General features: G+C 31.1%; 3 protein-coding genes across 3 annotated transcripts; 1 reads left to right on the plus strand and 2 right to left on the minus strand.

Moving 5' to 3' along the window:
• The first annotated feature begins 33020 nt into the window (after positions 1-33020).
• Or88a (Odorant receptor 88a) lies at positions 33021-37124 on the plus strand. Its single transcript, XM_065512887.1, has 4 exons — positions 33021-33832; positions 36581-36782; positions 36849-37004; positions 37059-37124. The coding sequence occupies exons 1-4, from the start codon at positions 33021-33023 to the stop codon at positions 37122-37124; spliced, it is 1236 nt and encodes a 411-aa protein (XP_065368959.1).
• Positions 37125-42734: 5610 nt separating this feature from the next.
• On the minus strand, positions 42735-44191 carry LOC135962449 (uncharacterized oxidoreductase SSP0419-like). Its single transcript, XM_065514381.1, has 5 exons — positions 43971-44191; positions 43732-43887; positions 43451-43627; positions 43019-43395; positions 42735-42948 (listed from the first exon to the last, which is right to left on the minus strand). Exons 1-5 carry the CDS (start codon positions 44130-44132, stop codon positions 42828-42830), a joined length of 993 nt encoding a protein of 330 aa, XP_065370453.1. The 5' UTR covers positions 44133-44191; the 3' UTR covers positions 42735-42827.
• Positions 44192-53320: 9129 nt separating this feature from the next.
• On the minus strand, positions 53321-58918 carry LOC135960890 (short-chain dehydrogenase/reductase family 16C member 6-like). Its single transcript, XM_065512290.1, has 5 exons — positions 58700-58918; positions 58385-58540; positions 54019-54195; positions 53542-53918; positions 53321-53480 (listed from the first exon to the last, which is right to left on the minus strand). The coding sequence occupies exons 1-5, from the start codon at positions 58877-58879 to the stop codon at positions 53384-53386; spliced, it is 987 nt and encodes a 328-aa protein (XP_065368362.1). The 5' UTR covers positions 58880-58918; the 3' UTR covers positions 53321-53383.
• Between the last annotated feature and the right edge of the window lie 13171 nt (positions 58919-72089).

The raw sequence follows: 72089 nt of genomic DNA on the forward strand, positions 1-72089 counted from the left end.
TATTAAAAAGATATCTCGTAATAAATTGTTTCACTTTTTCGTTGATAGAATGGTTTTACACGATTGTCCAGAACCTTTAGAAAATAACAAGTAAGAGTTGTGCCGAATCTTGTAACTCACCATCAATATGTCGTCGACCCGAAATTATCTTCACGTAACTCGATAATTTTTTTTTTCTGAAGTTGAATTTAAAGTGCAAAAAATTATATTTGAAACAAAGTTTGTAAACAAATGTCCTTGATTACAAACATAGTTATGCCTTTAGATGTGACATGTATCTTTATATGAACTAGCATAACCCGGTGCACTTCGCTACCCCTACCCTAGTAAAATTAAAAAAATTTGCATTATTTCTTAAACAACCTAACTACGTACGATGGTACGAAAATAACACATGCAAAATATATGTAACTAAGTAACTAATTTGGTATGGGAGATACCACTACACTGTTCTGATCCCGCCCATTTTTAAATCTATGTGTAAAAAAATAACCATATCAAGCTTTACTTTAACTTTCCTTCCTACTACGCCGATCGCGCTTAGCTAAACTTCGTACAGGGATCAGGAATAAATAAAATAAAAGTTTTTAGCTAAACTCCGTATAATGGTAATAAATTTATTGATACAGAGTTTAAATATTTTTAGAATTATAGCTCTCGAGATATTCAAAATTAATTATTTACATTGTGCTACGACCACTACTGCAATCCCGACCATTTTCAGACAATCTCTGTAAAATGGTAAGAGAGCTATGCGGACAAAGTTTGAATAACCTTGCAATTATTACTTTGTATGGAAGGTGCCTCACCTCCTTTTCCGACCACTCCCATTTTGGTTCCCCAGATATTCGAAATATATTTACTCTGTATGGGAGGTGCTACGCCCTCTAATCTAATTCCGTCTATATTCAGCTAAACTCCGCTCAGTAATAAGAAATTAATTCGTAAAATGTTTAAACACTTTTACAATTATAGTTCTACATTCTAATCCCGAACAATTTCAGCGAAACTATGCAAAATTATAAATGAGCCATTTATACTAAGTTTGAAGAATCTTGCAATTATAGTTCACAAAAAATTTAGAAATAAATATTTAATTTGTATGGGAGGTGACTCACCATTTGTTCCGACCCGTCCCATTTTTGATTAAACTTCATGCCGTGATAAGAAATTGATTCGTATGAAGTTTGAAAACCGTCACAATTATAGTTCTGCACATTTATAAAATAAATATTTACTTATGTACAATTACATATTTACCCCCATATGCATAAACTGTTTTTAAATTTATCAAAGGTTTATAAAACAAATTTTGAATGGAAATTTTGTTTTATAAACCTTTGATAAATTTAAAATTTTTTTATGAATATGGGAGTTAGAAAACAAAAAAAAACACCTTCAAAATATAGTTTTTTAAGTGACTTTAAATTACTAAAGTCTTCTTCATTGTTGAAATCAATACGGTTTAATTGTTTCTCTTATTTATTTACAACAACAAATTGGACAAACACGCATTGCTTTGTTTACATTTTAGCTTAAGGTTCACATGTTCACGTTTTTGCATATGTGTTAGTAACAACTTCAAACTTCAAATATATATTCTGCACTTCTGTGAATAAATCCCTTTAAAATGGTATATTTCTTACCCAAAGAAATCGACTTGCCTATTAATATTATGATGATGATATATAAATATGTCGGGTTTTCTTAGAGTTACCGGTCTTTAAAAAGGTGTCCTCATATGGGGACAGATAGGGTAATGTGTGAAAATATTAGGCTACGATATATATTTTTAAGACCAAAAACTACATTTCTTCAGATTCCACCAAAATCTTAATCCTGAGTCAGTGTTTATTAGAACCGAAAACCTTTTTTTTAAATTTCGTTTAAGAAAAATTTTGAAAATTTGAAATATGCAAAATTTTATGATTTTTTTTTGGGTATTAAATTATAATGGGTTATCGATGTCGGAAATATACCACAGAGCTGCTGTTTTGATGTGATTAGGTCGTCACTCGAATATAATTATTACGCTCTTAACATAGAAATACAAACAATCCGACGATATAAATTCTTCAGATCTCAAACGGCAAACAAATAGCTAGAAGAGACAACATTTCTACAATATTAATACGAGGAAAGTATATAGTCCTCTTCTAATTATGCTTCGTTTTTCAAGGATATAAAATACAATCAAGACTTTGGAATGTGAAAAGTACAAACATTGCTCCGACGGAAGAACAACAAATATTTTGAAATAATTTCATTACTTAAAAAAAAAAAAAATAATGAAGACATTTCTGCTTTAATATATACACAAACTCTGACATACTCAAACGACATACAGTCTAAAATCAACTGAAACATGTTTCAAAATTAACGCAAAAAACCATAACAGATCGATTAGTTGAGAAAAATAATTTCATGAAGAAAAGCTCAGTAGGAAAGCTTTGTGAGAGAATTTGTTATCAAAAGAAAATAATATAATTAAAGATCAAAGCGTTGAAAGTAACTTTAAACACATTAAACCAGCTGGATAGATTAAACAATCTGAACAAAAAAAATAAACTAAACAACCATTCATCCATCCAACTATCTAACCACCACCGCCATTCATAGTTTCCCATTCATGATGTTCATCATCATCAGCATCATCAACATGCTTCTACGTTTTCGATGATCAGTTCAGAATCAATTTATTTCTTTGCTACCAGTAGTACATATTTTGAATGGTATTTTCTTGTTTTTTTTTTACTTGATTTTCTATTTTTTTATATGCGTATCAGCCATGTAACGAAAGTGGTAATTAACCAGAAGCCAAGCATTAAATTATTTATAATAAAAGTAAGAGAGAAAAAAAACAACAACAACTCTACTTCAACACCATTATAATAACCCAGCAACAAATCTAATAACAATGCCAACAAATAAATATCAGCAGGTTATTGGAAGAGCTTGAAGAAAGACGTAATAAAGAAAGACATTCATATATTCAACGCTGAAACAATCAAGCATCAGTCCAGGCCTCCTTACACACAAAGATCATTACAATATTTGATGGACGTCAATGCTGATCGTGTCGTTTTCACTCTTTGCTTTCTTAAAATTATTAGAGAGTATGAGGATTGAGTTGGTTTTTGCGTTGTATTGTGGTGCATTGTAAAATTGTAATAAATATTAGTGTTTGGATTATTCGATTAACAATTCGTTTGGGATTATTCGAAATAAACAATCCTAAAATAAGCCAAATGTCTCATTCAGTAATTGAATTGATTCATTGGCTATATAACAATGATCATAGTTATTTTGGAAGCGGAGTGGTTCATTGATGGCGCCACCCAATATTCGCAATAAACAGTGACACTTTGTAGATTCATTTGTTTTTCCATAATCACATGTGGGTTGTCTTTAACTCAAATGTGGCAATTTTGACGATTAACAACGACTAATATCAGTAAATATTTGCAGGAAAAATCCATATCCTATTATTGATGTTAATAATTCATGTTACGAACTCATTTCGCTGTTAGGCTTCAGTTTATGTGCCAATTGAAGTTTGAAAGCATGGACTTTCATCAAACTCTCTCACAGTGCAGTTTTAAAGAGGTGTTTCTAAACGACACTGGTCGTGTAGCATAAACAATCTATTCAATCTAATAACTTTTCGAATTACGTTCATCACAGTTGACGATGTTAAATCAATATTCTGATTTTATATGAAATTTTCGAACTGTGGCCGCCAAATATTGTTCAACTCGTGGTTTTCTCGAGTAATGCCCCATTTTTACTAACCCTAAACGTTTCAAATTAATATTTTTCTCACTTACGTAGTAATAATCGATTTGAACGCTGGATTTACTTCGTTATCTTTGTTCGTAGCATGGATAATAATGGGCTGGATTGGATAAATGGGGGCTTTCATTACAAAGTAAATATATAATTCTGAATATCTGGAAAAATATAACTGCGAGATTCTTCAAAATTTGGCTGAAATGGAATATCAGGCGAACAACATCAGTTAAAGCCGCAAAATTTTGAAGGAATTATTTCGTTACCATTATTTGTAGTTTGGTTGAAAATGAGAGAGATTAGATTAGACAAATTATTTTGGTAATAATTTAAATGTTTCCTATTGCCAAACAACAAATACAAAAATAATATGAAAAAGATGTAGAACAATATACATAGTATGTATTATACAAATCTAAAATTAATCGATTTTAAAATCAAAATAGATATGACACTTTGGATATTTGGCTTTGGTGTCGATTCGGCTGGTTGGCCGGGCTTCACACAATATCTCTTTGGTTTATTGTAATGGATCCATTTTTCATCGCAAGTAATGATTCTTTTATAGCGTTCAAGCATCACTTCGGACATGCAAAATCGCCTTTCAAGGTATTTCGTCTTCAATTGATATGATACCGAATTTCCCTGCTTTCGGATAAATCCTGCTTATTATTTCGAATTATTGTCGAATATTTTGGGTGACTTTTTGGCAACATCGTCAATGAAGAGTCTACATTTTTATATTTGTAGATTATTTTTTTTTTTAAATTGTAATAACTGATACACAAAATTAAAAAATTAAAGCTTTATTAAAATATTCCTCTATTTTTTTTAAAAAAAATTCTGTTATGATTTCGTACCTTTTCGTTTTTAAATTGTTTTAAAAAATGTACCAAAAGTGTAGACTAGAATTACTTAAATGAAAATACTAGTGAGTTTCTGGTTCCAATGTCTACATATGGTCCCAAAAGAAGTGCCTAGTCAATAGTACTATCGTCAGTAGTAGACTTCCAATAACACACACAAGTTAAATGTCTATGATATTGTATGAGGCAGGTCTTATTGGTCATGACATTATTCCATCTGGAATCTCTGACTATAAGATCGCTACCTTTAGCTTCGGTGCATCACCCCCAGTAGAGTTCCCCACTAGGGATAAGTGGGTTGGATCCGATCAACTGTTTGATGGGTGCTCAGTTTTCACTGACGGTTCCAAGATGGACTCTGGTACAGGGGCCGGGGTATATTTGGTCGACTATGATATCAAGCGCTCATATAGACTCTCTAACGAGTGTCTTCCAGACAGATATCTTCGCGATCTGGAAAGCCACAGAGTTGATAAAGGTACACGTCAATAGAGGGGCTGCAGTGACAATACACGTAGACAGTCAGGCGGTACTAAAGGCTCTGGAGTGGGGGACTGTAGGAGAGCTCTAGAGCTATTGGTGCACTACTCAGTAAGATTGTGTTGGGTACCAAGGCACTGTGATATACAGGGAAATGAGGTAGCAGATGAACTGGCTAGACATGGTTCTGATCTGGATCATGATACTAGGGAACGGGATGTTAAACCACCCATTTGTTACTACTATAGATTAAATTACGAAAAACTCCGCGACTATACAAATCAATCCTGGGGCAGTAGGTCAGATTGCAAAGTGTCCAGGGCCTTATGGCCAAAACTAAATGCAAACGTGACTGGAACACTGATAGAGTTGGATAGGTATAATCTCAGGATTCTAGTAGGAGTGATAACCGGCCATTGCTCAATTGGAGCCTTTAAGGGTAAATGGGATAATGCAGAGGAGCTAGCGACAGTAGTGCACATTATGTGTAACTGGTTACAGGGTCACAGATTTAGAGGGCTAGGAAATATATTTCTGGACGAACTTGGTAGTGTTGCTGGCTGCAAACTAAGCAACATACTAGGTTTCATTAAGGGAATAGGGTGGCTATTTAAGGGACGTTGTACAGCGATTCCAAATCCGTGAAAAGATCTATCTTTCTTTCTCTTTTCAACAGGCGGTACTTTGGTCTCTTCTATTACTCTAAGGCTATGCTCTTTGTCAACATATTTGAAGGGAATCACAATGGACCTCAAGGTCTCCGAGTGGAAGTGCACATAGTGTACACCCCTTCCTAACCTAACCTAAATGTCTATAGTAAATATCATTTTCTGAGGTATAATAAGTGACTTTTACTGGTGACTGTGTCAATAGTAAGTCAGCACAGTTTCACTATTGACATTTCCTGCAGGGTAACTGACACAAATTATAGAGTACTAAGAATATATTCGTTCATTTAATCGATTAATTTTCTAAATTTTATTGCACAACACTAAGATATTTAATAAGTATTATCTAAACACTCGCTGAAACACATGTATGCACTGATTAGTTTCTTAATTCCATAACAAACCTGTTCAGTGTTCCAATCGAATACTTACTAAAACATATACACTCGACACACATACAAAAATAAATACCCAGCTGTTCCGAGTTACAGTCCCGAATTAGTGATTTTATCAGTAATTTGGGTTAGTTAGTGACCCTTCATAGTTTACAAAGACTAAACTCTGGATTATCAAAAGGACGCTTCCTGACAATTGAGTCCCCAATAGATAACTTCTGGTGGGAAAAATATCTACTTTAACTATCACAAAAAAATTAAAAGTGATTACACCCTAGATTACTTAGAGACATTTAAGGGACAATTGACTATATGCTTGACTACCGGGGATGTATAAATTAACCAATTGACTTTTCTATGCATTACACAGAGCACTTACGTGTAAAAGTACCCCCAAATATTTAAATTGGAGTCAGTTAAGTTATCACACATTAATGAAAATTAAAGTCTAATAGGGATACATTGACCACTTTTAAAACTGCTGGGTACATGCTCTAATACATGCTGTGTATTTATTTAGAAATCAATTATGATGGTCATTTCACTCTGGTAGTTTAACATTTCTTTCAAAGATAGTTTTCAATACACTTAGAATTTGATTTCAACGGATTTCAATAGTAACTGGGTGGTAAAAATAGACAAATGATAGAAAAAACCTCAAGACCACAGGTGCTTTTTTCCAACTCAATATACAGCTTCTGCAGCAAAAGTTATAGTAATTTAAAAAAGTACGCTGCAGTTGTGGTTTCATTCATTATGAGTTTGGTACAATATTAGAATTTTTTTTTAGAAAAAGCAGCTGAAACGAATTCTTTTTTTATTAACCAAAACCCCCGTTAAGTTACACTTTTTAAGGCATAGAGATGAAAACAACGGAAATAGCCAAACATATGTTGCAACACCTCCAGTACACCGACAAATTGAATTCAATCATTTTGTAAAAAAAAGAGATCAAATGTCATTGCAGAGATTTGTTTAAAGATTCAGTTGTCATTGCAACAACGAGCGATCATGTTAATGACACCACCCCTGAAAAGAGTATGTTGCTTGTTCGCTTACCTATTTATTATTTTGAAGGGTGCAAGATTCGTTTGTTTCACCTTTTAGTTTTTTTTTTAGAGTATTACGCAATTTTTGAAATTACTTTTAGTGAAAGAAAAATTACAGTATACCATGACAATAAACAACTGATTTGAAACAAGAAACAACAAATGTTTTTTAAAGTACATACTCGTGAATGGAAGATCTGTAGCAATGTATATCTTAGCAAATTCAGTATTTCTTCTTTTGGATGTTATTTTTGTAATTGAATCAAGAAGTGCACAGGATAGGATCTGTATTGAATAGGACTTTTGAAGCATATTGGTCGAAAATTTTGCAAAAATGTTCTTCTTCAAAGAGTCGGTTGTTTTTTGCGTTTTCGCATAGGGCTTTGCCTTTAAATAACCCCATAAAAGAAGTTCAATTCAGATTGCCGAAACGAGAGTGTACACGACCAGGGAATGTCTCATGCAGTAATTAAATTGTTTCACGGGCTGTATGGCATGCGACATCGGCTTGTTGAAAACACATGTTTGGAGCGATCGGTTCTTTCATCAATTGAGCCAATTTTTTATACCATACTTCAACACGTATCGGCCGAAGCGGACCACGACGGAACGGAGCTCTTGTGCAGGCGTACAATTAACCATAATTGGTTGAGTTCTCGAATGAAACTAAAAATAATCTGTAATGAGTGATAAAAAGGATAGCACCTTCAAGATATTTCGTACGATCCCAGTGTAGATCAGTCACTCAGTACATGCTCTAAGGTCCTGTAACCCTTAGAATCTGCTTTGTCCAATGACTGTGTTGATCACAGTATAGTAATGATATCTAAGAGCACAATTTCCAGTAAACAATTCCGTAAGAGTCCTAAGGTCACCCTTAGCGAGCTTCTGGGAGTTCTCCTAGAAAAGGAGACAAGAAAATCCCCAATGGCGGTAAAACTCCAGCTCAACGCAGGAGCAGTTATTTTCAGTTGTGGGTTCTGGTCCCACAACACTTTGTCGAGACCCCTTATTGGACAAACAAATAGATTCTTCGTTACCACAAGGAGACAAGGAGATGTTGGCTTTATACAAAATAAATCCAACGATTTTATTTATATCAAGAGAAGGCCATTTCTCGAGATTATACAATTGCTGAACATTACCTTCAATATATAGATTTCAATAAATTGTTTGACCCGCTTTGTGACACCACCAATATGGCACCGCATACCACTGATGTTTCTAACAAGGTCGATGGTTCTGTTACCACAAATCTTTGTCGAACCCCCTATTGGACAAACAAATGTACCGTTCGTTACCACAAGAAGACAAGGAGTTGTCGGCTTTTTTCTTTACCCAAAAGAAATCCAACGGCTGGATTTATTGCAAGATATAGAATTCAATAAATTGTTTGACAAGATTTGTGACACAAACGTGATATCTTCGGCATGAAATCCTCACCAAACCGTATATTTCTGTGGATATAATGGGTTCCGTGAAATAGCTCCCAAATGAAATAATTGCCATCAAAAATGAAATAATTCCCAAACTTGAAAAATGAAATAACTACCAAAGGATAAAATGAAATTACTCCCAATAATCGGCGTTTTCATAATTTTAAAAATATTAGTCCCAAAAAAGCGAAATAACTCCCAATAGAAATGAAATAATTCCCAACCCGAAGCAATTTATTTATGGAATCTAAAAAAAGGAACTACAAAAGTGAAATTATTCTTCGCTTACCAAAAATTTTTTGCATTGGGGCCTATGGCGTAGCGCAAAATTTTACTCCTCTGGGATGTGTCAAAAACTGGCTTCACTCAGAAAATTTGTTTTGCAGTGACGGCCTTCGGCCAGGCGCTAAGGTTTTCTCCTCTGGGGTGTATCAAAAACTGGCTTCGCTCAGAAAAGTTTTTTGCATTGCCGGCCTTTGGCCTTGCGCTAAGGTTTTCTCCTCTGGGGTGTATCAAAAACTGGCTTCGCTCAGAAAAGTTTTTTGCATTGCCAGCCTTTGGCCTTGCGCTAAGATTTTCTCTCCGGGGTGTATCAAAATCTGGCTTCGCTCAGAAATTTCTTTCATTACAGAAAGGTTTTATAATATTTCAGCAAGCCGATTTTCATTTCGCTCCAGATTAAGAAATCGTTGCACCCTAACAAAGGCCGACGATGTAAAAAGAATCTTTTCTGAGCGAAGCCGGTTTTTGATACACCCCAGAGGAGAAAACCTTAGCGACCGGCCGAAGGCCGGCAATGCAAAAACCTTTTATGAGTGAAGACAGTTTTTGATATTTATGGGTTCTGATTTTGCAAAGTAGAACCCAACAAAAACAAGTAAGAAAGTATGGTCGGTCAAGCCCGACCATATAATACCCTACACTAAGTAAAAGAGCAAAAACATTTTTCTTTTAAAATTTCAATAATTTATATTTTTGAGTGATTTTCGGAAGTGGGCCTTATATGGGGGCTATGACCAATTATGGACCGATCACCATGAAATTAGGTCATGTGATTTATGTCTCTATGAAAGTTTACTATGTTGAATTTGAGTATACCAAAATTTTTAAGCGATTTATGCACGTTAAAGTGATTTTCGGAAGCGGGTCTATATGGGAGCTATGACTAATTATGGACCGATCATAACAAAATTTGGTGACATGAATTTTGTATATATAAAACTTATTTTGATCGCAATTTGTGGAGATACATTTATAAATTAAACATTTATGACCGATAAAGTCCAATTTCGGAAGGACATTTGTATGGGGGCTAGCTGAAATAGTGGACCGATTTCAGCCATTTTCAATAGGCTTGGTCCTTGGGTCGAAAAAATAATATTTACCAAATTTTATTGAAATATCTTCAAAATTGCGACCTGTACTCTGCGCACAAGGTTTACATGGACAGCCAGCCAGCCAGCCAACCAGACGGACGGACGGACATCGTTTAATCGACTCAGAAAGTGATTCTAAGTCTATCGGTATACTTTAAGGTGGGTGTTAGACTAATATTTTTGGGCGTTACAAACATCTGCACAAACGCATGGTGGTGTAGGGTATGGTGGTGTAGGGTATAGTTAAATAACTCCCAATACAGTGAAATAACTCCTAATACGCGAAATAAAATGAAATAAAACCCAACAAAAATTTCATTGGGAGTTATTGCATTATGAAATAACTCCCAACAAAAAATTATTAAATAACACCCTATGCGTTTCATAATGAAATAAGTCCTAAGTTGTATGAAAAATTTGTTGGGTGTTATTTAATTTTTTCGTGGGGAGTTATTTCATTTGGGAGTTATTTCACGGTATCGATATAATGTAGTCTCTGGAAGCTCGTGTGTTGTTGTTGCTGTCCAAGCCAAAACTAAAGATCTTGGTAAATTGAAATTAGAGGTTTTAAAGTTGCGACCAACGACTGAAATTTTCGGTAGTAATTTTTAATGATTGACAAAAGTTCATCCTACGAGAACATTACCATGATAAAAATGAAAATCATTTTATGATGCATTTGTATTAAATAATAGAACTTGTTATTATGCTGATTCTTCTTGTATCCCATCCGATAAACTCAGCAAAGTGTGACCGATCATACAGTGACAGTTAGTATGCGTTGCATTTCTACCACATGTCAGGAGAATCTTGGATTTATCTCGTGAAAGTGAGTGCCAGAGTTATTTAAGTTATTTAGTTATCATACAAGTGGAAGTCGTAGACAACTTATTGCAGAGAGATATCAAGATAATAAGATTATCGTATAGTATTTCCGTGAACGCTTACAGCTTCGTGTCAACAGTTTAACTGATGTTATCTCTAGTTACTATCCTGACTCAAAAGGTTGCGTTAAAATCCTTCATAAGCTGAAGTAAACATAGGACCAAAAAGTTATCCCTATACTGAAACATCGAATCTCGTATCCCAATAAGACTTTTACTTGATATTGCTTTTACTTTCATAACACCAAAGACTAATGAAATTAGCTTACTTGTTGTATTAAACTAAACGACAATCAAAGTGTCCTCAAAACTTTCAACAAAATCTCTCTAACTAAATGCGATTCACTTTTAACACTTTAAAAGTCAATTTGTTCTTGCGATTTTTTTTTATTTTTGGGTAAATAATAATTATATTTTCCAAATAAATCAGATTAATTGACGTATCGTACTTTTGGGATATCAACACCACTAAACTAATAATTTTCGCCATAAACATAATAAATACTTGTGAACAAAAAAAAATAAATAAAAAACTGAAATGCCACTTGAAAGACAAACAATACCAACAAAATACAACCAGTATACAAGACAAAGGTACTTACTTGTACTCGTACCAGTCAAAAGGAAACCAACCAAAAAAAAAAAAAACTCACAAAAAATTGAATTGTTTAAAAGAAGAAAACAATTCAATTGAGTTGAATTGAATTGAATTGAAGAAGGAATATGGACCATAATAAATGCAGGCACACACATGTAGAGTTACTCACATTGCAGAGTGGGGCAGAATGAAAATATTTTGGAAATAAATCTGCCATAATAAAATTGTTTATCTACTTGACATGAAATTTTACATAGGCTTAGCAGAGGAGCATTATTCAAGTTTAGGACCCCTAAGACCTATCAGGCGATGCAAAACTTCCCAACCACTGCATTCTATTACAGTTTCATGTCTGTCCGCATATTCTGGGCGTTTTTGGTCAAATGCCCGCTTCAAACGAATCAGTTGAATTTGGACACAAGTTCTATGAGTTCTATGGTCTGGCCAGATTTCAACCACTCATAGTAGGTAGGTCCCTTTTGCTTCCACCAAATACAGAACATTGGCTTAGCGCCATAAATATTTGACTTTGGTGTTGAATCGGCTGGTTGGTCGGGCTTCACGTACGATCTCTTACTCTTCGGGTAATCGTAATGGATCCATTTTTCTTCGCAAGTAATGATTTTCTTTTATAGCGTTCAAACATCATTTCGGAAATGCAAAATCCTATTCAAGGTCTCTCGGCCTCAATTCGTTTGGTACCCAATTTCCCTGCTTTTGGTTGAGTCCTGCTGCTCGCAAATATTTTGAAATTGCTACCGATGATTTTGCAAGTTCTTGACAGCCATCTTGCGGAATGCTTTTTCATACGCAATGATCATTCAAAATAGAAACCACTGAGCCATGTGAGATGCCTATGGCTTCCATAATCTCTCGCAATTTCAATCTCCGATCGGAAAACAGCGTATAGTGATTTTTTTCATTTGTTTCGGTTTTGTATAACTCAACTTGGCGTCCAGAACTTTTGGCATCTTCCGAGCTTGTAGGCCCACAACGACGTTCAGTAAAACACTTTTTATCAAGCTTAGCCTTTATTTAAGTGATGATTTCTTTGAAAAAAATAATGCTCAATTTCCCCTCATGTCATCAGGTAGTCTGCTATAAATGTCAAATACAAACTAAATGACGCAGTTAGTTAGCCTGTTGACAGGAGCATTGTTGCCCTTTCAGTTAAGAGCCGGGAAATGCAAAAAGTCTCAGACTTTTTTACTGATAGCAAGGCGGGTGTCTTCACGACATCTAGGTTAATCGATGAATGCCGGGTGACCCTAAATGAGAGCGCGAGACATGCTAGTCCCTGGACACACTGAAAATCAGTGAAATTTTGTAGCAGACGAATTGGCCAAAAGGGGAGCGATGAAGGTTGAGGTGTTGTTTTATCTGTTTTTGATATTTCCTTTGCAAACTGTTGTCCAGCAGACGGTTGACCTGAGCAAATAAGGCTAATTATTTATTTATTCACAGGGCACTGCATAATTGTAACACGTGTTAGAAGAATGGGCCTACGACTACTGTAGAATCTGTCAAAACGAATAAGAGGGGAGACTGTGTCCTTCTTGGAATCCTCTTCCACTCATGCTTAGAAGAGTGATCAAGGATGATTCTGAGACGCATCCATTTCTTCATCAGAAAATCTGGTTGGTTCAATATGGAAACTTATTGGGTATCACAATGGGATGAGCTTTTAGAATGGACCTAAGTGAGCTGCTTGAAGAGTGCCTGTCCGCGGAACATAACCTAAGACAAGCGTTCTATTGTATAAAATACGTATTGAAGTTCTTCCAAAAATGCCAACCATATTACTACCAGAGTACAGTATTATGTATTAAATAACCTTTACGACGATACCAAACACAAGTATTTCCAGTCAATAGTATGATAACAGGTTTTCCTTTAAAATTACTCCTTAGGTTTGATTCAGGCAGCCACGATGTCAATAGGTCCCTTTGTGTTACCTGAAAGTATAAAGATAGAAAAGAGGGACAGATAAAAATGAATATAGAGAAGGGGACAGTCATATGTGATGAAGAGATTGAAAAGTGAAGAGGAAGAAGTTCCGAAATATAGAGTAGAGAAGATCATTATTACGCACCAGTAAATTGGCGGTTATTAGGTTTCTCCGTGAAGATTCCCGTGTCTGGCCTGATTAGACAATTGCTATTCCTGATAAAGGCATTAATGCTCGCTACCTTCATTTCCGAGGGCTCAGAAAGACTAATTAAGGATCGATGTCCCAGAAACCTTAGGTATATATAATGCCGGACAATGATAAAGAAGATGAAAAATGGTCTCATCCTCCTCTTCATTTGAACAACTTCTAATGAAGTCGTTGTAGGGCAAGCCAAGTCTCATCGCATGGTTACCAAAAGTGCAGTCACCGATAATAACCGCCACTACATCACTAAATTGTGAGCACGTCAAGCCAAGAAGATATGTTCTCCGCCCTCAGTCTTGTCGTGGCCATATAGTCATGGTTATAGGACATTTGGGTTTACAATCCCATCTTGTCTGAGCGAGCTCATAGTAGAAGTTACTAATTTGCAGATTGCATTTGGATAACGGAATCCCGCATAGGAAGTCAATGTGTACGTCAGTCAGCATGGCTCCTTTTTTCACGTACCCAATTGAGTACGAATGTCTCGCCATTAGAGTATCCAAAACCGAAAACCGGTCAACCGGTTTTTTCATCTTTGTTAACTCCAACGGTTTCGGTTTTTTTTAGCTTTTCGGTTTTTTGAAAAACCGGTTTTTGTAAGACGGTTAACCGGTTTTAATGAAATATATTTTCTAAAGCTCATTCAAACATATTTATGAAAATCTTTGATACCATTTTTAAAAATATGGATTTATTTTATAGAAAATTGTAGCATTTGACAACATTTCGTAAAAGATTTAAAATAATTGCATAAAGAATTCAAAAATGTTAAATTTCCATTAAATAAAAATTTACTATAAACCGGTTAACCGGTTTTTTTTGAAGACAAAAACCGAAACCGCTTAACCGGGTTTTTTAAAAGACAATAATCGAAACCGGTTTTTTCAAAAACACACTATTTCGGTTAAACCGGAAACCGGTTTTTAAAATTTGCCGGTTTTTTGGACACTCTACTCGCCATCCTGTTTAAGGATGCCAGGCATTCCTGGATTAAATAAGATGTTGTGTATACACCTGTTAGAGACTTTATTGATGCCTGACTGTCAGTATATATACGAATATCCCTTCCGGATGTCTTGTTATAACTGAGCCAGATAGCCGCCCTTTTTAATGGCCGATATTTCAGCCTGAATAATGCTACATTCATTTGGGATTCTTGAAGATAGTCCAGTTTCGAAGTCCTGAGTGAAGACATCTACACCAACTCGATCTCCCTTCCTAGAACCGTCCGTATATACATAGGGACTTGTTGTGTCATGTAAAGGTCCGTCCGTTACTTCGGTGTTGTACGGAATTGAGAAACCGAAGTTCCTCGACGGGAAGGGCCTTGAAATGCAGTAATCGATATTGTCCGGAAGATTCTGAATGCTTCCTATTATACTGTCGTGACCGTATGCAGAATGTTTCCACGCCCCAATCGCATTTAGCCTTAAGGCCGATTTGAACGCAATTTTTCTGGCAATTAGATCCACGACGATCCAGTTTAATATAGTAAAGAGCGACTTTGTTGCAGTCGTTCTTAGCGCTCCTGTTATCAGGTTTGCATTCTCCTTAATTAAAAATTACACCTTTGTCAAACTTTTTTTTATCAAATACATAATTTCAATTAAATTAAAATGTGTTAAAAATTAAGACAATGGATATATTTATAGATAAACTCTTGAAATCGTCGATAAAAAATAATCTTGAAGACTAAATGGTATCAACCAGTTCGAAATGGCACATTTCTTTCCAACATTTTATGATTCTGCCCCACTGTACATTGTTCTCTTATATGCAGAGAACTGCTGAAGTTATGGATTGTTCATGTTGTACGTCGCGACGTTCGTAGAGCTGCCTCTCAAGTTGCTACTAGTAACAATAGAAAACGTCAGTTATTTAGCAAATTATATGAGAGAAAAACAAACACACTTGTAACGATTTCGCAATGACTGTTTTAACAGGAACCAAGAAAAATACAACGAAATTCCGGTGTAACAAAAAGAAACAAAAGGAATGCTGAAGACTGACGCATACAGTCTCATGCACACATGAGACTGATTGTTATAGTCGGCTATTGGGGTTTTCTAGAGATCTGTAGCCGGACTTATGGAAATTTTAACAATGAAAGAAATAGCAATCGTTGGAATTAAATGTGTCTTCGTTGTTTTAAGTAAAATCCAATCATTTTCAGAGGTTAATCGGCATTAGTCTGAGTAGATTTGTTATCTGTTCTAATTACTTAAATCATTTCCTATTAGATCTCCAAATTTAGAAATGATGATAAACATGAAACTAATGCCTAATATAGGGTGCACTGGAAAAATGTAAACAATTGTTAAAAAATCTTTAAAAAAAAGAACGGAACAAAAATAAAATAACGATGAATAGAAGAAAAATAAAAATCACAACAAAACAATTGGATTCAACAAGCTCACACCCAAAGTGTATAATTACACAATCGTCATACAATATCGTTCTACGTACATACGTAGGTTACTTACTACAACATGATGTATTATTTTGTACAGCCATTTGAATAAGTAGTTGGCCAAGTACTTGTGTATTTTTGTGTTGTTTACCTTAAAAATGAGTTGAAGATTGCAGCAGCACTCTTCAGAAATATGCGATACATAGTCGTACAATACGCGTGAGTGAGTGTACTTGCACTGTTGTTGTTTGAAAGCAGCGGAAAAGGTTGTATTGTTGCTTGGGACCCTTTGTATATCCTTTTGATCCTTTGATATCGTTTCTTTTTTTTTTGTTAACAAATGTTGAATTCTTAAGATTCGTCATCATCATGTGGCACCTTTAGCATTTCCAGCATGTTCTACTTTTTTATTGTTTTTTTTTTAATACAAATACAGTTTTTTATAATGTATGGATGTGTTTTTTCGTTTATTTCAAAAATTTATTTGTAAATATTCAATTGTTCATATAGTGATGCAAAGATTTTTTTTTTTTAATTCTTTAAAATAGGGTGTGTCTTAAGATATTTGTCAGACGATTTCCGGCATATTTAGCTTAGTGCATACTGGTATGCTTCGTTAGATTAAAAGATGACAATATTTCGTTTGCAAAAATGAGAGTAAATAAATGTTGATTTAAAAGGGGTTTCCAATATGGAAACATAACCATTTCGAATTTAAATAAAATTTTGAAGTATTGAGATATCGAGATGAAATTTAATTTAGGTGCACATAGTACACAGATTTATGTATGGAATTTTATCAGCGATCGATTGTATGTAACAAATTTTCTACTACTTTTCCACAAATATCATCCGGAACATTCAATATTTATTATGAGCTCGTCTAATTATGTTGGACTAAACCAAGGATTTAACATAATATACCATTTCTCGAGCTCATACGATTACCCATCTTCTCCTTCAATAGATCAAGTGTTTGATCAACCGTGTGGCATATAAAATTCACCCTGTTGGAACCACATATAACTGATAATGTTCTCCATCCAATTCGGACCATAAAACCACCATGGCTCGTTGGCAAACATTGATTGATTGATCATGTTGATCGGTTTCATAAATGTAAAAATACTTTACAGTAGCATTTTATGGATGCAATGGAACTAGGGTTGCCAGACGGCCTGTAATGGCCTGGATTGTCCAGTTTTTTGTGTCTTGTCCAGTTTTCAGCTAAAACACAATTTGTCCAGTTAAAAAATAATTTCTTTCATTTTGCAAAATATTTTTTTATTAATAATATTTTTTATTAATTAATATTTTGTACAGAAATATTTGAAAATTTATACAATTGTGATTGCAAATGTATAGTCAGTTGTATTTGTATTAGAAAGTGATTCCTTTACTATTATAGAACTGTACAGTGAGTAATCTTTTGAATTGCCTTAAAAATCGGTTAAAATATGGAAGCAAAGTTGTAACTATTTTAAAAAAGATTTCATCTTTCGGAACAAAACGTTTACAATTAGAAGCAAATCAATTTTTAAAAAAATTATATTGCGTACTTAGATTAATGATATGATTTCGGAGACGAATCGCTTTACAACAAAATTTAATTTTTAAATTTAAAACAATCCCTTTTATCGTGGGATAACTTATCAAAGCTTCCAAAGTTTTAGAAATATCAAATATAATTGACGACATGTTGCTTTTGCCGCATTTTTAACACTGCGATCTTTTGAAAGTAAACAATTTTATTTACACAATTTTAAGGGCAATATCTTTGCATTTAAAATGGAATCAAACATTATGTTGGATATAATTTTAACAAATTTTCAAATCGCGATATTTTTGAAGTGGAAGGGGTTTCCGATGATTGATTTGAGGAGTGCTTTGTAACCGTAATATGTGTGGTAATTTTGATTAAAATCGAAGATGTCAAATCCATAAAAAGAATAGCAGTTTTCTGTCCGTTTTGATATGGATTCTCTCAATTGTGATATGGAAACAAAATTTTAAAATTTGGATTACAATAAAACTAGAAATATATTCTATAAAAAAGTACACTTTTCTTTTATGATATGCGTCTTACGTTATTTTGAATTAATGTTTTCTAAAACTTAAATAACGTATCATCAATATAAATTTGTATGAAAAAATAAAATCTTAAATACAAAAGGAGTTTTTAAAGATATTTAAATTAAAAAATGTACTTATTAAATGTTCATAAAGATGGCCAAAAAAATTCTATTGCAACAGATTTATTAAACAATATAAGGAAACTACCTAAAATAGGGTAAAATACTATTTATTAATTAATTAATGTTACGTTGTTTGAATTTTGGTTATAATTTGGTTATTTTAGAAAGTTAAAGTTTAAAATTTTTTACACATATGTAATATGATGATGTAAATCGTAATCAATAATAAAATCAACTTCGAACTTTTTGACGATACGTTGTTTTGCATTTTAGGTGACGATATGTATGTAGGACTGAATTTAACGTTTCTTTATTTTTGTAAAAAACTTAAATAAAATTTAACTCTTTTGAACTATAAGCGCATTTTTAAATTGTCCAGTTATTTTTTAAAAATCCAGTTAAATTTTTCTTATGGTCCAGTTATTTGACTTTTGTTATCTGGTAACCCTAAATGGAACCCCTTAAAGCACTTGTTCTTTTGATTTTGACCTGCTGGTATTTTCAAGTAAAAAATATATTTTTTGCTTTAATTTGTTATTATAACTCCGAAACTACTGAGCCGATTAAAATGCAATATACATATATATGAAAATTTGTATACAGCATGGGAAAAAGGTTTTCAAAATTCAATCAATCGAAAGAAGAACATTAACTACTCAATTTTATGTATATCAAGCAAAAAGCTAAAATTTTGTGAAAATGAACGAATTGAATTAATTTTGATAAATTCGAAAAGAATCAACCGCTTTTTATGATCTACATCTCATTTTATTCCTATTACATGTGGCTCTGCGACAAAGCAATAAACCTTAACAATTTCTGCCGTTTTTGATTTTTCATTAGTTTTTTAAAACAAAAAAATTAGCTAGTTTCACGTAAAAAATACATTTATTGCTTCAATTTGTTATTATAACTCCGAAACTACTGAGCCGATTAAAACGCAATATATAAACGGATTAAAGGTTATGTAAATTTAATTTTTTTAAGTTTATTTAAATAATATCGGACAGACCCTTTTTGGGTTATCATTAATTATGTGGAGAAACGTGTGAAAAAAATTCTTAAAAATTTTTTAAAAAAAACATCTTCATAGAATTTAAAATTTGGACACCACAATACATAAAAATTGTGTAGTGGTTTAAAAAGCCTTTAATTTTTTTCGATTTTGTTGCCCTGTGTAATTGGCCCCCATATAATAGGCTCCCACATAAGGCCGAAATTTATTTTAACAACCACAAATTTCTTAAAAAATGGTATTCACATTAAATTCAGCAATAATAAGTATCAGATCTATTATATAATAATTTATGTATGTCTGTTTATTTGTATGTTTGTGACTTATATGAGCCTAAACTACTTTACCGATCCGCTTGAAATTGTTACTGTATGTTTCTCTATAACTACTTTTTATTTTAAAATTTAAAGTGGACATGGCACTTCCCATACAAAGTAAATAGTTTGATAGAATATCTGGTGAACTTCGCGGAATTTACTTCGGTGGCTAATAATGGGCGAAATTGAATAAATGGGCATGACACCATCCATACAAAGTAAATAGTTATTTTCGATTAATTGTGAAGGTTTTCAACCAAAAATCGGTCGTTATCCTTCGTAAATAGTTATTTTCGAATATCTGGAGAACTATAATCGTAAAAGTATCTAAACTTTGTATGAATCAAATTATTATCACTGTACGGAGTTTGGCTGAAAATGGCCGATATTTGATTAGTGAGTATGGCACCTGTCATACAAAGTATATATTTTCGAATATCTGGAGTACTATAATTGTGAACTTTACATGATTCAATTTATTATCACTGCATGAGGTTTAACCAAAAATTGGAGGGGTCGGAACAGCGGGTGATTCACATACCCAGTGTTGCCAGTTTAGCCTTTTTGAGGCTAAATTTAGCCTTTTTATTTACTCTTTAGCCTCGAAATTTTGGTTTTAGCTTCGTGGCTTCTTTCTAGCCTTTTCTTAATTTCAAAATAGCCTTTTTTGAAATTAAAAAAGGCTAAAAATTTCGAGACTAAAGAGTAAATAAAAAGGCTAAATTTATATTTGTGAACCATTTTCATTTTAATTCATTACTGATTTTCATTTAGCTTTTCAACATATTCAAGAATTGTGCAGTATTAAAAGAACAAATAACAATTGCCAATATCAAGTGGTTCAAAATGAAATAGAGTATTTTATATCTGAAAGCTTAAATGTCTAGCAAATTCTCTTTCAAGACAAAATTGTTATTACACATTATATTCATCATTATATAATGGACAAGAGCCCCCACGTCTTGTGGATCTATGCTTCGAGTTAAAACCCATTTTGTTTTAATTTCGTCAAACCAGCAATTCTAAAAAGCCAAACTTTTAAGTAATTAATACACTGATTATAATTTGGCGTACCATCTTTTTTTAAAACCAGTATTGCACAAAGTACAAAAAGTAAATAAATCATTTGCTGTTTTCTGATTTAAAATTCAAGGAATTTGATCCATTATCGTCGCCAATTGAAAATTGTTTAATGTTTTTGACACATTTTTCATACTAGTTTGATGAATGAGAGATAAAATAAAGAACGTTTTAATTATTGAAGATTATGACAAAAATAATACGACAAATTAAACTAATTGAGCAATTGCGACAAAGATTACCATATGAAAACTCTACGCAAAATCAATTTTTTTCGCGTTGATAATAAAGTAGTAAAACCAAAAAAAATATATTATGTCATATTGATAGTGAAAAATTAAAGTGCTAATAAAATTACGAAGCTTAAGGCTCAGGGGCAGAATATATTAAACTACAAATGGACAAATATAGAACCAACAATGTCCATTTTCTGACATGGTTAATCTAGTATTTAACTTTTTAGTACTTCCTTTAAGTAAAGCAGATGAATTTTATGAACATATTTTCTAATTTTTTATTTAAAAATAAATATAAACCAAAATTCTTAATTTATAATATTTTAGCTTTTTTTTGGCTTTTTTTCTAAAGCGGTTTAGCTTTTTCTGGCCTTTTTTTGAAGCCAATATAGCTTCTTTTTTCGCCAGCTCCTGGCAACACTGCACATACCTTACAAAGAAATTATTTTAATTTCTACACAGAAAAAACAGATTCGTGTTGGCAACCGAATTTGTTGCCAATCGAATGATTCCATCTTCGTGACCGAATTTTACAGTTGTGGCTACAAAATTTTGTTACTTCAACCGAAATTCTTCTTTGTCAACTGACTTTCTGTTGATAGAATCGAAAAATTCTATGTGTGCAACCGAATCATTCGATTGGCGACAAATTCGGTTGCTATCACGAATCTGTTTTCTCTGTGTAAATATCTTGTGAACTATAATTGCAAGATTCTTCAAACTTTGTCCGAATAGCTCTCTTAGCATTTTAGATACCGGAAAATGGTATAAGATCCTTTTACATTTTTTTTTATTTTATTACGATTATTAAGCTAGTACAGGCGAGGATCCAGAGTAGGTGAAGTAGGAAATTTTTCATATAAAAAAAGGAATAAATAGAAAAATGTAGACCAAATTTTAATTTTTATTCTAGGATGAAATTTCTTCAATTATTTACGCTCTTGAAGTGGTGAACATCGACAAAGAATTGCTATAATTGGACTGTACTTAAACTTATCAACTCCGTTTTGATATTGGCTGGTCATTTGAAATGTTTGTGGAAACAAACATTTGTTGTCTGAAGTTTGATTAAAACTTAATAAACTAAACGACTAAAAAAGCGATAACGACTCTCATCTTGTCGTTGACACATAACAAATATTTGAAACTATTTTACATTTGTATTAACATTGTTTAACTGTATGATGTTGCAGGTTCAATATCCGCCAGAGACTTGTCAAATTGTGGCAAAAAGTTGAAATGTTATTAATAAATTTAAAAAAAAAAAAATTGACAAACTATTTTTTCAACTACTTAATACAAGTTAACTACAAGTTTGTGTTTATTTAGGTTAGATCCGTGATATAGTTTTTAAAAGTGTCAATTTATTACAAGTATTATTCGTAAAAAGTATTAGAATTAGCACCGGTTCATACCAGTTCTGTGTCACTTCCCTTCTCTCAATGGTAATTGTGAATTATATTCTAACTAGTTGATAACATTGAAGAGTATGTCGCTTAGTTAAGAGTTTTCTCCCACCCTAATATCAGCAGACTTTAACAGAAGGCAAAGAGTTCATTGAACACAATATTTACTACATTTTCCTCGACACATGTTAGAAGAAGACTACTTTAAAAACTTTTTCTATCATTAACACAGTTTAACAGAAGACAAAATTCAGTATTTCATTGTACATCTTGTCATAAAGAGAGTTTGTAGAATAAACTAATCGCACAGTGCGGCCAAAGGCACCTTTGCGCGGCCGCACTGTGCGTCCGGGATCATTTGTACAAAATGATCCACAAATTTTTATATGGGGGTTTTGATTACGAATCCGTTATCAGAATTAGCAAATTCTTATAATTTGATATTATTAGGGTATATAATTGAAAATTTATTAAAAATTAACAAATTTACAATGGTAATGGTGATGTTAGATGGCGATGTTAGAGTGCATTCAACAAATACATGCATACGTATTTGTGTGGCTCTACCTTAGTTCACGTTTTCGAGAACTTACTGTATATTGATTTATTATACATTATTTCATATACATTAAAACATACCACCTTACAAGCAAAAAAATTCGCCATAAGCCCACTAGTAAGTATTGTTGCAAGGTAGTTACCAAAAAAAATTAAATTTTTTTTTACCTAACGTAGGGCAGCTAAATTTTCGTTTATTTGTTAAATAATACTTTGACTTATTACCTCCATTAGCTTAGATATCAGGAAAAAGCTGGAAAAAGAAATTTCACTCAATCACATCAATTTTGTTTAACAAATTAAAATTAAAAAATAATCCTTACATATCACTTTCTAACAATTTACTTTTTAGAAATTTACATTCAGATTTTGATTTTGCGTATTATACTTACCTTCAGCTGTAGAATCAATTTTGTTTCGTATGATTTGCTTGATTACAAAAACTTTGGCACGTGTTTAACGGAAACTCCTACTAGTCGATCTTTCGTATGGTAGTGTGCCATTCGTGTGAAGGCCTCATTCAAACTGAAATTATGAAGGGCATTTGAGGCAAGGGACCTTACTAGGGTATTCGAATTATTAGATTTTTCTCTTGTTCGAATAAAACGAATAATTCGAATAAGAGATTTTAAATTGTTCGAATAATTCGATCACACGTTTAAAATTAATCGAATTATTCGAATAATTTAGATATTTTTAAAAAAGTAAAGAATGAAGTTTTGATGTCGGTTTTTTGATATTTTATTGTTAAAGAAAAACAAAAAATATCTTTAAAGTTCAAATATTGATAATGTATAAAAACATTCGAAAACAAATTCCATCATTAAATTTTCAACAGAAATATTCTGATCAGATTAACTCCCAAACAATCTATAAAAATTGACTTGCAAACCCTTTAGTTTCCGTTTTGGAGCTGTGCTTTATACAATATAAACGTATTAAGAACTTTTTTATGTCGTTCATTAATTCGGGTTTTAAATTGAGTAACTAATTCTTTAGTAAATTAATTATTCACTATTTCTAAATTATTTATAACAAATTGTATTATACATCAAGCTCTTTCAACGTTGCCGAATCTTTGCTTAATAAAGTGGTCTTGGGGAGTTACACAATAAAGGGAATCTGTCCAAAGTTTGATATCTTGTCAGTGAACGTGGCTAATTTGAAGTCAGACAGTGCATGATGACGCATTTACAAATACGCAAAAAGTTTATTATCATGTTAGACAAAAATGTTCAACGATGTTCACAATCATGTATAAGACGAACTCCATGCTTTTCTTGCAACAAAACGTTAGTTTGCAATATTTGTGTTTATCATTAGATTTATTAAATATTTTGCAACACTTACGTACGCGGTTAATAACATCACTTCAATATATTTTAAGATCATGGCCTTCATCTATTTCAATGTAATCATTATAAATGTCATCCTCAATATCACTTTCAACGACCGTTTCAAAATCACATACTCCATCACATTCAACTCCACTTTAATCTAAGTTAAAATTTTGATTATTAATTGCGATTCTTCTAATATTTCGCCAGCTAAATAACAAATATTTTATTCCGTACCTTTTATTATCATTGGTTCAAGTCCTAAGTTAAAAATTTTGAAAGATTTGTTTTTAGAATTGTAACTTCTTGCAGTAATATTTATATATTAATAGAAGGAGCTATCGGAACACTCATCTACAGTGATCGAAAATCCCTTTGTCTTTAGTTCTTTGTCGAATTTCAGAAACAATATAATTTTTGTGAGTCATTATTACTTATTTAAATTTGAAATTATGAAAAATTTTAAGCAATTTAATAAATTTAAATATATATGAACATTTATTCGTTTTATTCGATTATTCTACATAAAATTGTTCGAATTATTCGTTATTCGAAAATGGCCATTTTTAAATTGTTCGAATAATTATTCGCAAGAAATTATTCGATTAATCCAACGATCATTAATCGAATGAATACCCTAGACCTTACTATGATAATTTTTTATATCCTAGAGGATTTCTTTAACCAACCCAATGACAAAAAACCCCCAACTAAAAACTTGTTTTTTCGACTTTTGGCCGGACAAAGGTGCCTTTGGCCGAACTGTGTATCGTTACGTCGCTTTGGCCTTCTATGGGGACTTGAACCAGTTATGGTCCGAACTGTACAGAATTTGATAGATTGATTCATTTCTTAAAACTTTAAATATCTTAGTTGACTCTCTTAGTTAACTATCAACTGATTTTAAGTATTTAAGTAACCTCTTTATGTATTTCTCCAGCGAACATATTGTTCCATCCGTAGAAACTTCCCTTTAACAACATTTGTTGTTTAAATTGTAGATCAGTAGTTTGAAAATTGTAACAATACTTTATTTATTTAAATTTTAAATAAATAAAGAAGTGTTACAATTTTTAAACTACTGATCTCTTTTATTTGCAATTAAAAGAATACGTGTTATTTAACCTTTGCTTTACCAAAGATTTTTTTATGTACATGGTTTACCAATACACATCTGCACATACATATATCCGACGAACAAAATTTTAAAAAATCGAAAAACCTTATAAAAAGGTTCAAATGTTTTTACTAAATTAGTGAGTCGAAATTTTATTTAAATCGAAACAAAATTAAAAAAATTATTTAACTAATAAAAACCGAGAGGTCACCCGGGTGGGTATTGGTAAAGCGTAGGTTAAAGGAAATGAGCCACCATTTTTAAAAGGTAAAAACGTAACAATATATTATTTTTAATTTTTCATTATTTTCCGGTTTTGGAGTTGTTTTTTTTGTGAAAAAATTAAAAAAAAATGGGTTTGCTGGAGAAGTGTGTGTTTCTTCGAAGAAACATTTTCCATTAACTATCAGACTTCATTTTGGGGATGTCTTGGGACTAAAAACATGATAATCTACAATATTTTGATACAAAAAATTATCTGAAATTGTGCACATTCGTTATGGCCATATTTAACAAAAAAATATACTTAAATTTAAACCAACTTTTAACATGAAATCCTGTTACTAATTAACTTAAAACTTGTATTGGAATATAAAATTTGTAAACAGAAAATGGAAAGAATTCACAGAAAAACTAAACTATTCGCTTGAAAACTAAAAATAGGAAAAAAACTAAAAAAAAAATAAAATTGCAAACATTTTAACATAAAAAATTAATGCGTTTGCAAGTGTGCATGTTGCCATAAAAACGAACACCAATAAAATGCAAAAACTTAAAAAAAAATATACTGGAAAAAATAGGGAAAAAACTAAAAAAAGTGAATAATACAAAAAATAAACGTAAGAAAGATATTTTGTATTTTAAACTGGAAAATATGGAAAAAAAAAAAGAAAGAAACAAAAATGAAAAGAATGTGGCAACCAACCCAAGACCATAAATGTGGTATCAACAAACTAAAGCCGCCATATTTAATAATACACCTTCGTTCTACAACATGTTGGGCTTTTTGTTTTTTTCTTTGTATTAATTTTTTTTAAGGAGTTTTTGGCCCCCAACTATGTACGAGTTGAGTAGGAACAAGTACTTTGCAAAGCCGCAAAATGTACTTTTTCTTTTATATAACTTTTTTGTTTTTTCTTAAAACTGTTTAGCCGTAAGATTATGTATAAACTTAAGAATGGTTGGGATTTTCTTAATGCATATGTATCTGTATTGTATTTAGTATATGAAAAATAAAAGTCTTTAAATCATGCATCATGTATTGAATATTTTATGTTTGCCACGTTAGTTTCATGGCTTTATCCGTAATATAAATATGTTATTCTTTAGAGTTTTGATGCAAAATCATCTTAAACACGCATCTTCATGTCGAAAAAGGATATTTACAGGCAAACAAAATAAATAAAACACACAATCTGGCTTGGATAAATGTTAAAACAATGGAATTATTAAATCCAAAGCCCTATATTTACACATTTTGGAAAAGTAGACACGATATCCTATTTTCATTGTTATGCAACTTGTCTAACATTTCCAACAATCTTTCATCAGTGATGTGATAAGAAGAACTTCGAATAAATTAATTCAAATTGAGCTAAATTCACTAAAATCCGAAATAAAAAATGAAAGCCATTTATTCCATAGAGCCATCCCGAAAATCTAATTGCTTTAGCTTCATTCAAAGGCTTAATTTATATAAAATTCATTCATTTTTAAATCAATTCATAATGTTAATTCAGAATTCAAAATGTTTGTATATTCAAATCTATTGGGTGTGCGACTCAAAAATGCGGGATTTAATTTGAAACATTTAAACAATATAAATTTATTCAAATTATTTCCCATTGTTAGCTATGAATTTTTCTATCTTTCTAGCAATATATGGAACTGCTCATCATTTGAGGTCATTAACGAATCAATACAATATCGGATACTCTGTTCCAAAGTGAAGCGTATCCTAGAGAGAGCGTTCTGAATCGATCGAAACAAATAGTAGTATGTGGAAAGGTCTGGACTATAAAGCGGGTGAGGCAAAACTTCAACCAATTCATTCTAATATATCATGATGTAATATCACGGTTTCATGTCTGGCCGCATATTCTGGACATTTTTCGGCCAATGCTCGATTCAAACGAATCAGTTGGGTTCGATACAGGTTCCCTTTCTGGTCTGGTCAAATTTCAACAGCCCATATCAGATAGGACCCTTTTGATGCTACCAAATACAGAGAATTACCTTAACGCCATGGACATTTGGCTTTGGTGTCGATTCGGGATTTACATACGATCTCTTACGCTTCGGGTTATTGTAATGGATCTATTTTTCATTGCAAAACAATGATTTGGTGAACATTTTTTTCTTTTTTACCAAATTCATTTGGGCCTAAAATAATACATGGATATATCTTCAAAATTTTCATTTAAGGGTAATTTTTGTTAAAGAAAAATTTTCTTATATTTTTGAAAATTTTGAATTAGTTCATCCTAATAACAATTAATTTCAAACAATTTTCAAAATTTCCCATATATTAAAATATTTCCCACCAAGGGAAATTTTAGTTTTAAGTGAATTACTAAATTTCAAATTAAAAAGAAATTTAATACAAATTTTGAAATTTCCCTTTTACAAAAAAATATTTACTAAAGAAAATTTTTGTTGAAGATAAATTTTTGCAAATATGTTATAAGTTCTTCTTAGTAAGAAATATTTGATGACAATTTTCTAAATATCCTTTATATAAAAAAATGTCCCATCAAGGGAAATTTTAGTTTCAAGTGAATTTTTGAAAAATTATATATTTTTTCAAAGTAAATTTCAAATTAAACAGAAATTTGATACAATTTTTGAAATTTCTCTTTTACGAAAAAATTTAATTTAAGAAAAATTTTTGTTAAAGTAAAATTTTCTCACATTTTTGCAAATTTTGTATTAGTTCCTCCTAAAAACAATTGATTTCAAAAAATTTTCAAAATTTCCCCCATATAAAAAAATTTCCCATCAAGGGAAATTTTAATTTTAAATGAACTTTTGAAAAATTTTATATTTTTGCAAAGTAAATTTCAAATTAAACCAAAATTTAATAAAATTTTGTAAATTTCCCTTTCACGAAAAAATTTTCCTTTAAGGGAAATTATTGTTAAAGAAAATTTTTATTACATTTTTGAAAATTTTGTATTAGTTCCTCCTAATAACAATTAATTTCAAACAATTTTCAAATTTCCCATATATTAAAATATTTCCCACCAAGGGAAATTTTAGAAATTTTTTTTCCCTTTTACGAAAAAAATTAATTTAAGGGAAATTTTTGTTAAAGTAAAATTTTCGTACATTTTTGCAAATTTTGTATTAGTTCCTCCTAAAAACAATTGATTTCAAAAAATTTTCAAAATTTCCCCCATATAAAAAAATTTCCTATCAAGGGAAATTTATGTTTTAAGTGAATTTTTGAAAAATTGTATATTTTTGCAAAGTAAAAATTTAATAAAATTTTGTAAATTTCCCTTTCACGAAAAAATTTCCCTTTAAGGGTAATTTTTGTTAAAGAAAAATTTTCTTACATTTTTAAAAATTTTGTATTATTTCCTCTTAATAACAATTAATTTCAAACAATTTTCAAAATTTCCCATATATTAAAATATTTCCCACCAAGGGAAATTTTAGTTTTAAGTGAATTTTTAAAACTTTTTATATTTTTGCAAACTAAATTTCAAATTAAATAGAAATATAATAAAAATTTTTAAATATCGTTTTTACTAAAAAAAATTTATCTAAGGGAAATTTTTGTTGAAGATAAATTTTCTTAAATTTTTGCAAATATGTTATAAGTTCTTCTTAGTAAAAAATATTTTATGACAATTTTCTAAATATCCTTTAAATAAAAAAATTTCCCATCTAGGGAAATTTTAGTTTTAAGTGAATTTTTGAAAGATTTTATATTTTTTCAAAGTAAATTTCCAATTAAACAGAATACGAAAAAATTGAATTAAAGTGAAATTTTTGTTAAAGTAAAATTTTCTTACATTTTTGCAAATTTTGTATTAGTTCCTCCGAAAAACAATTGATTTCAAAAAATTTTCAAAATTTCCACCGTATAAAAATATTAATTTTAAGTGAATTTTTGAAAAAATTTATATTTTTGCATAGTAAATTTCAAATTAAACATAAATTTAATACAAATTTTTAAATTTCCCTTTTACGAAAAAATTTCATTTAAGGGAAATATTGTTAAAGATAAACTGTCTTACATTTTTGCAAATTTTGTATTTATTTCACCTAACAATTAATTTCCAAAAATTTTAAAAATTTCCTCTATATAAAAAATTTTCCTCTCTCTGATTCCGTTTATATAAATCTGTTTAAATAAGACATTTATGACAACAGAGTCATATTTCGGGAGGACATTTGTATGACAGCTAGGTGAAATAATAGACCTATTGTAGACATTTTCATCCTTGGGCCGAAAAATATGTATGTGCCAAATTTGATCGAAATATCTTGAAAATTGCGACATTTAATTTCTGCCAGCCGGACAGCCAGACGGACATTGTTAAATCGACTGAGTCGTTCGTTGCATTATGGTGGGTGTTAGATACTCTGGTGGTTTAACACATCTAACACATTAAAAACTAAATTTACTCAGAAATTGTTGATTTTTCTGTAAATTGGTTGGTCCTTTTGTTATAAAATTTAAATTTGTTCTCTTTGGAAAGCCTTCAATGTCTCAAATTGTACATTTTCTTATAATGAGGTGAAAAAATCGAATTTAAAAAAAATGAATATGATAAAAAATGTTCTTGTGGAGAAAGGTGATAGAGCTTAAAATGTTCATTATTTTAATTATATGGTTGTGATTTAAATATTATTTTCATACAATTAGAAACAATTTAAAGTGCAATAATTAAATAATTAATTAAAATCAATCTATTCATTTTGTACGTAACCCTTTAATACATATGTATTTACATTAACAAGGGTTTCTATTCGGTAACAATTTTTGGGGAATCCCATAACATTTTTCCATTAAAAGTAAAGTTAAGTAAGCCAAAATCAATATTGAAAAATTATTTGAAATTGTCATCCCCCAAATCAAGTTTTCAAGAAGAGTTGTGGAGTTGGTACATGATATTTAGAACGATTCAGGAACCAGTTGTTTGAAATTTTCACCATAGAAACTAATTCTAGAGTATCTTTGAAACAGTTCTAGAACTAGTTCTTCTTTGTTATATTAGGATCTAGTTTAAAGAAGCAGAGGAGGAATTTGTATTGTTTCTATGGTTGATTTATTGAGCTTTAAAAGACTTATTTTTAACTAATTTATTTTTGAATTCATAAAAGAGAAGTTGTTCCCGAACTAATAACTGTTCTATAGAACTAGTCTAGAACCAATGTATAGCTAGTGCCAAACAACTGGTTTCAGAAGTAATTGCAACATCACTAGTTCCAAGGCTGTCATTAAAGAATCTAAAGTTTTTCTGATTTAACTGTTGTAGAACTAGTTCTTTTAGAATAAGTTCTGAAAATTTTCCTGGGAATGATGTTTTTTGTTTTACTTTAATTAACTTGTACCAAAATTATTTGCTTTTTTCGGTCAAAATGATCACCGAGAAAAAAGTACGTGAAAAAAAAATTAAAACTTTTCAAAAAAATCCAATATGGAGAGCTATATTCGGCTGTGCCGAATCTTATATACCCTTCACCAAAAATTTTATTTTTTTCCAAAGTTGTATAATTTTTTTAAATTTAAAAACTTTTTTTTTTAATATTTAGCGAAAAAAATGTTTGGTCAAAAAAAATTCGGGTTAAAAAATATTTTTTCCGATTTGACCCATTGTGGGTCCAACTTACTATGGTCTTATATACGTCGTTACAAAGGTCTTTGAAATATCTATCATTAGATATCCATATTGTCTATATTAATGACTTAGTAATCCAGATATATGTATGCCAAAAATCGAGGTTGTCCTGTTTTTTTTCCTTCTATGTATCTCAGCCGATTTTCTCTATTTTAAATAGAAACCGAGCCGGAAGAATTTCGTAGATATTGATGTATGAATCGTGTACGTAAGTTATTTGGGGGCTTCGGGAAGTTGATTTACCCTCACGAAGGTGAAGGGTATAATAAATAGTGTAACCGAACTTTTTTTAATCTAAACACATTAATAAGAAAACCCATTATTTTTATCGTTATTTAGTTATTCAATATTTTTTTGTTGGGACACCGGTGTACCCGTGGTCGTCAAAGGATTAAACAGCACAGAGCGCCTTCACTATGGAAAAAGGCAATTGAGTGGTATTCAAACAATAACGTCAATTTTGTGCCACGGGAGGCAAATTTACCCAACTGTCCTGAACTACGACCTGTTGAAAGGTATTGGGCTCTTGTAAAAATGAGAATTAAAGATCGCAGGACTCCCAGGACTCCAAAAAGGTAACGGAAGCAACTATTAAATCTTTAATGTGAAGATTTCCGGAAAAAGTGGATAAATTTATAAACACCGAGTAATATACCAATATTTGTAATGAATATGAGAATTTTTATATTAAACGGTTTAAGTTTTATTTAACCTAATACAAGTAGTATAAGGTTTTCCTGACTCACTCTTCATAATTCTCGGAAATAATTTTTTTTTTAATTTTCCCCGGAATTGTAAATATTTCCAAATATAAGAAACCCTATCTTAACCTATGTGTGTTTGTATTTCATAAATGACTTAATAAAAATGTTTAAAATACAAGGATTTTCTTTGCTCAAATATTCCTTTTGAGAATGTTCCCAGCAAAAATTTTATTTACCTAGTAAACCAGCAAGTAATATTGCAGCTAAGTAAGAACTAGTTAGTATTTGACTGAAACACTAGTTATTATACCCATCGCCATGAGTGGCAAGGGCATATATAAGTTTGTCATTCCTTTTGTAATTTCTACATTTCTCATTTGCGACCCCACAAAGTATATATTCTGGATCGGTATAGATAGCGAAGTCGATATAGCTATATCCGCCTGTATGTTGAAATCAAATTTCCGTAGCCCTCAAATATTTTTTAAACCGAATTGGTTTAAAAAAATCTTTTTTTAAAAAAATTAAAAAAAAAATTGGAAAAAATTATTTTAAAAAAAACTTTTTAAAAACAGTTAAAAAATATTAATTTTGTTTAAGTAAAAATATTTAAAAAAAAAATATTGTTAAGTATAATTTGGTGAAGGGTATATAAGATTCGGCACAGCTGAATATAGCTCTCTTACTTGTTTTTGTTAGCGGTTTGGGAAAATTCTTGGGTTCGCTTACAAATATACTTACCGTAGGCTATAAAATAAGCAGTTAAACAAAATAAAACTCCAGAAAGTTGTGCTAGATGGAAAACTGTATAAAAATAAGTACATACTCAACTAAATAATAAAATGTGTTGGGTAACGACCATTCCTTACAAAGTAATGTATGAAGTAACTAGTTGCCATTACCAAAAATTAAAAAAATCTTGCTGGGTTATTTAAAGAAACGGCAATTATTTTAAATGCTCATACTCATAAGTCTTATTTAATGGAGGCCCAAATAAATGTGTAATTAAATAATATTTTTAGATTTATAAAATGTCTTGTATTTTTACTATAACAGTTAGATTCGTAACAACTTTGATCCTATAAAGTTTAAACAACATGACTGAGCCAGAACGTCTATTTACTTTGGATGAATTTCTCTTGAAAATGCAAATATCTCAAAAATATACCAGAGTAATATATTTGGATTTTCGCCGTGATAATGAGACACAACCGTTTCGTTTTAAAACAATAAAATTTCTGTATGTGGCCATCAGTCTAATGGTGATTGATTGCATTTGCAATATAATGAAAATTATAATCGAAATCAGTTCGAATCGTTTAAGTGAAGCTAAACAAATCGGTGCTGTATTCAGTATTGAATTCCTGTGTTTGGTGCGCGGTGTTTCGGTGTTGGCGAAATATAATAGAATCTTAGATTTGACAAATTGTTTGGATAAAATATTTCCACGTAATCTGGAACTGCAGAGGCGCATGAACATCATGAAACTAGTGCGCTATTTGGCAATAAGACATCGGATTTTACATGTTTACGCTATAGTGGGTTTGACGGCTTTCATTGGTCTGCCACTGCTCAAGTATTTGGTTTTCTATGATCGTTCCAGTGGCCTGCCGTTGTTGGATGAATATCATCAACATGCCTCTTGGTTTCCCTATCAGCTGAAGCAAAGTAATCGTGCCTATCCCTACATGTATGTGTATGAGACATTTATAACGATCTTTGGCATAAATTGCCTCTTTACTTGGGATCATATTTATACGGTTACGGTGGCTCAATTTGTCATGCATTTTGATTATATTAATGATCAATTGGAGGAATTGGATGCCAAGAAGACATTAGAAGACAGCAGTTCAAAACAGTTCTACAGCAGTTTAAGGGATATTGTGATATATCATCAGCATATTTATGAGTAAGTACATCATGATAAGCTTCCGAAAAGAATTTTACAAAGTTTTCTTTGTTGTAGAAATTTCTATAAGAAAATGTCACTGCTGGAAATGTACGATTACACGGTCTGTGAAATTAATTTTTTTTTTGTGCGACCGATTTTAGTAAAACACCAAAAAATTCCAAATATTTCTTTAGTTGAAAAACAGATTTTTTATGAAAATGGAAAAATCGTTATTTTGGTGCAAAATTTTTTTGGTGAAAAACGATTTTTCTGTTGGAAACTTTTTTTGGTGAAACATTTATTATACCCTTCACTATCGTGAGAAGAGTATATATAAGTAGGTCATTCCGTTTGCAATTTCCACAATATAATTTTCCAACCCTATAAAGTATATACATATATTCAGGATCCTTATTAGGGTTTTTAATTTCCCGACCATTTTTGATTCCCGGGAATCGGGAAATTTTTTTCTACATTCCCGGGTACCCGGCTATTCCCGAAATATATAATGAGACTGTAAATTAGGAATATTATAGCCAAATTTCATATAAAAACTTAGTGTTATAATTATTAAATATCAGAGCTTCGAATTAATTAATTAATTAATAAAATTTGAGCTTAATTCACTAAAATCTAAAGAATGTCAGCCTTTCATTTCATAATATTGAATTTTTTAGATTCATTCCAAAGCCTTTGTTTAAACTGAATTAATTTTAAAGTTAATTAATAACAGAATTTTTTCAAACTTTAAATTATTGTTAAATCAAATCATTTACAAAATTAATTAAAATTAAAATTGTCTTAATCCTTTTTGCACTAGGTTTTAATTGAAGAAAATTTAATCATTTAATAAATTTTGTTATGGATTTGAAGAAGAAATTTAAAGAAATTAGAATGATTCGATAAAAAATAAATTCTCTAAATAAGGAATTCGCTTTTCAAATTTTCATACGAAAAATCCCAAATAAATAATAATAATAATAATAATAAGCGGTCTATTATTGCCAAGATATAAGCAAGTAAAAAACTTTTCACTGTATTTTGGTGAAAAAAATATAGTTCTAAGTTGTTTTCTATGTATTTTCGTCCGTTTTTAATTACCGGGATTCCCGACTAAAAATCCCGGGATTCGTGTATTGAAAAATTAGCAAAATTCTCGGGAAATTTGCATCGGGAATTCCCGGGATAAAAACCCTAATCCTTATAGATAGCGGAGTCGATTAAGCCATGTCCGTCTGTTTGTTGAAATCAATTTTCTGAAGACTACTGATATCTTCGGGATACAAGTCTTTAATAATTCTGTTAGACATACTTTCGAGATGTTTCCTATTTAAAATCAGCAAAATCGGTTCACAACTGGCTGAGATATGAGGAAAAAACCAGGACAACCTCGATTTTTACCTATTTTTGACCTATATCTGGATTACTAAGTCATTAATATAGACAATATGGATATCTAATGATAGATATTTCAAAGACCTTTGCAACGACGTATATAACACCATAGTAAGTTGGACCCAACAATGGTTCAAAATCGGAAAATATATTTTTTAACCCGATTAAAAAACAAAATTTTTTTTAAAACTTAAAAAAAAAATTTAAAATTTATAGAATTTAAAAAAAAATTTAAAAATTTTAAAAATTCGAAAAAGACAAAATTTCCAAAAAATTAAAAACAAAACTTTGGAAAAAAAATTTTTGTTTACCTAAAAATATTTAAAATTTGTATTTTGAAGTATAATTTAGTGAAGGGTATATAAGATTAGGCACAGCCGAATATAGCTCTATTACTTGTTTTTCAATTCGTTTTTATACCCTACACCTTCGTGAGAAGGGTATATATAAGTTTGTCATTCCGTTTGTAATTTCTACATTTTTCATTTCCGACCCTATAAAGTATATATATTCTGGATCCTTATAGATAGCGGAGTCGATTAAGCCATGTCCGACTGTCTGTTGAAATCAATTTTCTGAAGACCCCAGATATCTTCGGGATCCAAATCTTCAATAATTCTGTCAGACATGCTTTCGAGAATTTAGCTATTTAAAATCAGCAAAATCGGTCCACAAATAGCTGAGATATGAGGAAAAAACCAAGACAACCTCGATTTTTTACCTATTTTTGACCTATATCTGGATTACTAAGACATTAATATAGACAATATGGATATCTAATGATAGATATTTCAAAGACATTTGCAACGACGTATATAAGACCATATTAAGTTGGACCTACAATGGGTCAAAATCGAAAAAAAAATTTTAACCCGAATTTTTTTTCACAAAAAAAATTTAAAAAACCAAAAAAAATTTAAAAAACAAAAAAAAATTTTAAAATTTAAAAAAAAAAATTTTAAAATTTTTAATTTTAAAATTTTAACAATTAAAAAAACAGCTGGAAAAAAAATTAAATTTTGTTTACCTAAAAATATTTAAAATTTTGAAGTATAATTTGGTGAAGGGTATATAAGATTCGGCACAGCCGAATATTTTTAATACATAGTATTTTAAGGAATTTCGCTTATATCTCGTTCATTTCAAAACGATGAAAAGGTAAAGCTTATTTAGATCATTTCAGTAACTGTAGTTGCAGTTATTTTGCTAACGGTTGCTTAGCGATAACGATATTTGATGATATTTCGAAGAATCTATAAACACTCAAAAGGGTCTTCCGAAATATGACAGTTCGTAGCGGCCATATTGTTTAATCTACATAGTGTTATGTTCGTAAGTAAGTTGATCCAATTTAATTTGATTTAATTCCAGATTGGGTGACAAACTGCGTAAAACATTCAATTTATCGCTGTTCTTAACGGATATCGTAAGTGCCGCCTCAATATGTTTTCACATCTATTTGATGGCCAACAGTGATGACATTCTTGCCATAATACTCTTCATTTTCCCATGTTTTGTGCAAGTTGCATTTACTTTCGACAACTGTTACCAGGGCACCCGAGTAGCCGAAGCGGTATGACCTGATTCAATCAATACATCTCATCTCATTCACTAATTCTCTCAATAACATCTATTTCAGAGTGCTCGCATGCAAATGGCACTTTTCGAACAAAACTGGTATGATGGATCATTGAAGTATCGAAAATTCTTTCCCATGTTAGTGCTGTTCGCCAATAATTCATTTACACTAAGTGGTTTTAATCTCTTTAGCATCGATATGGTTCATTTTCGGGGGGTGAGTTTTATACGAATGTAATTTGGTAAAATTTTATTAATATTTCTCTTTCAGATCATGATGATTGCCTACAGATTGTTTACTTTCCTACAGACAAGGGGTAATAAGAATTTTCGTTAGATATATGACCAGGTTGATTTTGCCATGGATAAAAAAAATATTAAATGCATCTTTATGTACTTGAAATTCGAACCTTTTAACGGGTAAAAACTGTATTTTGGTACATGTATATTTAATAGACATAGAAATAAATTTAAAATCATATTCTTTAAAAATTGTATTTCTTCAAACTTGACGGGTGTTCAAGAGTGAAAAAGGGAAATTGGTACTTTTTCTCCTAATGGTACTTTTTTAATATTATAAATTACACAGGGCAACAAAATCGAAAAAATTTTAGAGGCTTTTTAAACCACTACACAATTTTTATGTATTGTGGTTTCAGTAGTACAAATATGGTCCAAATTTTAAATTCTATGGAGAAGTTTTTTTTAATTTTTTTTTTTGTAAAATTTTGAAATTTTTTAGACGTTTTCCGATATTATTGAAGTAAACTTAGAAAAGTTCAAATTAAAATATCCTTTAATATGTTTATATATTGCGTTTTAAATGGCTTAGTAGTTTCGTAGTTATAATAACAAATTTAAGCCAAAAATATATTTAACAAGTAAGAGTGCTATATTCGGCTGTGCCGAATTTTAAATACCCTTCACCAAATTATACTTCAAAATTTTAAATATTTTTAGGTAAACAAAATTTATTTTTTTTTCCAGTTGTTTTTTGAATTTTTTGGAAAAAAAAAATTTTTCGATTGTTATTTTAATTTTTTTTTTTTTTAAATTTGAAAAAAAAAAATTTTTAAATTTAAAATTTTTTTTTTTTTTAAATTTGAAAAAAAAATTTTTTTAAATTTTAAAAAATTTTTTTTTTATATTTTAAAATTTTTTTTTTTGTTTTTTAATTTTTTTTTTTTTAAAAAAAAAAATCTGGTTCAAAATTTTTTTCCCGATTTTGACCCCTTGTAGGTCCAACTTTCTATGGTCTTATATACGTCGTTGCAAATCGAGGTCAAAAATCGAGGTTGTCTTGGTTTTTTCCTCATATCTCAGCCATTTGTGGACCGATTTTGCTGATTTTAAATAGCAAAATTCTCGAAAGCATGTCTGACAGAATTATTGAAGATTTGGATCCCGAAGATATCTGGGGTCTTCAGAAAACTGATTTCAACAGACAGACAGACAGACAGACGGACAGACAGACAGACAGACGGACATGGCTTAATCGACTCCGCTATCTATAAGGATCCAGAATATATATACTTTATAGGGTCGGAAATGAAAAATGTAGAAATTACAAACGGAATGACAAACTTATATATACCCTTCTCACGAAGGTGAAGGGTATAAAAATAGCACATTTTTGTGTTTTAAAAAATCAATAAAAATCGAAAACGGCATAACTTGTTCAGTTTTATAACTTTGTCGCAAAGCCGCATATAATAGCAACAAAATGAGATATAGAAGGTAAAAATCGATTGATTTTTTTTCGAATTTATTAAAAATTAAGTGAATTCGTTCATTTTCACAAAATTTTATTTTTTTGTTTGATATACATTAAATTGAGTACTTAGTATTCTTCCCTATGCTATGTACAAATTTTCACATATATATTGCGTTTCAATCGGCTCAGTAGTCTCGGAGTTATAATAACAAATTGAAGCTAAAAATATATTTTGTACATTAAAATAGCTTTTAAAGAAATAATAATAATAAAATAAAAAATAGAAAGCGGCAGAAATTGTTCAGATTTATAACTTTATCGCAAAGCCACATGTAATAGGAACAATTGAGATACCGATCATAAACATCGATTGATTATTTTCGAATTTATTCACAATTAAGTGAATTCACTCATTTTCAGAAAATTGTATTGTTCTTTGAGTGTTCGAATTCACTTAATTCTGAATAAATTCGAAAATAATCCATCGATTTTTATGGTCGATATCTAATTTTGATCCCATTTCATGTGGTTTTGCAATAAAGTAATAAATCTGAACAATTTCTGCGGTTTTTCATCAGTTTTTTAAAACAAACAAAATTAGCTATTTTCACATAAAAAATTTATTTTTTGCCTTAATTTGTTATTATAATTCCGAAACTACTGAGCCGATTAAAACGAAACATATAAACAGTATAAAGGTTATGTAAATTTGAACTTTTCTAAGTTTACTTCAATAATATCGAACTAACCCTTTTTGATTTATCATTTATTATGTGGTTGCATAAACTTCCATTTGTATTTCAGAAATTTGCATTTGTATTTTAAAATTTATACTTAAAAAGTTACTAATTGGGAAGATCCATGTCAAAGCGGACAGCATGAAAAAACTTACTTTTAAAATTTTTTTCTTTGTAGCTCCTGAACTAATCGAGTCTCCATCGAATTTTTTTTGCTCGAATATAGTAGAGAGTTTAAGTGTCCTCATACCGTTAATTTTTAACACCGCGATCTTTGATATTTTTTACATTGAAATAAATACAGCGAAAATTGACCTTTAACCTTTTGGAAGAAAACAATTTTATTCACACCATTTTAAGGACAATATCATTGTCTTCAAAGTGGAGTCAAATAATTTTGTTGGTCTTTGAGTAGTTTCAAAGTTATGGTTAATTATGTGTATATAATTTAAGACAATTTTAAAAAAAATTCAATTTTCAAATCGCGATATTTTAGAAATGAAAAGCTTCTCCTATGAAATAGTCATAGATTTGAGGAACCCTTTGGAACCGTAATATGTGTGGTAAAATTCATTAAAATCGAAGATGTCAAATACGAAAATAACAGTTTTCTATCCGTTTTGATATGGATTCTCCCAATTGTATTTCAGAAACTTCCATTTGTATTTAAGAACTTTCTATTTGTATTTCAGAAATTTTCATTGGTATTGCTATTAGAATTTTCTGAAATACAAATGGAAGTTTCTGAAATACTAATGGAAATTTCTGAATTTTTTTTTGTTTACAAATTATAATAAACCTATTTATTCAAAATAATCTGACCTTTAAACGTTACCCACCAGCTAAAAAATGTTGTCAGTGGAGCAGATTTTAATTAAATTAGAAAATTCTGAAATATATTGCTGGAAATTTCTGAAATTCAATTAGAAACTTTTAAAATACAATTGGAAATAGTGTAGATGTTAAATTTTTAAGTTTGTCATTCCGTTTGTAATTTCTACATTTTTCATTTGCGAAGTCGCTATAGCCATGTCCGTCTGTATGTTGAAATCCACTTTCCGTAGCCACCAAATAACTTACAAACATGATTTATACATCAATATATTGGAAATTGTCCCTGCTCGGTTGCTATTTAAAATCGAGAAAATCATTCCACAAATGGCTGAGATATAAGGAAAACCCCGGAACAACCTTGATTTTTGGCTTATTTTTGATCTATATCTGGATTACTTAGTTACTAATATGGACATCTAATGATAGATATTTCAAAGTCCACAGCAACGTATATATCGAGCCCTTAGCGCCAAATTATCGTAAGCGACATTTTCTAAATTTTTTTTTTATTGCAAAAATTAAAATTTTATGGACCGACTGATGTTTTAGCGTTCTCAGAATATCAAATTTGTTAATAACTTCAAAATTATAGGGGTTACGATTTTATCGTAAGTCAATGTTTACATTTTACAGTAAACGAATTTTATCGTAAGCGACACATAGTGGTATAGAAAAAAAAGAAGGAAATAAATCTGTATCTTCTAAATGGTTAGATTGGTTTGAATGAAATTTCACATGCGCAAAAAATAAGAAGTGCTGTCGAGTTTAAGTTCTGAATGTGGAGCTCATGGGCCCACCAGGGGCGCGACCAAGGGTCCTCAAAGTAGGTCACCTCGGGTATGTTACATTTTTAAACAATCCTATTTCTTCGTTTGTGTTCCGATTTCAAAAAAATTACACATATAAAATCTTTTCATCGAGAGCTACAAAAGACCTAGTCGTAGCTATCAATTACCTCTTATAGCTTAGGAGATATTCGCATTTGAAAATTAAATGTTCAATATACTACCCAACCTACTCCAATTTTTTGATAACAGCGTATCCAAATATTTTCCGATTTTCTCCAGTTTTTCTTCATTGGACTAACAACATATGTATGCGTCAAACAGAAAAAGAACTGTTTAAAAATAATGACTAAGTCCAACGTTATATGCATTTGAATTTAAAAAATTTTAAAAAGCCGATTTTTCGCTAGTTTTTTGGAAAAAAAAACTGTTTTTCTTTTTAAGTTATCACAAAAAATTTCTAAGAGGATGTATAAGGAATTTACACTTTCTGAAAGCTAAGTTTTCATAAAATATTTTAAATGAAAAAAAAAATAAAAATTTTTGTTACCGAAGGGCTGGTCCCTTCGGTAACAAAAAAACACCTATTTTTTATGTAAAATTAAATTCTCAAATTGCATATTCGATATCAAAATATAATAACCGATTTTGGATGGGCCAATATGCTTTTAATTATTTTGTAAAGGGTTCCGATAACTCCGACCCTGGTATGGATATTATAGCCAAAAAACAAAAAAATTCCATTTTTGGGATGTTTCAACACTTTTTTGAGAATTGCGGGATTGCTGATAATAAATTTCAAAATTCGTTTATATTTTTCCATTTTGAATAGAAAATTTTACATAACTGTGTACATAATTTGTATCTATGCAAAAATTCAATAAAAAACATTTTTTGTCATATTTTTCAATAAAGTATTCCATGAATTTTTAATTGTCAAAAGGTTATAAATATTTTTGAAAAATAGACAAATAGCTTGAACGAAATTATATTATATCGCATCATAACATTTTTAATTCTATGTATAAATTTCAAAATAATCGAAAAAACCTTCTCCTGTAAAATTTGTGTTTTGTCGCTTACGATAATTTGGCGCTAAGGGCTCGATATAATGATATATATAGTAATTTGGACCAACAATGGGTCAAAATCGGGAAAAAAATGTTTAACGCGAATTTTGTTTACCTTTTTTGTCATATTTTTTTTGTCACTAATAAATTAAAGAAAAAAATTAAAATTTGTTTTTGAAAAATTAATTTTTTTTTTATATTCTGAAAAAAAAATTTTGAAAAAGAAATTTTTTTAATTTGTTTAAAAATATTTAAAATTTTTATTATTTAAACTATAATCGACACACCGATTATTGTTTTTTTTAAATTCACTATTTTCGACCATTGCCAGAAGTAGGGTACAGATCTATGTCGATTTACAAATTTCTTATTTGTAATTTGTGAAGGTAGTTCATATCAAATACATATTTTTTGATTTCCATTTTTAGAATATAATATACTGATTTTGTCATTCCATTTATTGATCGTAGAATCAAAAAGTATATATCCTGGGTCCTCATAGGATTCTAAGATTATGTAGCTCTATTGAAAACACGATACGGCCCAAATGAAAGGTGCTAGCACAAATACTCTCTAAAGAGTTTGTGTGGTATTGAAAATGGGCAATATCGACCCATGATTGCTCCTACCACACATACAACCTTTATATCAAGAAAATGTTTTATTGTCACATATTGATGGTAAATATAAAAGATTCGGCACAGCCGAATATAAAACATTTACTAATTGATGTTAATATAACTAAATAAAAGACATGTTAATAAAATACATACTAATTAAATACAAATTTGTTTCTGGTATGGTGCAATATGTTTAATAAAATCCTGAAGAGAAATTTTAACACAGATGACTGTCAGTAAACCTATTTTGTATTTATTTTATATATGAATGTACATTCAATTAATCAACTAAATCCTTCTGCTTCATTATATCCGCAATGTTGGTTGATTTCAGTATTCTGTCGTAGTTCCAAGAAAAAGACATTGATGCCATCAGTTCCTTGATATGTACTGGCAATATTCTGTAATATGTAGATAAATAAGTTCCAAAAAGGACATCTAATAATTTAACAAAATTTCATCTCAACTTACTCCAACAATTGATACACATATAGATATATTGAGGGCACTGTTATTTCTCGACTACCACTCAGCATTCCATTGATAACATATTTTGCCACAACTTCACCATCCATCAATGGGAAACTGTGTTGTACTCCGCCTAAATTTGTAATTTCTTCTGCACGTTTATTGGTCGTTAAAAATGTTGGCATCACTGTGGTGGCCTGTATATTTTTACCCTCCAACAGACATTCGATACGCAAAGATGATGTAAGAGAACGTACGGCCGCTTTGGTGGCACCATAAATATCCAAAATTGGAAAAGTAAAGAGGGCCGCCAAAGAGCAGATATTAACAATGTAACCTTGATTAATTTGCTTCATTTTGGGTAGAAAAGTTTGTAGGGTCTAGGAGAGAATTGTTAAGTTTAATGAAAAAAACAAATCCGTTGCAAATTCTTACGTAGCACAAAGCAGTAAAATTAACATCAATCATCTGTTTAATCTCCTGGGGTGGAGGATTTTTAAGGGCTGAACCTAACATAAAGCCAGCATTATTAATCAGAATAGTTGGCACACCCAGATCTGCGGTAACATCAACTCTTAGCTTCTGCAGTTGTTCAAAGTCCCGGATGTCAATCTGAAATTATAGTTAGATTCCAAACTTGTAATTACACTCATGGTAAAGGTAGGGCCCAGTAGTTTTGCAGCCGTATTATTAAAAGTCATAATTATTTAGTTTACCTTATAAGCTTTAGTTTTAACATCATAGGTTTCTGTTAAAAACTTTGCAGTTTCCAAAGCCAATTGCTCTTGTATATCCACAACTGCAATGTGACAGCCTCTAGAGGCCAATTCTTTGGCAATATCACGGCCAAGACCTCGGCCAGCGCCAGTGATCTAAAAATATTAGGAAATTATTAATAAACAAAGACAGCATCAAACGCCTTTCACAAATATTTCTCAAGATTATATCAATTTACCACTGCTACTTGTCCGCAGATATATTTGGGAGCGAAAACATTTCTTAGAATTTGTTTGATTTTTTTAACAATAACTATTAAAATTAAAATGGGATAAAGTAAAATTATTCCTATTAAATGTAGACCATAAAATAATTCGAAATAAACTATTTTTCTTAACATGATTTTTACAATATATTTTTTTTTATTATTTTGTCTTGACTTCACTTGACCCGTTTAGAATTTTATGTATAACTGAACCAGTTGTTGCGAAAGCTTTGCGTATTTAAAGTGTAAATACTTAAAGCGTAATAAATATAAATAAATAAATAATAAACATTGTTGATAAATTCATTGGAGAAATGTAATTAGTAATTGTAGTCTTAATTAAACTAGATTTACAAGCAGTGATGCCTACTATTTATTTATTTTTTTTATATCAACGAATTAATCTGTGTTTATTTGTACCTTAAGCAGGCTTAACCGCTTAACATATTTTCTTGGAAGTTTCAAATGGGCGTGGCACCACCTATAAATCAAAAATATCGGGTGTAAAGACTTAATGAGGGATTTACAACAGATATGTCATTTTGAATGGTACATTTCAGTCATTTGTTGTAACTTCTTTTTGCGAGCAGTAGGATTTATCCAAAATCAAGGAAATTGGGTACCATACGAAATAAGGCCGAGAGACCTTGAAAATGACCTCCGAAATGATGCTTGAATGTTATAAAAGAAAATCGTTTTTGCACATAATCATTACTTGCGATTAAAAATGATTCCATTACGATAACTCCAAGCGTAAGAGATCGTATATGAAGGCCGGCCAACCAGCCGAATCGTCAACAAAGCCAAATATCCATGGCGCTAAGGCAATGTTCTGTAATTGGTGGGATCAAAAGGGTACATTCTATTGTATTATGAACTTCGGAAAGCTAACCAGACCATCACAGGCGACCTTTATACACATATATGGGGGATTCCATGTCAAGTGAACCAACTTTTAAAATCGATGTGTTCCGATCGGGATGGAATTTGCATAATTTTGCAAAAAAAAGTCAAAAATTGTATTTTGAGTAACAAAATACTTTTTTTTGATAGATATCCCACTCGCATCCCACTAAGCGAGCAAAAAGGTCTTATAGAAAAGACCTAAGCTTTCTTTTGAGAAAAACAAAAAAAAAAACAAGTCAGAAAGTATGGTCGGCCAAGCCCGACCATATAATACTCTACACTAAGTAAAAGAGCAAAAACATTTTTCTTTTAAAATTTCAATAATTTATATTTTTGAGTGATTTTCGGAAGTGGGCCTTATATGGGGGCTATGACTAATTATGGACCGATCACCATGAAATTAGGTCGTGTGATTTATGTCTATATTAAAGTTAACTATGTTGAATTTTGTGTGTATACCAACATTTTTAAGCGATTTATGCACGTTAAAGTGATTTTCGGAAGCGGGTCTATATGGGAGCTATGACTAATTATGGACCGATCGTAACAAAATTTGGTGACATGAATTTTGTGTATATAAAACTTATTTGGAGCGGAATCTGTGGAGATACATATATAAATTTAACATTTATGACCGATAAAGTCATATTTGAATGGGGGCTAGGTGAAATAATGGACCGATTTCAGCCAGTTTCAATAGACTTGGCCCCTGAGCCGAAAAAATAATATATACCAAATTTGATCGAAATATCTTCAAAATTTCGACCTGTACTCTGCGCACAAGGTTTACATGGACAGCCAGCCGACCAGACGGACGGACGTCGTTTAATCGACTCAGAAAGTGATTCTAAGTCGATCGGTATACTTTAAGGTGGGTGTTAGACTAATATTTTTGGGCGTTACAAACATCTGCACAAACGCATAATACACTCCCCACTATGGTGGTGTAAGGTATAAAAATGGTCCATTTTGAAAAAAAAAGTCAACAAAATTTTTGATTTCAGAAAAAAAAAAAAACTAACTCCGAGAGTTCTCCACCGATCTTGTTGAAAATTAAAAAATTCATGGAATACTTTTTTGAAAAATATAACAAAAAATGATTTTATTGAATTTTTGTTAAGCTACAAATCATAGCGAATTATACATAGAGACGAGACACTACGATTTGTCAAACAAAAAAACAACAAAAAATATGTTTGATACAACAACAAAATACATTGACTAGCATGTATTTTGTTGTTGCGAGAGATAGGTTTTTGACAACCGACTTAGGTTTTTGGCAATTACGTATCGTCTCTATGTTACCCTATGCTACAAATTTTTAAAATTTAAATTATATTTTGATTTATGAATTTTTTTTAATTAAATTTTACAGTTATATACATAAATTTTTCTATTGAAAATTCAAAAATAAAAACTAATTATAAAAATTTATTTTCAGGAATCCCGCAATTCCCAAAAAAGTTTTGAGAATCGACCCCCATACAAGGGTGTCGATTCTGGTTCTGTGAAACGGTGAAATGAAAAGTTTTTTCATATTCTCATAGAGTTTCTGATTCACGTTTAGTGAAAAAAGTGATGAATAAATTCAAATGTGTTCATATGAAAAGAAAATGTTGAATAAAACAAATTGAAGAACGGGAATCGCAATTTGTGTAACTGTGAAATGATAATATGAAAAGTTCTTAAGAAAACGAAAATGAAAAGTTTTTTTCATTTCATCGTTTCACAGAACCAGAATCGACCCCCAGGGGCCCTTTACAAAATAATTAAGAACATATTGGGTCATCTAAAATGGGTTACTATATTTCATTATCGACTATGCGATTTGAGAATTTTTGTCCAAAATTTGAATTTTACATTATCAAAAATTTTCAACTTTTTTCATTTTAAATAGCTTTTCAAAACGTATAAATTCCTTATACATCCTAGAGATTTTTTAGATAACTTAAAAAGAGAAAAAGAACATTTTTCCAAAAAACTAGGGGCACCTGGCCGTGCTCCTAGTGGGACAATTAGGTCCAAATTCAAAACTTAAACTCAATAACACTTTCTCTTTGTGCATGTCAAATTTCATTGAAATTGGACTAAGCGTCTAGAAATTACAGATTTATTTCCATCTTTTGTGTGGCGTATCTTTTTAAAAAATATATATACTGAAATATCATTGAATAAAAGACGAAATGCGCAAGATAGGATTTGATTTTAGACCTAGGTTTCTTGGGGATAATTTCTTAGAATTTTCCGTAGAATGCGTTTCTGCTCGACCCACCATAATGTACTTACGTGTAAAAAACAGTACCTTAGTTAAAAAAATAGTGTTTATTTTAAATAGCTTTTTAACAATACTATTGCATCTATGGTTTCATCTGCCATTCTGAAACGAATTTTGTTTCCGACATATGCTGCTGCCGAAAAACATCTTTTACATTCCATCTTTCACATTGGCAAACTTATAACAAATCTGTAAGTATTTTCCTCTTGTTCCTTCAGAAATAAAATGATCTATTTCTTTTGCAAGTTGAAAATCTACATTATAATTTGATTTCGTTATTGTTATTTGGGGTTTTTACATTTATTAATAATATCTTTTAGCCTTATAGCAATCGAAATATTTTCATTTTGTTCGAGCTCCTCATCTGAGATAAAATCAATTTCATTTGCAGAGGATTTAAATTGAGTTTTGTTAGTAGATAACTTACAAAAAAAGGTGAAGAATTGATTTTCTAGAGCCCCACTCAAGAAAACCAAAAATACCGTTTTCATTTATTAACTATGTTGTAGCTTAACAACTTTGCTGAACATCACTTTGCGATATTCGGGCATGTAGAATGTCAAAATGAATGAAAAAGGCACACAAAAATGACAATTTCCCCTATTTATTTATTTATTTATGAAAAACGGGATTTGGAAAATCTCGAAACCCCGGGATTTAAAATTACAAAATCCCGGTCTTCGGGATTTAGGAAATCCCGAAAACCCCGGGATTTTCGGGAACGGGATTCCCCGTTTGGCATCTCTACTTATATGTAATTTCGAAGCGTACATATCTGTCATTTATTCTCACTTAGTTACTGAACTTTATAGTGTAAACAACAACGTTTTTCTTCGAATATGTTGAATTTTGTAACAACAAAGCGTCATAATTTGAAAAAAAATTGCCGCTGAACCACAACTATTTCTCACCACACTTATGCTGAATGTGTTCCATTGGTTTTAACGTCCGAGAGATGGTTTGGTCGGTTCAGTAGTGGTGGTTTTGACACAGAAGTCAAGGATCGCCCAGGACACCCAAAAAAGTTTGAACACAAAGAACTGAATGCATTACTACATGAAGATTGTTGCCAAACCCAACAAGAAATTGCAAAATCATTGGGAAGTATCATACAAATTGAACTCCAGGGACCTGAAGTGGTTGGAAAGTTTTGCCTCACCCTCTTTATAGTCCAGATCATGCCCCGTGTGACTACTTTTTTTTTGGATCGATGCAGTACGCTCTCTATTAGATACGCTTCACTTCAGAACAGAGTATCAGAAATTGGCTTGGTTCGTTCTTGGCCTCAAAATATGACCAGTTCTTTAGGAATGAATATGTTTTCAGAATGATGGGAAAAGGTAACAATGGCCAATACTTTAACAATGACCAATATTGTATAAATGTTTCAAAATAAAAGCTAAAAATTTCCAAAAAATTTTAATTCATACACCAAATATTTTTAAAAAAATATTTGTTTTTGGTTGTACCTGCGAATAGGTTAACTGTATCCTATGAAGTTAAAAACTCATATACAAGTAACTATTGATATATTTTAAGTAAAAATTAGCTTTTTTAATATTTCTCAAAATATGTTAATTTTGTTCCTACATTTTTTTGTTCTAGTGGCCTGAGACACGTTAATGGGCTGGTGGTTTTTTAATAACTTTAACATTTTTTAACAAATTTTTGTCTTTTACATCTCATTAGAACGATAATTACGTACACATTTCGATTCTTTTAAATTAAATTGCAAAAGTAATTAATTAATAGCAAAATTTAAAAAAAAAACTGAAAAAAATCCAGTTTTCCCCTTGTAAATGCAACTCAAAACTAAATCGAAAGTCGGCACGGGTTGCCATTCTTAGAACAAGCTAAATTTTTTTTTGGTGTTGTTTTAGGTCATTAAGTAAGTTTTCAGGGGGTACCGTGTCAACATTTCAAAAGATTTAATTCTAAGGGACACTCTAACGTACATAGATATATAAAAATCTTACAAATATGGATTTCGAAAAAAAAATGTACACAGATAAGTAATATGTACGCAAAAATCAAACTGCTTGATTTTACATATATTGGTCCATATTGGATCGTAGCCTCCATGTTAGCTCCACTTCACAAAGATAATGTAAGATTCGACACCATCAAATTTAACTCTCTTGTTAAAATTACTAGATTGTTGTGAGAAAATGACGAAAATCGCTATACGAACAAGAACATAACATCGGCAATAGTTGTCCACACGGGACAAATTCATCTACGGACATTTTTTTCACGAAAGCACTGACCTACAAAATAGCAATAATTAAGTTGTTAAATAGCGCTAAATCTAATTGAAAACGCATTGAATTGTCAACATCATATGAATGTAAGTGTTACTATTAATAAATACAAACGGGAAATATACAGATTTAATTTGTTAATTATATTTCATAAAATGTATTGTAATTAATATTGCATTTATGTAATACATATGTTTATACAAAACTATGATCAATAACGGTTTAAAGTCTATTATTTAATATAACAGTTTTCAATTCCACTTTTGCTATTATTATAACAGGTCTAATATACTTAGAACAATGTTGGTCGTATGCGACACAATTCATTCCGGAGAGAAGATCAAAACATTGCACTTTGTTTTCCATTTCATCTTTTTATTGATGTCCCCACGCTTGAAGGGACTTTGTGTAACTAATTCAATCGAAATTATGCTCGCAAAATTGGATACACATTAACTAATAATATTGTTAGCAAATTTTTCTGTCTGTTTGTCTGTCTGTTGAAATCAATTTTCTGAAGACCGCAGATATCTTCGGGATCCAAATCTTCACTAATTCTGTCAGACATGCTTTCGAGAACAAAATCGGTCCACAAATGGCTGAGATATGAGGAAAAAACCAGGACAACCTCGATTTTATATCTGGATTACTAAGTCATTACGAGCCCTTAGCGCCAAATTATCGTAAACGACAAAACACAAATTTTACAGGAGAAGGTTTTTTTTGATTATTTTGAAATTTATACATATAATTAAAAATGTTATGATGCGATATAATATAATTTCGTTCAAGCTATTTGTCTATTTATTAATTAAGTTTTTATTTATATGTAAATAGTTTTCAATGAAATTTCACAGTATAAAAACGAATTTTGAAATTTATTATTCCCAGAAAAATGTTGAAAAATTCCAAAAATGGGAATTTTTAGTTTTTTGGCTATAATATCCATAACAGAGTCGGGGTTATCGGGACCCTTCACAAAGTAATTAGAAACATATTGAGCAACCTAAAATCGGTTACTATATTTTAATATCGAATATGCGATTTGAGAATTTTTGCCCTAATGTTTTATTTTACATACAAATTTGGTGTTTTTTGAAAGGACCTGGTCCCCTCGGTAACATCAATTTTGAAATTTGTTTTCATTTAGAATACATTATGAAAACTTAGGTTTCAGAGAGTAGAAATTCCTTATAAATCCTCTTAGAAATTTTTTGCGATAACTTAAAAAGAAAAAAACTTATTTTTTCCCAAAAAATTAGCGAAAAATCGCCTTTTTAAAAATTTTTAAATTCAAATGCACATAACTTTGGACTTAGTTATTATTTTTAAACAGTTCTTTATCTATTTGACACATACATGTGTTGTTAGTCCAATAAAGGAAAACTGGAGGAAATCGGGAAATATTTGGATACGCTGTTATCAAAAAACTGGAGTAGGGAGGGTAAAAATGTTGAAAATTTAATTTTCAAATGCGAATATCTCCTAAGCTATAAGAGATAATTGATAGCTTGATTTGATTTTTTTGAAATCGGAACTCAAACCAAGAAATATTATCGTTTTAAAAATGTGACATACCCGAGGTGTCCTACTTTGAGGGCCATTGGTCGCGCCCCTGGTGGGCCCATGAGGTTCACGTTCAAAACTTAAACTCGACAACAGTTCTTCTTTACGCATGTGAAATATCATTCAAACAATCTAACCATATAGAAGTTACAGATTTATTTCCCTCTTTTTTTATACCCTACACCACCATAGTGGGGAGGGTATTATGCGTTTGTGCAGATGTTTGTAACGCCCAAAAATATTAGTCTAACACCCACCTTTACCTTCGCTTTACCAAAGGTTTTTTATGTACATGGTTTACCAATACCCACCCGGGTGACACTACAATTCTATAAATATATGCGACGAACGAAATTTTAAAAAATTGAAAAAACCTTATAAAAAGTTTAAAATGGTTCTATTAAATTCTATAGAACTCTAGAATTTGTTCAGTGAGTACAAACTTCATTTAAATCGGAACAAAATTAAAAAAAATATTAAACCAATAAAATCGATGTGGTCACCCGGCTGGGTATTGGTAAAGCGAAGGTTAAAGTATACCGATCGACTTAGAATCACTTTCTGAGTCGATTAAACGATGTCCGTCCGTTGGCTGGCTGGCTGTCCATATAAACCTTGTGCGCAGAGTACAGGTCGTAATTTTGATGATATTTCGATCAAATTTGGTACATATTACTTTTTCGGCCTATTGAAACTGGCTGAAATCGGTCCATTGTTTCACCTAGCCCCCATACAAATGTCCCCTCGAAATTGGTCTTTATCGGTCATAAATGTTTAATTTATATATGTATCTACACAAATTTCGCTCCAAATAAGCTTTATATATACAAAATTCATGTCACCAAATTTTGTTACGATCGGTCCATAATTAGTCATAGCTCCCATATATGCCCGCTTCCGAAAATCACTTTAACGTGCATAAATCGCTTAAAAATGTTGGTATACACACAAAATTCAACATAGTTAACTTTAATATAGACATAAATCACACGACCTAATTTCAAGGTGATCCGTCCATAATTGGTCATAGCTCCCATATAAGGCCCACTTCCGAAAATCACTCAAAAATATAAATTATTGAAATTTTAAAAGCAAAATATTTTTACTCATTTACTTGGTGTAGGGTATTATATGGTCGGGCTTGACCGACCATACTTTCTTACTTGTTTTCTACACCACTGTGTGTCGCTTACGATAAAATTAGTTTACTGTAAAATATAAACATTGACTTACGATAAAATCGTACCCCCTATATTTTTGAAGTTATTAACAATTTTGATATTCTGAGAACGCTGAAACATCTGTCATCTTTGACCATCTTTGTAAAATTCGGTAAGATGATTTTTATGTTGAATAATTACCGATTTTTATAAGTGATATATGCGTATTTAAGAGAAGTGTACCATATATGGATCCTATGGCCAATTATAGACCGAACTTCATACAAATTGGTACGACGATTTTATAAATGGGGATTATTTAAGTCGAATTTAAAAAGTGATTTTCGGGAGTGGACCTGATGAACTACAATCAATTTAAGCCGACTTTTTTTGCTTCGAAAATGTCGAATTTAGTATCAACGAATCGTCATATGCGGGTATTTTTGCTTTACTTCTTTAATTTGAAAAAAAGTTCCGCTGCAGCACAACAATGATTAAGGTGAATATGACGGTGTGATGGTTTGTTCGGTTCGGAAGTGGTGTTTTTGACACGAGGGCTAAGATCGCCTAGGCCAGCCCACAAAGTTTGAAGACCATGGCATTTCCCCAATAAGGATTGTTGTCAAACTCAACAAAAGCTTTCAAAATAATTGGAAGCTACACAAGCAGCAATTTTAAAATGTTCTGTCAGTGCATAAAATTTTAATTTCTGCAATAAAAAAAAATTTTAAAAATGTCGCTTATGATAATTTGGCGCTAAAGGCTCGATTAATATAGACAATATGGATATCTAATGATAGATATTTCAAAGACCTTTGCAACGACGTATATATAGTAAGTTGGACCTACAATGGGTCAAAATCGGAAAAAATATTTTTTAATCCGAATTTTTTTTTCACCAAAAAAAAATTTAAAAAACCAAAAATTTTTTAAATTTTTACAAATTAAAATAACAATTCCAAACATTTTTTTCCAAAACATTAAAAAAAATAACTTTGGAAAAAAAAATTTTTTTTTACCTAAAAATATTTAAAATTTGTATTTTGAAGCATAATTTGTTAAAGGTTATATAAGATTTGGCACAGCCGAATATAGTTCTCTTATTTGTTTTTTGACTAAATTAGTGTCAATTTTTTAAACTGTAAATAAAATCCATTTATTATGTTTGTAGGTACTTAATATTTATTATAAACAAATAATACTTGATTGATTATTTATCTAATTGCTTTTGCTCTTCAAAGATCTAAGAAGTCGGTTATAGCCTCTGAAGGTAATTAAAGCATTACCAAACTCCTTCACACTTATGGGTAGCAATCTGAAATATTATAACAAATATTTGAAATAATTTTAATTAAATTTTAGCTATAGTTACTCACTCATATAATTTATAAATATATAAAAATGCATTTGGTATCGTTATTTCATCTTCATTATTCAGCATGCTGTCCAGCACATACTGGGCCACTATAGGACCCTCGATTAAAGGAAATATTTTAGTTAAACCACTCATATTTATAAGTCTTTCAACACGTTGATTGGTATTCAAAAATAATGGCATCACAGTAGTTGCTGTAATACTTTTCAATTCACTCATTAATTCAATGCGTAGAGCTGAAGTTAAGGAACGTACGGCCGCTTTAGTGCCGGCATAAATATTAAAAAATGGCGAGGTAAACAGAGCCGAACTGGAGCAGATGTTAACAATATGGCCTTGATTTAATTCTTTCATTTTGGGTAAAAAGATTTGTTGGGCCTGCGGAAGAAAATAGGAAATATATATGAGGTCTTGCGCAATTTTTAAGCGCTCAATTTTAAATACGTTTACCGTAAAAGTTTTTAAAAGTTTTACTTACAAAACATATGGCGGTAAAGTTAACATTAATCATTCTTTGTATTTCCTCAGGTGAAGGATTCAGCATGGAAGACAGTGTTAAAATGGCAGCATTATTTATTAATATCGTTACATCGCCCAGATCTTGGGAGACATTTTTGTTAAGCTCTTCTAGTTGCTGATAATCACTGACATCAATCTGAAAATTACAGAGAACAGGGAAATGATGAGAGTATAGGGATAATTATATCCATTAGTTTTTTATTCATTATTCTAAATTAAATTTTTATTTTATCAAAAAATATGGAAAAAATAGATATTTCATTACACAGAGCAAACAGATTCGTGATAGCAACCGAATTTGTTGCCAATCGAATGATTCTACCTTAGTGACCCAATTTTACAGTTGTGGGTACAAAATTTTGGAAGGGGGAACTGTAGTTTGGTTGCTTCAACCGTAATTCTTCTTTATCAACTGACTTTCTGTTGATAGGACCGAAAAATTCTATGTGTGCAACCAAATCATTCGATTGGCAACAAATTCGGTTGCTATCACGAATCTGTTTTCTCTGTGTATGAATAAGGGGCTTAGTTTATCTAAAATATTATTGGCGAAACAGTGTGAGATTTTTTGCCATAAAATATATAGTTCTAAAGTTTATTTTGAAACGTTTTTAAAAAAATTGAGCTCAATTTTACTCCAATTATCTTAAAAGGTTAATTCAGACATAAATTTATTAAGTACTTAATAGTTAGTGGAATTTATATTATCCAATCGAAAATAGGATTTTCTGAATGGACCACCTATAGTGAATTCGCGGCCAAAATTTTAATGATATTGTTACGAAATTGTACTTGAATTCAAATATAACGATTTTAACGGCTGATTTAAAAGTAACATAATGCTTCCAAATAGCAGTGCTGTAATAGCAAACTGTAACATAACTGTGGGCATTATTAAAATTGAATAAAAGCTTTCAGTTGACCATTGATCGTAAGTTGGCAACGCTGTTTTCTGCGTCAGAGGTTGCAGTCGTGAGAGAGTTTATCAGAGACGCTTTTCGAATAAACATCAACTGAGTGCCGTGTTTTTCAAGTGAATTCGTGTATATTATAAAGTTGCCTGTATTTCTGCGAATTTATAAACGTGTATAAAAAACATTGAGTGACTAATTCTGTGGTTGTTGTACATTTTAAATAAATAAAGAGTTGTTACAATTTTCAAACTACTAAACGGCTTTTATTTGCAACCAAAAGTATCCTGTTTATTTAAAGGAAATACACAAACGTTTTGAAAAGTTTAAAACGTAACAATATTATCTTTATATGAGAGCTATGACCATCTTTGTAAAATTCGGTAAGATGATTTTTATGATGAATAATTAACGATTTTTATAAGTGATATATGCGTATTTAAGAGAAGTGTACCATATATGGATCCTATGGCGAATTATAGACCGAACTTCATACAAATTGGTACGACGATTTTATAAATGGGGATTATTTAAGTCGAATTTAAAAAAGTGATTTTCGGGAGTGGACCTGACGAACTACAATCAATTTAAGCCGACTTTTTTTTGCTTCGAAAATGTCGAAATTGGTTTCAACGAATCGTCATATGCGGGAGTTTTCTTTAATTTGAAAAAAAAAGTTCCGCTGCAGCACACCAATGATTATGGTAAATGTGATGGTGAGATGGTTTGTTTGGTTCGGAAGTGGTGTTTTTGACACGAAAGACTAAGATCGCCTAGGCCAGCCCACAAAGTTTGAAGACCATGGCATTTCCCCAATGAAGATTGTTGTCAATCTCAACAAAAGCTTTCAATATAATTGGAAGCTACACAAGCAGCAATTTCATAACGTTTGCAAGCAGCAGGATTCATCCAAAAGCAGGGAAATTGCTTACCATACGAATTGAAAAGACCTTGAAAGACGAACTTGCATGTCCGAAATGATCATTACTTATGATGAAAAATGGATCTATTACGATAACCCGAAACGTAAAAGATCGAATGTGAAGCCAAATATCAATGGAGCTAAGGCAATTCTCTGACCAGGCCATCATAGGGAACCTGTACCGATAGCAAGTGATTCTTTTGATGCGAACATTGGCCGAAAAACGTCCAGACATGAAACCGTAATATTACATCATGACAACACTCGGCCACATGTTGCAATACCTGTTAAAAAGTGTTGGGAAAGTCGGGAAGTTTCGATGTCGATGCAGAACGCTCTCTCTAGGATGCGATTCACTTTGGAACAGAGTATCCGATATGGGTCATGAGCTAACAATGACCAATACTTTGAACAAATTTGTATTGTACAAATGTTTCATAATAAAAGCTATAATTTTAAAAATACCGATTGACCGATTTTTCCCATTTTCATATATTTTTGATCAACAAAAATATTTTACCTAGGACCTATCGTGTATTTAGCTGGCAGACGGACGAACGGACATAGCCAGATCGTTTTAGAATATTATGAAAACCCTGAATATATATGGGGGATTTCACGTTCAGTGAACCGACTTTAGAAACCGATGTCTTCCGGGATGACATAGCTTCAATCTTTGGAAAAAAAATCTTAAATTTCTTTTTGCAAAATCAAAAACTTTTTGACTTTTTTCCAAACTGGGACTTTTTTCTTCTCAAAAGAAAGCTTAGGTGTTTACCTTGAGGGGCCTTTTGGTCGTTAAGTTGGATGCGCGTTGGATATCAACCAAAAAAAATATGTGCTGAATCTTATATACGCTTCACCAAATTATACTTAAAAATATATTTTTTTAAATATTTTTATTTAAACCAAATTAAATTTTTTTTTAAATTGTTTTAATTTTTTTTTCCAAAATTTTTTTAAAAAAATTTTTTTTGGAAAAACAATTTATGACATTCTTAAATTGTTTTAATTTTGTTTTTCAAATTGTTTTATAATTTTTTTTCCATTTTTTTTTTAATTTTTTGGAGAATTTATGACAAAAAAAATATATTTTTTTTAAATATTTTTATTTAAACCAAATTAATTTTTTTTTAAAATTGTTTTAATTTTTTTTAAAATTTTCTTTTTGAATTTTTTTTTGGAAAAAGAATATATGACATTCTTAAATTGTTTTAATTTTTTTTTAAATTGTTTTATAATTTTTTTTTCCAATTTTATTTTAAACATTTTTTTTTTAATTTTTTGGAGAATTCATGACAAAAAAAAATAGTTTGATAAAAAAAAAATCGGGTTAAAAAATATTTTCCCCGATTTTGACCCATTGTAGGTCCAACTTACTTTAACTTAATATATCCTTGCAATGGACTTTGAAATATCTATCATTAGATATCCATATTGTCTATATTAGTGCCTTAGTAATCCAGATATAGATCAAAATTAGGCCAAAAATCGAGGTTGTCCCGGTTTTTTCCTTATCTCAGCCATTTGTGGGCCGATAGAATTCCCGATATATTGATGTATGAATCATGTATGTAAGTTATTTGGGGGCTACGGAATGTTGATTTCAACGTACAGACGGACATGACTATATCGACTTCGCTATCTATAACGATCCAGAATATATATACTTTTTGGGGTCGTAAATGAAAAATGTAGAAATTACAAACGGAATGACAAACTTGCCACTCATGACGAAAGGTATAAAAAGACAAAAAAGTGTTGATTTTCCAAAAAATTCTAAATTTGTATGCCTTGAGTTACAAAACATTTATTTTGATAGATATCCCACTCGCATCCCACTAAGTGACCAAAAAGGTCTTAAAGGCTAAGCTTTCTTTTGATAAAAAATAAAAAGTTTTTGATTATACAAAAAAAATTAAAATTAAAATAGTTTTCGAAAGATTTAAGATATATGTATGTAGATATTTAAACTATTTTTCTAAGAGAAATAGGTAATAAGTTACATTAATGAGAAAAATCGCCCTTTTGGTGAAAATGTAAAATTTTTACCTCTCTAAATCAGAGAGTTCTGCTGGACCGACTTTGGTGCAAATTTCATACCGATCGGAGATTAATTTTATATAAAAAAAAACTCGAAATTATAAAATTGTCCAGTATATACATATATAGTATATATAGTAGACAATTTCATAATTTGTTTGATTTTCGCGGATATTCGTGTTATTTAAAGGAAAATATCCTACCGATCATGTTCAGCCACTGGTGGCTATGAATGCCGACCACTGATTTAAAAGCAATTATTTTTACAATCTGCTCTACTGCGTATTCCAACTTGTTGATAATTCTCTTTCAATAAATTATCTAATCTAATACAATTAAATTATTTAACAATCATATTAATGCTTGTTTGCAATTTTTAATATACACATAGTGTTAAGAATTCAAATTAGAATTAATTATTTTAGATTTGTTATTGTTAACTAACTTACCTTGTAAGATTTTGCTTTAACTTGATATTCTTGTGCAATATACTTGGCTGTTTCCTCAGCTAAGTCTTGCTGAACATCAACAATGGCAACATGACAACCTCTTTTGGCCAACTCTATGGCTAAAATGCGACCTAGACCTCTGCCAGAACCAGTTATCTGAATACGTAAAACATAATGAAAGAGAAAATATAAACAAAACGCTAGATTAATATAAACAAAAATAAAACATTTATTTATATGTATGTATTATTATTAATGAATCATCACTTTTTTTTATTAAAATATTCAAATATTAACAATTTCTTAACCACTTACCACCGCTACTTGACCCTTGATCGATTTGTTTCTTTGTTTATTTTGCATAAATTTAAATAATTTAATAAACACGGCAAAAACAATTAACAGCGGATAGATCGCTACTGTGCCGATCACATAGAGAGAGTAATACAATTCCAATAATATGATTTTTATTTGATTTTGACTCTGACTTTTCATGTTTGCTCTATGCTGCTGTACTTCTTCCGGTCGTGTTGTCTGTTTTTTTGGTTGTGCTGTTAGTTCCGTTGGAAGCACTCTTATTTATAAACCAAAATATTTAAATTTAAATCAATTTTAATCTAAACATAAACATTAATGAGTGAAGAATTTACCGTTGGTTTGAAATCTCAGAAAGTGATAAACTGTATAAGTGTGTAGTCACCAGATGTATGATTAGAGAATATTAGTTTGATTGTGAGATTGTTGAAAAACATACAAAAGTTCATAAACTCAAGATAATATTTTGTTTTTATGTCTATATTAAGTATATTTTATATTTTAAAATAAATAATAATAAATATATAAAATTTTGAAAAATAAATATATAAAACTTATGACCTGTATACAAATTTTAATATCAAAGGAAGAGCAGATTGGTTTTCAGTTTGGAGTTCATCGTATTAAATGTAAAGACTACTCTTATTAATAATAGGTAGGCAAATGCTACACACCTGATCTACCTGATCTAATAGATTTTGCCATATCAAGGAATATAAACAGAAACTCTATTACTGCAGAAATATCATATGAACTGTCTTCTGATCATTCTCCCGTTATACTACACTATTACGGCCAATATCAATCGTCTCATACGGAAGCTTCATTATTCAAGACTGATTGGTTGAAATATAGAAAATACATCAGCAGCCACATCCACACTGAATGTAACATACAGTGTGAGGAAGGTATCAATGATTGTATCAGAGACTTCAAGTCTCTAATCTTTTCGGCCTTGCATCACTCTAAGTGCCAAAATCCTCCTAATCCTAAAATGCGTATTTCTAATGCAGAAATTAATAGACTCCTCCTCGAAAAGAGGAGATGTAGAAGAGATTGGCAACACAACAGATCCCCTGCTGCTAAGCAGAGGCTGTCCATTGTAAGCAAGAAATTAAAAACAGCCCTTCAGTCTGAAGAGGATCGCAGAAATCTAAACTATATTGAAAGTTTAACCAGTACTAAGCACACAAACTTCTCCCTTTGGAAGGCAGCTAGGAATATTAAGCCACCGGTAGAGGGTCAAAGTTCGATAAGAAAATCTGATGGTTCCTGGGCACGAAGTGCAAAGGATAAAGCCGTAGTTTTCGCTGAACACTTAAGTAATGTGTTCCAACAAAACCCCCCATCAAATAATTTTGTATTGGGGGATTTACCTGTTCGGATAGGAACAGACTCCGAACTAATCATTGTTAGTATAGAAGATGTCCAGAGGATCATAAAGGACAATCTTAAACTAAGAAAGTCTCCAGGTTATGATTTAATTACACTTCCATGATTGGAAACCTACCTGATGTGGCAATTATTGTGCTCACAGTATTATTCAATGCGATCTTGTATCTAGGAGTATTTCCGAATGATTGGAAAATCTCCCAAATTATAATGATACCCAAGCCAGGAAAGGATTTGATATTGGCATCATCCTACAGACCTATTAGCTTATTGCCTTGCTTGTCTAAACTATTTGAGAGAATAATACAAGGGAAAATTTTAACATTCTTAAATAGTCAAAACATTATCCCAGATCATCAATTCGGATTCCGTAAACATCACGGAACAATTGAGCAAGTTAATCGCCCAACTGGAGAGATACGAAAATCTTTCGAACTAAAAAAGTACTGTTCGGCAATATTTCTAGATGTTGCCCAGGCTTTTGACAAGGTTTGGCATAAGGGTCTAATACACAAGATTAAATGCCTACTGCCTTCTAGTACTCACAAAATACTAGAGTCTTACCTATCGGATCGCTTGTTTAGGATAAAATGCGGCGATTATGTGACAAGCGACTATGCGATCAATGCTGGTGTACCTCAGGGAAGTGTTCTAGGACCAACCCTGTACTTATTATACACCTCAGACTTGCCCGAGTCCGAAGAATTAACCATTTCCACCTTTGCAGATGACACTGCAATTCTTAGTTCTCATGTGAACTTAAATTCTAGAAACCTTGACAATTATCTCAGGCACGTGGAGACGTGGTTAAAAACTTGGAGAATACAAGTGAACGAAATTAAAAGCAAGCACGTAACGTTTTCACTTAGGAGAGGAAGTTGTCCACAAGTGACACTAAACAGTGTGAACATCCCACAGTCTGACCACGTACATACCTTGGCATTCATTTAGATAGACGTTCCACATGAAACTAAAAACTTCTAATTTACACTGGCTAATCCACCACCAATCGAATTTAAGACAGTCTTAAAACCAATTTGGACATACGGAATCCAATTATGGGGAACAGCAAGCAATACCAGTATAGATCTTATACAGAGGGCACAATCCAAAATTCTTAGAACCATGACGGGAGCTCCATGGTATATAAGAAACGAGAACATCCACAGAGACTTAGATGTACCCTTGGTCAAGGATGAATTCAGAAAAACTCGTGAAGCCTATTTATCAAAATTACATCAACATCCGAACCCGCTCGCAAGGCTACTTATAGCAACTCAAGACAGCTCAAGGCTGCGTAGAGCTGATTTACCACTCATCTAATTTTCTAAATATGATTCTCAATTGAGAGAACAATAATTGTTTAGTTTTAAGATTTAATTACATATTATAAGGCCTAGAAATTAAAGGCAGGAATAATATTATAATAAAAGTATAAAAAAAGAAATGCTACACATGTGGAATTTTTTAAGACCGATAGAACCAAAAATTGTAAAAAATAAAACAAAATAAAAAAAGCATATTTAAATTAAAGAAATTGCCCATTTTGAAAAAAAATCAAAATTTTTTTTATTTTTTAAATTTTTTTCGAAATATTGAAGAAATAGCTATTTGGGACACATTTTGCTGAGAACAATAGGTAATAAGTTACATGGATGAGAAAAAATACCTGTTTGGCCAAAATGTAAAATGTTGTCCCCCTCTAACTTCTCCATCGATTTGTTGAAAAATTGTGTCTGAATTACTATCCAATTGAACTAAATTTCATCCCGATCGGAAGACATCAATTTTAAAAGTTGATTCACTTGACATGAAATCCCCCATATATATTTTTTGAGTGTTACATAGCTGTCATTTTGTTCGGTTCAGAAGTGGTTATTTTGACACGGAAAACAAATATCGCCCAGGCCACCCAAAAATGTTTGAAGACCAAGAATTGAAGGTATTACTTCATGAAGAATTTTATAAAACTCAACAAGAGCTTCCAAAATCATTGGGAACTACTCAGGCAGTAAATTTTAAGCGTTTGCAGGATTCATCAAAAAGCATGGAAATTGAGTTCCATACGAATTGAAACCGAGAGACCTTGGTATGTCCGAAATGATGCTTGAACGCTATAAAAGAAAATCATTTTTGCACCGAATCATTACTTGCTATGAAAAATGGATGCATTACAATAACCCGAAGCGTAAGAGATGGTATATGAATCCAGGCCAAATCGACACCAAAGCCAAATATCACTGGAGCTATAGTAATGTTCTGTGTTTGGTGAAAGCAAAGGGGTTATATCTATTATGAGCTGCTGAAATCTGACCACACCATCACAGGGAACCTGTACCGAATGCAACTGACGAAAAACGCCCAGAATATGCGGCTAGACATGAAACCGTAATATTTCATCATGACAACGCTCGGCCACATTTTGCAATACCTGTTAAAAACTATTTAGAATAAAGTGGTTTGGAAATTTTGCTTCACCAGCTGTATGGTCCAGACCTTAACCATCCGAATACTATTTGTTTCGAGAATAGAGTATAGAGTATTCGAGAATAGAGTATCCAATATTGGCTTGATTCATTATTGGCCTCAAAAGATGATCAGTACTTTTGGCTCGGAATCCATATGTTACCAGATAGATGAGAAAAGGTAGTAGCTAATAATGATCAATACTTTAAATAAGCTAAAATTATCATAAATTCAAAATATCTGCGGAAAAATTAAAGATTATTCGTTTAACCAAATAATTTATTGTTGAAATATTCTATTCAGAAGAGGTTAATAATATAAAAGAAATCAATTAAAGCTACAAATATGAAGTTCTCAAAGTAACTAAAACGAATAATCGGATAACCAATTAAGAGATTAAACAAAAATTAACGGATTAACACAAATTATAAAATTTAAAATTATTCGAATAAATAACAATAAAGTGTTCAAGTAATGAAATACATATCGTCACCTAAAATGCAAAATAACGTAACATCACTTTTCATAAGTTTATAGAAGAAGCAAAAAACGATATAAAATGAAAACAACTTGCAACAAATTTATTATATGGTTAGTCAAGCTCGAACATATAATACCCTACACTAAGTAAAAGATCAAAAACATTTTTCTTTTAAAATTTCAATAATTTATATTTTTGAGTGATTTTTGGAAGTGGGCCTAATATAGGGGCAATGACCAATTATGGACTGATCACCATGAAATTATGTCGTGTGATTTATGTCTATATGAACGTTATTTATGTTGTATTTTGTGTGTATACCAACATTTTTAAGAGATTTATGCACGTTAAAGTGATTTTCGGAAGCGGGCATATATGGGAGCTATGACTAATTATGGACCAATCATAACAAAATTTGGTGACATGAATTTTGTGTATATAAAACTTATTTGGAGCGGAATTTGTGGAGATACATATATAAATTAAACATTTATGACCAATAAAGTCCAATTTCTGGAGGACATTTGTATGGGGGCTAGGTGAAATAATGGACCGATTTCAGCCAGTTTCAATAGGCTTAGTCCTTGGGCCGAAAAAATAATATATACCAAATTTCATCGAAATATCTTCAAATTCGGTATACTTTAAGGTGGGTGTTAGACTAATATTTTTGGGCGTTACAAACATCTGCACAAACGCATTATACCCTCCCCACTATGGTGGTGTAGGGTATAAAAAGGAAATTTAAATTAAAACAATATCCTATTTTGAAAAAAAGACCTCATGAAAATCATTATAGTCCGACTTAAATCTTTTTTTTCACAACTGAATCTATTATTCAACTCAATTTCCAACAAACCTAAACATTAAAATTCGATGAATAAATTTTAGGATTTTCATTATCTTAAAAAAAATCAAATAATTTGAAAAATTACGAAAAAAAATTTAACTTTTTATAAAAACTTAAACAATTTCTAGAAATATACATTTTTACAAGGAAAGCTTTTTTGAAATCGGTCTAAAAATTTTTGAGTTAGAGATACTAAAGTGCAATACTTGTGTTTCGTTCGAAATCTTTGAAACTGTTTTAGTATGTCCTCACCTAGGCCCATTAGGTCGCTTATCAAGTTCTGAAAAAAGTATATATTCCAGACCTTGCCCATCCGACTACTATTCGTTTTAATAGAGAATTTGCGATTAAACCGATATTGGCCTGATTCGTTCTTGGCTTGATGCTTCAGAATCCATATGGGCAATTCTACGAGAATCGCTACCACGACTGAAAACACAAAAACCCTTGATACTTTTTTTCAAGATGATTTGAATAGAAGAAAATAATAAAAATAATAGTTTAAACTGATTATATTTAATTTTTTGATGTTTTAAGAATGTTATAGGCTAAAATTGCGGCGAAAAGTAGGTTCCCAATTAGCTTGTAATTTGAAATTAATTTGACTCTGATTATTATTTTACTATTGTCAAATTGTTTTTTGAAACCGAATGTACATTAGGGTGGCCCTTAATAAACGAAAGTTGGATTTTGGCCATTCTCACCCCCCAGTTTGGTGGACATTAGTAAAAAAAATCATACTGAAAACCTTCACAATTAAAGGGTTAACGTTTTCCGCTTTTAGTAAAAGTTTCAGAGTATATTTAGAATTATCTGGACTATAATATTCTGTATAAGTTTTGCTTAAAATTCATAAGAGTAAGGAAATAGAGCTCATTCGCTTAAAATTTGCCAAATAATTGGTTTTTCTCGAAAATTTCAAAATTTAAATCGCAGGTACGGAAAAACTTTAAGAGATATTTTCATAATTTTTTCATATTTTTATTCCTTATTATATTCTAAATAAATCCCAATGGGATGTTCCAAAGATTCTGAAATTTGTTTAACAAAATTTTTAAAAATTTGAAAATGTAGTTTTGAAACTGTCGTTAAAAAAAATTTATTTTTTTGTTCATACCTAAGAATAGGTTAGCGGTAAATAAGTATGGACATATTTTAAGTAAAAATGAGCTTTTATTTTAATATTTATCAAAATATGTTAATTTTGTTCCAACCTTTCTTATTCTAGTTGCCTGAGACACGTGGCGAATTTTTAATAACTTTAACATTTTTTGACCAATTTCTGTTTTTTATGTCTCATTAGAACGACAATTGCGTACACATTTCTATTCTTTTAAATTAAATTGCAAAAGTAATTTTTTAATGGAAAAATTTTTACAAAAACTGAAAAAATGCATTTTTTCCCCTTGTAAATGCATCTCAAAACTTCAGAGGGCATGCGGCATGTCTTAACCCCAACCGATTTACCTAAAATTTATTCACGATGATTTTTTTACTAATGTTCACCAAACTGGGGGTGAGAATGGCCAAAATACTACTTTCGTTTATTAAGGGCCACCCTAATGTACATACAACATATATTTTCTATTAATTTTTTTAGTTTTTGTATACATATATTTACAGACTATATTGTTTTATTGTAAGAGAAAAATCTGTCACGTACGGTATGTCACGTACGATATTAAATTTTATTTTTTATAAAATCATCCAAAGATTGTTTTTATTTAAATATGACGGATTGTAAAGGAAAAATATTTCGTTTAGTATAAGAAATTAAAAGAAAATATAACGCCTCTCACGATTCGAATATTTTCGCATATTTCTACATGTACCTCAAAATGAGTTCCGTTTTATGTCACGTACGATATACCCTTATTTCGCTCAATATTTTGCACAACAATATTTCGAAAGAACTTTTTATTATGTTCAAATATAGTACCCTCTGAATGGAACAGAAAGAACAATTTATTTTTCAGATACTCTTATTTATACAAAATCTATACAAATGTCATGTACTATGATATGGAATTGCCCATATGTTACTAGAAACATGGGAAAAGTTCATAGCCTAACAATGGCCAATACTTTGAATAAATTAATATTATACAAATCTTTCAAAATAAAAGTTAAATAAATTAAAAAATCTTGCCCAATATTAAAAATTATGTTTCATTCAAATTCTTAATTTCGTGAAAAAAATTAACTTTTATTCGGTTAATCAAATAAAAAAATTAAGCAAAAATCATCGGATGGTTTTAAAAACCTTTTTTTCTGTTATTCTGCACATTAAAATATGATTATGCGAATAAATAACATTAAAATGTTATACAGTATTGAAACATTTAGAAATTCTAAAATAAAGCTAAAATGATCATAAATTCTAAATTTCTGCGGCGAAATTTACCAATATTCGTTTAACCGAATAACTTATTATTGAAATATTCTATTCGGAAGAGGTTAAAATATATAAAAGCAATCATTAAAGCTACAAATATGAAGTTTTAAAAGCAACTAAAACGAATAATCAGATAACCAATTAACAGATTAAGCTAAAATTATAAAATTTATTTTAAATTGAATTCATTTTTACGATTAATCGCAAATGAATACTATTGAACAATAAAGTGTTCAATAGTATTGAAATATGTACAAATTTAAAAATAAAGCTAAAATGATTTGAATTTCTAAATATCTTGGAAAAAATTATCGATTATTCGATTAATCGAATAATTTATTATTCAAATATTTAATTAAAATTTGGCTAATAATACTCACATAGTTATTTCAACGATTATTCGCATAACCAAATAACAGATTCATCCAAAATTAAAAAAAACAAGTAAGAAAGTATAGTCGGTCAAGCCCTACCATATGATACCCTACACCAATCTAATTATGAACCAATCACCATAAAATTAGGTGGCATGACTTCTGTATATATGAAACCTATTTGTGTTGAATTTTATTGCAATACCTACATTTTTAAGAGATAAATGCAAGTTAATGTGATTTTCCGAAGTGTGTTTATATGGCAGCTATGACTAATTGTGGACGGATCATCACAAAATTTGGTGAGGCGAGTTCGGCATAAGTATATGAAACTAATTTTTGCTTAATTTGGGTTGGATATCTATATAACTAAGATATTTATGAGAGCTTAACTATTTTCAGATAGGCCAATCGTATGGGGGCTAGGAGAAATGATGAACCGATTCTATCCAAATTCAATAGGCTTTGTCTTTGGAGCAATGGAAGATTTTGTACCAAATTTTGTCGAATTATCTTTGAAATTGCGACCTGTAGTTTGATTAAAAGGTTTACATGGACGGACGGCTTAATCGATGTCCGTCTGTCCCCCTATAAATATTATTCTTAATATTTAATTTGTTTGTAAAATATATTTTTAACTCTATTTTACTTAAAAACTTTTAGGATTATTAGATATATTCAAAAACGATTATTCGAATAAACTACGAAAAAAAGTAAAAAGTATTAGAACAATTACATATTTACAATCTATTCTAAATGATTTTATGTTCAAAAATTTCTGGGGAAAATAACGATTATTCGGTTAACCGAATAATTTATTCTTTAAATATTCTATTAAGAAGTGGTAAAAAATATTAAAGACCTAACAATTTAAATACGTTTAAGTTCTGGGGAAAAATAACGATTATTTTTTAAATATTGTATTGTGGTAAAAAATATTAAAGCCAAATAATTTAAATAAAAATATGAAATTTTTCAAGTAACTAAAATTAATAGTTGGATAATGAATAGTTAAATCAATAGTTTTTAGCAAAATGTTTATGAAAATCTGTTATTTACAATGTCGGTTTAAGATTTTTCCATATTTGAAGATTTTAAAATATTTAAAACAAAAATGTATGACACAAAAATCATAACTTTTTTATGAAATATAAACGAATAATCGGTTTAGAGGTAGCGATAAAAATCATAAAGTTTCTTAATTCATAATTTCCCTTTACTTTCTATAACTATTATTTAAAACAAGTAACTAAACTAAAGAATCTTCTAAATATGAGTAGTTAAACGTCTTTTGGCTTGTAATATTAAGGCTTTTAGCGTACAATGCGTTTTATAAGCATTAAAATGAAATCAAGTCACGTATTTGATTAAAACATGGCCGCTGCCATGTTAGACAATGAATTGAATTTCCGTTCAAAACTTATTAAACATGGTTGGTTGGTCGACACACATTCAAGACTTATAGTAACTGATGGCGTTTACTTTTAATAATTTCTTTATTTTTTTGCTTTTTAATTTAGTTGCCACAGAAAAAAAAACAACCAATATTAAACGATAATATTTATAAACATTATTAAAAGCACCTTCAAAAAGGATAACAATATAAGAGATGAGTGTAACCCAATAAACCATAAAGTATGTTCTATATATAAGTGCTATGATTTAGTTAATTCATAAACAGTTGTAGATCAAAGATTTTGCTTCTTTTCTCGGAAAAGTCAAGAGTTATTCATAGAAATTTCTTGTATAAAACCATAAACAAATGATCCCTAAGTGCTGGTTCACAAACGTCAAGTTTACTTGAGCAAGTCTTGAGTTTATAGAAGAAAGAAAATGAATACGACAAACATCCTTCCAATCTCCTCTCCACTCTCTTCTGAGAACCCAAGACTTGCTTAAATAAACCTTACGTGTGTAAACCAGCACTATCTGTTGTCCTTTTAAGATAAATCTTATATTTCTAAGATTTATACATGCGTTTAAAGTCGTTTTGTATAAAAATTTTAATATTTAAACTCACACACTTTTAAAATGTTTGATTTCAATTTGCTACAATATTTCATGTTCATTTTGATCGTGAATGCTAAAGGAGTAAAACTGCCAATGCAATACAACTTGCTAGTTGTTTTCTAGTAGTGTTTGGGTGCTGTTGCCCCTTACAACGACAACTTGCAACAACATTACATTACATTGCATCAGCAACATCAACTAAACCAAAAAAAACAAAAAAAAAAACCATCAACAGCAATAATATAAAGCTCGAGGTTTTCGTGAACAATTTCGTGTTTGCTGAAACGTATAATCTTCGCACATTTCTATGGAAATGTGCATAACAATGTAATGGGAAGAATTTTGTTTGTGTTGCTAGTTTTTCTTTTTATACCCACCTCCAAAAAGCTGGGGGGTATATTGAGTTTATTACTCTTTTTGTAACATATCGAAATATTGGTCGTAGAACCAAGAAGTATATATATTTTGGGTGCTTATAAAATTCTAGGACGATCTAGCTATGTACGACCGTCTGTTGCAGGCACGATATTGTCTCTAGGAAAGGAGGTACGTGGATGGAATGTTATCCAAATATTCTTTGTTGATCAGACATGTTTGGTATTGAAATTGGACAAAATCGGTCAACTAGAACCAGAGGTATGACCAAAATGTAAGACAACTTCTAAAATAGTTGATATTTTTCGAAAATGTTTTGCCATTTTCCTTAAATAAATGCAACTTTCCACATAATTACAAGCTCTGTTGAAATAGTAAGAATCGGTCCACGATTTCTCCCAGCCCCCATAAAAAATTTTTCCGGAATATGGCTCTATGGTTTATAAATGCCTATGGAATACTAGTATGCATAACAAATTCAGCAAAAGAAATTCTATGTAAAAACAAATCACGAAACGAAATTTAGTTTGGGTCGGTCCATATTTGACCATAGCCGCCATATATAGCCCACTTTCTAAAATCAATTAAATTTGCGTATTTAGTCTCTTACATATAATATCGGTATCTGGTTGAAATTCTACAATCACAATTGTAATATATATGGAAAGCACCGTACCGAATATTATGAGGATCGGTTCATAATTGTCGTTCCTTTATTATAAGAACCTGTTCCAAGAAACACTTAAATAAACATGTGAATATGTATGAAGATATATTGAGTTTGTCTTGTGCCGTTTGTAGGGAGAGAAGTAATTTATATCCGGATACAGTTCACATAGTGGAGTTCGGTTGGCATGGCATTTGAGTAGGCATTAAGTCTATTGTTGTTTCACGACCTCAGTTGTGCCAGAACTAATTTTGTTTTTCACAACTGGTTCTTCTCTGTATCTGCTATGGATGGTTGCCGACCTTCAATTACGATATTCTTGCTACCACAAAATTGATGCCGTCTCTATGAATGACATTTAAAGCTACCGTCTACGATCTCTGCTCCAATGGATCCTCAGGCTGACTCCAAATGAATGATCTTTTAACTAGTACGTCTCCTCCGATAACAGCTTAGGAAAGACCGTTTTTTCAACTTGGCATTTTGTTCCATAACTGAGAATCGTTTTATAATACATATGATGTTCTGAGTTGATCCATTACCATACATGACAGTCCTAACGACAGCATTTAATATTACATCACTGGGTATCACTCAACGAAGACAACCATGGTAGAGCAGCGTAATAGATCACTGGCCGACTAATAATGTTTAAGGTAGGGTTCCTTTATCCATGGGAAATTTAGCTGTGATTGTAGTGACATGAGCTGAGTAGGTAAAGAGGCTGTGAAATCTGATTCCCAAAATATTGGGGTGATTTATAGTGAGAATTTAGACTGTAAGACACAATTGAGATTGAGCATTATCTCCTTCGTTTGATGGTGGTGATGATGTTTGCCGATGACTTCACTGCTGATAGTTGGAGGTTACGCGTAGTTGTGTATTTCGCTAAGAAAACCATTACCAGTAATGACCCGTCTTCATAATAGTAATGTTGTCCGCATATGAAATCACTACCACTCCTTGTGGATGTGGGTGGAGTTTATAAAGGAAGTAGTTAAACAGAATTGGTTTTATAACCCCGCTTAGAGGAACTTCATGCTTCCTTTAAGCTTTTTTCATCAAACGCATAGGTCATCCACGTAATGACCCGTCTTCATAATAGTAATGTCTTCTGCATACGAAATCACTACCACTCCTTGTGGATGTGGGTGGAGTTTAGAGAGAAAGTAGTTAAACAGAATTGGTTTAATGACCCCGCTTAGAGGAACTTCATATTTCTTTTAAGCATTTGTCATCAAACTCCATGAATCACTGTCTTCCGCTCAGATAAATCATAATCCATCTCTTCACGTTGAGGGAATTGTAGGATTTGAGTCGCAATTGGAGTTAATGCTGTGGTAGTGGTGTATATTTCATGGAATCTGTGCTGGTGACGAGCTCTGGTAAGTAACTGGATGAGTATAAGAGCCATAAGATTCTTCGGGCAGCTGACAAGCGGTAGAAGCCGATTCACCTTTCGTGAAATTTTTACCTTTGTCGTTTCATTCCTTGTTTTGAGTATCAGCATGGCTCTACCCTTTCTCCTTGCATTAAGTATAATCAGGATCCTCACTGAAAGATTCGAAAACATTGTCAGCTACTACACTCCCCACTCTCCAAAGTATTTCATCATCAGCATGGATATACCAAAGTTGGCGTGTAAAAATGTGATGTGGCCGAGTCTGGAAGATATCGAACTTTTTGTTTTAGGATTCTTATAAAAAAAGCCAAGACGCAGCCCGAAAAATGCAGGTAAGATATGATGGTGTTTGCAACCTTAATCGCTAAAGTAATGTTCCGATTCTTCGAGTTGGAGAGACACTGAACTGTAGGCCAAAACATGCCAACCTTTGAATTTAAATTATCATTTCGTAAAATGATTTATGATCTTCAAATGATTAGCTGGTTGATCTTTGGATCTTTAGGGGATACTATGGATATCATAACTTTCGTTTTCATGTTCCGCTAGTCGACTAATAGAAATGAATCGAACAGCTGCTAAGGTGACAGTATCAAGAAACTTCCTCTCTGCTTGGTATTCTGTGGAGAGTATAGGAATATCAATGCAGATGCGAACGGTATATTATTTGAAGCCTACTAAGTGTTTATTATATTAATTGATGGAATTGTGGCGTTCAGGGTTGTTGAAATCATTAGAATGACGTGGTGGTATTGTCATTCAGGGTGAAAAAGTTGGATTGTTCCGCCATGGGCTGCGTTAATGGCTCATGCAAGTTAAAAAAACTGAGACTGAACGGTCGTGGAACTTTGTATCTCTCAGGGTTATCAAGCAAATGCTTTCAAAACACACGAGAGCACCGTTTAGGATCAGACATGGTGGTATTCGCAAACTTAATCGCGCAAGGAATTTTATGCTGATAATTCTTTTTTTTCCGGT

Source organism: Calliphora vicina, chromosome 5 (genome assembly GCF_958450345.1).
Source record: "Calliphora vicina chromosome 5, idCalVici1.1, whole genome shotgun sequence".
Taxonomy (NCBI): Eukaryota; Metazoa; Arthropoda; class Insecta; order Diptera; family Calliphoridae; genus Calliphora; species Calliphora vicina.

Bases quoted from the DNA above. Each gene is read 5' to 3' on its own strand.
- LOC135960890 (XM_065512290.1), bottom strand. From the start codon at position 58,879: ATGAAAAGTCAGAGTCAAAATCAAATAAAAATCATATTATTGGAATTG. The intron at 58,541-58,699 runs GTAAGTGGTTAA...TTACGTATTCAG, and splicing joins TCAAGGGTCAAGTAGCGGTG to ATAACTGGTTCTGGCAGAGG. The intron at 53,481-53,541 runs GTGAGTAACTAT...ATAATATTTCAG, and splicing joins TATATTTATAAATTATATGA to ATTGCTACCCATAAGTGTGA.
- LOC135962449 (XM_065514381.1), bottom strand. From the start codon at position 44,132: ATGTTAAGAAAAATAGTTTATTTCGAATTATTTTATGGTCTACATTTA. The intron at 43,628-43,731 runs GTAAACTAAATA...CTATAATTTCAG, and splicing joins TTAAAACTAAAGCTTATAAG to ATTGACATCCGGGACTTTGA. The intron at 43,396-43,450 runs GTAAGAATTTGC...ATTCTCTCCTAG, and splicing joins ATTTTACTGCTTTGTGCTAC to ACCCTACAAACTTTTCTACC.
- Or88a (XM_065512887.1), top strand. From the start codon at position 33,021: ATGACTGAGCCAGAACGTCTATTTACTTTGGATGAATTTCTCTTGAAA. The intron at 33,833-36,580 runs GTAAGTACATCA...ATTTAATTCCAG, and splicing joins TATCATCAGCATATTTATGA to ATTGGGTGACAAACTGCGTA. The intron at 36,783-36,848 runs GTATGACCTGAT...CATCTATTTCAG, and splicing joins GCACCCGAGTAGCCGAAGCG to AGTGCTCGCATGCAAATGGC.